General features: G+C 36.6%; 1 long non-coding RNA gene and 1 other non-coding gene across 2 annotated transcripts; both read right to left on the bottom strand.

Moving 5' to 3' along the window:
• Positions 1 to 4104: 4104 nt before the first annotated feature.
• LOC145271022 (uncharacterized) lies at positions 4105 to 6660 on the bottom strand. Its single transcript, XR_013865658.1, has 2 exons — positions 4524 to 6660; positions 4105 to 4389 (listed from the first exon to the last, which is right to left on the bottom strand). It is a non-coding gene; the product is annotated as an uncharacterized LOC145271022 (long non-coding RNA).
• Positions 6661 to 20737: 14077 nt separating this feature from the next.
• On the bottom strand, positions 20738 to 20900 carry LOC145271494 (U1 spliceosomal RNA). Its single transcript, XR_013865906.1, has one exon. It is a non-coding gene; the product is annotated as a U1 spliceosomal RNA (small nuclear RNA).
• Positions 20901 to 72089: the final 51189 nt, after the last annotated feature.

Here is a 72089-nt window from a genome sequence, read left to right as displayed (position 1 = left end):
AAAAGATACATTCTTGTGAAGTATGTGGATATTCTTGTTCTAAAATGTCAACATTAGTGAGGCATATGAGAACTCACACTGGGGAAAAGCCACATTCTTGTGGAGTGTGTGGACATTCTTGTTCTGAGAAATCAAATTTAGTGATGCATATGAGAGTACACACTGGGGAAAAACCACATTCTTGTGAAGTATGTGGATATTCTTTTTATCGAAAATCACACTTAGTTACACATATGAGAACTCACACTGGGGAAAAGCCACATTCTTGTGAAGTATGTGGATATTCTTGTTCTCAAAAATCAAACTCAGTTACACATATGAGAACTCATACTGGGGAAAAGCAACATTCTTGTTAAGTATGTGGATATTCTTGTTCTCGAAAGTCAAAATTAGTGAGACACATGAGAAAACACACTGGGGAAAAGCCACATTCTTCTAAAGTATGTGGATATTCTTGTTCTCGAAAATCAAACTTAGTTATACATATGAAAACTCACTAGGGAAAATACAGGTCAGTGTACCCAATGATACAGGGCTTAACAGAGTTGAGAGGGAAAAGATAACAAAGTATCAAGGACTTATGTATGATATGAAACGGAATTGGAAATTAAAAGACGTTTCAAATATACCAGTCATCAAAGGAGCAACTGGGCTTATGAAAAAGAACTTTAAAAAGTGCATAGCAAGCGTACCCGGTGAACCAAGTGCAAGGGAAATACAAACGATTGCACTGAAAGGGACGGCTAGAATCCTGAAAAGATCTCTTGGTTGGACTCACTAAAATAGGGGTAAATGTCAGACATCTGGTTGGATGTCCCATCCCCTAGAAAAAAAAGTTTAAGAAAAATGAAAAAAAGGGAAAATATATAAAATGTTCTTGTGACCCCAAAATAAAAATGGGACATGAGACGAATGGATTCGCCAATCATTTTTATAACCAACGGCTGTGCTAAAACCCAATGAAAACGTCCCAAAAATATTACAAAAAATTGTCGAATTTTGGATTCAATCAGTTCGCCGTTTACTACGTCACAGGCCGCAATTAATTCTTGGCCGCCATCTTGGTTACTGATCTGAACTACGCCGCCATCTTGGTTACTGATCTGAACTACGTTGCTATCTTTGTTCAACACAATGTCTCCAAACTTAACAGCCACCGTCTTCTCTTTGACGGATCGGATCTACACTCGAATTGTGGCAGGCAAATTTCTGGGATATCTAAGGATTTGAAAACTTAAAAGGTTATGGGCCCAGCATATTCTACGCTTGAACTTCTATTAATTAATCACCGTATTAAACATGAGAAATCGGCGCCGTACCCTCTTCCAAAATTGGCACAGCTGAAAGGGCATGGCGAACACTTTGAGATGACAAGATGCCGACTTATCGAATCGAAATTAGTGCATAGTTTATGGACATACACTTTAATGGCAGCAGCATATATAAGAAATAGATCGTTCAATAAGAGACTAGAAAAACGCCGTATGAAGCGTTTTGCGGTGTAAAACCTAAAATGAACAGAATGCATCTATTTGGTTCTGATTGTTTGGCATTCATAGAAAACACCAGTAAACTAAATACTAAAAGCGAAAAATGTACTTTCATAGGTTACAATAGTCCGGCATACTTAATCTACTTTGCAGCTCAAAACACTATAAAAAGGTTTAGATGTGTAAAATTCAATGATGCATTAAATTTAAAAAATAGCGATCCACTGAATGAAAAACGTGAAATATTGCCTAGCATCTTAATCGATCACAATAAAAATATTAATAACGACGACAATTACAGTACTTCTAACAAAAACAGTAACCAGACACGTCGATACTCAATAAGGGAGCGAAAAAGGGTAGACTTCTTACAAATTGAAAAGATACAAGATTATGCCGTGGATTACTGTTATTCGTTGAACATCGTACCGGAAAGTTATAATGAGGCGATTACTTCAAAAAAATCACCAAGAATGGGAACAAACTATGGTATCCGAATTGAAAGCTTTATCTGAAAATAACACATACGAAACAGTGGCAAAACCCACAGAGAAAAATATAATTTCTTCACACTGGGGGTTTTTCCAAAAGAAATCACAGCTTCTGGCAGTTAAACTTTTAAAGCAAGATTTGTGGCGAAAGGTTTCTCACAAATTCCTGGAGTGGAATATTGTGCAACATTTTCACCAACGACAAATTTAACGACAATTAGAATTTTATTACAACTTGCCACTCAATACAATTTAAAAATACATCAAATGGATGTAAAAAATGCTTATTTAAATGCTCTGATTGACTGTGACGGATTTAAAATGAAAAATAAAAATTGGATGTGGAAATTAAATAAATCGTTATATGGACTAAAACAAAGTGCACACAATTGGAATTTAACACTCCATAATTATTCAATAGAACAGGAATTCTATGTCCCGTAGACGTTTGTATGTATATCAAAAATGTAGGTAATAAATTGTTGATTTGGGGTTGTTGGGTTGGACAATATATTACTCGCCTCAAACTGTGACAACACTTTAAGAGATGTAAAAATGAATTAAATAAAAAATTTTAAATGCCCGAACTTGGACGACTGTCATGGTTCTCCGGTATAAAATTTACCTGTGAAAATGAAACTATAACTATGAATCAATCACGATACATTGAAAACATTCTGCTCAAGTTCGGAATGCAAGATTGTAAGCCGCGTTCAATTCCCGTCGAAATGGACATAAATAAAAATATAGGGACCGAAACAAAATTCATAGATAACCGAATATACAGGGAAATGGTAGGAAGCCTCATCTACTTGATGACCGCAACAAGGTCTGACATATGTTACACTGTAACAAAGCTATCTCAAAACTTATCGAAACTCACAATTAAAAACCTTAATCGTGCAAAACAAATCCTTCGTTACCTAAAATGAACCAAGGAACAAACTTTAAGATTTAAAAAATCCACATATCCTCTAAATTTAGAAGGCTTTTCGGATTCAGATTGGGCTAACTGAGGATAGAAAGAGTATAGCTGGGTATTGTTTTAGACTGTCAAAGACTGGACCTATGATCTCTTGGAAAACTAAAAAGCAACAAATTGTTGCCCTTTCTATTTGTGAAGCAGAATATGTGGCTCTTACTCATTCCGCGCAGGAGGCAATTTTTCTGAATACCCTTCTAAAATCTATTTTTAAACCAGATCTAAGTAAAAAAACCTATAGTAATTCATTGTGATAATCAGGGCAGTATATTATTAGCAAATAATTCTATGATTCATCAAAGGTCGAAGCATATTGATATCAGATATAATTTTATAAGGGAGGAAATAACAAAAAAAAAATCTATTACCCCTACTAATGTGACGTCTGAGAATAATATAGCCGACATTTTCACTAAACCTATAAAAAGAATAAAATTAAGACTTTTTATAACCGAACTTTTAAGAATCTAATTATGAATAAATCTATTTTCAGAAACCCAAAATGAGAAGCATGAACAGTTAAAATCACACCAAAAGAAATTGTAAATTGTCCCGGGCATGATGTTAAACTGCGACCATTTCTACCTTACTAACCAAATTAACCAATTAATACCTTACTAACCAAATTAACCAATTAATACCTTACTAACCAAATTAACCAATTAATACCTTACTAACCAAATTAACCAATTAATACCTTACTAACCAAATTAACCAATTAATACCTTACTAACCAAATTAACCAATTAATACCTTACTAACCAAATTAACCGATTAATACCTTACTAACCAAATTAACCAATTAATACCTAGCATAATGTTTCCAGTTTTTGTTACAAAAAAAGCCACTTGTTAAAATCCTTTTGTAAACTTCCTATTTGTCAAATAGTTCTTTTTGTATCTCTTTTTTTTTGGCAAACATTTGTTAAAACAAAACAAAAATGTATATTTGTGAATTTTTGTGCATATGTTTATATGTATTTGAAAAGTATTCTATTTGTATATTTATATATATTTAAAAAGTGTTTATTTTTATATGTATGCAAAAAAATAATGGCTTTTTTTTGCACACATTATACCTATATATTAATACTTCTTTTTGACCGATGAGAATAAAGACAAATTCCCATAAAACCAGAAGGAAAAGAAAAAATACAATTATTTTATTGGTTTATTTTTCGTTGTTCATTTATTTTTCTTTATTTTTCTTTCCTTTTCTCAAGTGAAACGAAAATTGAATCCGAAAGGATGTTTCCATTATATCAAAAAAGGAGGGGGTGTAAAATGTTTTTGACTTCTAATGGGCGTATGAGACGAATGGATTCGCCAATCATTTTTATAACTAACGGCTGTGCTAAACCAATGAAAATGTCCCAAAATTATTATAAAAATTCTCGAATTTTGGATTCAATCAGTTCGTCGTTTACTACGTCACGGACCGCATTTAATTCTAGGCCGCCATCTTGGTTACTGATCTGAACTACGCCGCCATCTTGGTTACTGATATGAACTCCGCCGCCATCTTTGTTCAGCACAATATCTCAGAACTTAAGAGGTTACCTACGCCACGGACCGCATTGGACTCTTGGTCGCTATCTTGGTTACTGATCTGAACTACGCCGCCATCTTTGTTCAAAACAATGTCTCAAAACTTAACACAATACATTCATCTTTATTGTTTAATAGAATTGTTTGCTAGTGAGAAGACAATTATCTGTATTGTTTAATAGAATTGTTTGGTAGTGAGACAATACATTCCTCTTCATTGTTTAATAGAATTGTTTGGTAGTGAGACAATACATTCCTCTTCATTGTTTAATAGAATTGTTTGGTAGTGAGACAATACATTCATGTGTATTGTTTAATAGAATTGTTTGGTAGTGAGACAATACATTCATTTGTATTGTTTAATAGAATTGTTTGGTAGTGAGACAATACATTTATCTGCATTGTTTAATAGAATTGTTTGGTAGTGAGACAATACATTCATCTCTATTGTTTAATAGAATTGTTTTGTAGTGAGACAATACATTCATCTTCATTGGTTAATAGAATTGTTTGGTAGTGAGACAATACATTCCTCTTCATTGTTTAATAGAATTATTTGGTAGTGAGACAATACATTTATCTGTATTGTTTAATAGAATTGTTTGGTAGTGAGACAATACATTCATTTGTATGGTTTAATAGAATTGTTTGGTAGTGAGACAATACATTCATGTGTATTGTTTAATAGAATTGTTTGGTAGTGAGACAATACATTCATTTTTATTGTTTAATAGAATTGTTTGGTAGTGAGACAATACATTCATTTGTATTGTTTAATATAATTGTTTGGTAGTGAGACAATACATTCATTTGTATTGTTTAATAGAATTGTTTGGTAGTGAGACAATACATTCATCTTTATTGTTTAATAGAATTGTTTGGTAGTGAGACAATACATTCCTCTTCATTGTTTAATAGAATTGTTTGGTAGTGAGACAATACATTCCTCTTCATTGTTTAATAGAATTGTTTGGTAGTGAGACAATACATTCCTCTTCATTGTTTAATAGAATTGTTTGGTAGTGAGACAATACATTTATCTGTATTGTTTAATAGAATTGTTTGGTAGTGAGACAATACATTCATCTTTATTGTTTAATAGAATTGTTTGGTAGTGAGACAATACATTCATTTGTATTGTTTAATAGAATTATTTGATAGTGAGACAATACATTCATTTGTATTGTTTAATAGAATTGTTTGGTAATGAGACAATACATTCATCTTTATTGTTTAATAGAATTGTTTTGTAGTGAGACAATACATTCATTTGTATTGTTTAATAGAATTCTTTGGTAGTGAGACAATACATTCATCTTCATTGTTTAATAGAATTGTTTGGTAGTGAGACAATACATTCCTCTTCATTTTTTAATAGAATTGTTTGGTAGTGAGACAATACATTTATCTGTATTGTTTAATAGAATTGTTAGGTAGTGAGACAATACATTCATCTTTATTGTTTAATAGAATTGTTTGGTAGTGAGACAATACATTCATCTCTATTGTTTAATAGAATTGTTTGGTAATGAGACAATACATTTATCTGTATTGTTTAATAGAATTATTTGGTAGTGAGACAATACATTCATCTTTATTGTTTAATAGAATTGTTTGGTAGTGAGACAATATATTCATTTTTGTTGTTTAATAGAATTGTTTGGTAGTGAGACAATACATTCATTTGTATTGTTTAATAGAATTGTTTTGTAGTGAGACAATACATTCATGTGTATTGTTTAATAGAATTGTTTGGTAGTGAGACAATACATTCATCTTTATTGTTTAATAGAATTGTTTGGTAGTGAGACAATACATTCATGTGTATTGTTTAATAGAATTGTTTGGTAGTGAGACAATACATTCATCTTTATTGTTTAATAGAATTGTTTGGTAGTGAGACAATACATTCATTTGTATTGTTTAATAGAATTGTTTGGTAGTGAGACAATACATTCATCTTTATTGTTTAATAGAATTGTTTGGTAGTGAGACAATACATTCATCTTTATTGTTTAATAGAATTGTTTGGTAGTGAGACAATACATTCATTTGTATTGTTTAATAGAATTGTTTGGTAGTGAGACAATACATTCATTTGTATTGTTTTATAGAATTATTTGGTAGTGAGACAATACATTCATTTGTATTGTTTAATAGAATTGTTTGGTAATGAGACAATACATTCATATGTATTGTTTAATAGAATTGTTTGGTAGTGAGATAATACATTCATTTTATTGTTTAATAGAATTGTTTGGTAGTGAGACAATACATTCATTTGTATTGTTTAATAGAATTATTTGGTAGTGAGAGAATACATTCATGTGTATTGTTTAATAGAATTGTTTGGTAGTGAGACAATACATTCATGTGTATTGTTTAATAGAATTATTTGGTAGTGAGACAATGCATTCATGTGTATTGTTTAATAGAATTGTTTGGTAGTGAGACAATACATTCATTTGTATTGTTTAATAGAATTGTTTGGTAGTGAGACAATACATTCATTTGTATTGTTTAATAGAATTGTTTGGTAGTGAGACAATACATTCATTTGTATTGTTTAATAGAATTGTTTGGTAGTGAGACAATACATTCATTTGTATTGTTTAATAGAATTGTTTGGTAGTGAGACAATACATTCATTTGTATTGTTTAATAGAATTGTTTGGTAGTGAGACAATACATTCATTTGTATTGTTTAATAGAATTGTTTGGTAGTGAGACAATACATTCATGTGTATTGTTTAATAGAATTATTTGGTAGTGAGACAATACATTCATTTGTATTGTTTAATAGAATTGTTTGGTAGTGAGACAATACATTCATCTGTATTGTTTAATAGAATTGTTTGGTAGTGAGACAATACATTCATGTGTATTGTTTAATAGAATTATTTGGTAGTGAGACAATACATTCATTTGTATTGTTTAATAGAATTGTTTGGTAGTGAGACAATACATTCATTTGTATTGTTTAATAGAATTGTTTGGTAGTGAGACAATACATTCATTTGTATTGTTTAATAGAATTGTTTGGTAGTGAGACAATACATTCATTTGTATTGTTTAATAGAATTGTTTGGTAGTGAGAAAATACATTCATGTGTATTGTTTAATAGAATTGTTTGGTAGTGAGACAATACATTCATAGAGTTGTATTTTTACTTGTGTTGCTTATCAAATTTGTATCACATTGTAATATCCATGTTCCTCCATCCTGCTTATTCTTTTGCAAACATATTTCGCAAATGTATACAACCGATTGAGTGAAGCGGTTTTATATTGTAGTAAAACAGGAGATTTTTGTTCTGTATTTGTGAGGGAGTAATCACTTACTGTTATAATGAAGGCTGTGGGAAACCTGCATATCAATCAACAAATTGAAGTATAAACTGCTATAATTTGTATGGAATCTTGCTTGCTTCTTCATTCGGAGATTTCATAATAATACTGGGATTTTTTTTCATACTAGAGACCAATCCAAAAATATCATCAATATTCCAGGCGTTATTCCTACCTCTGGCATTTAGATTTGTTTACATTTTATTTAGATATTTTTTATTACCAAGAGTTCTTTAAATTATAGACGTTGTTCTCTTTATTGTTGCAATCTGTATTTCCTTAAAAGCTGCATCTCTTCACAAATCGTCCAATTAGAAACTATGTAACACCAACTGACAACAGGATTGGTCATCTACACATAAAGTGACTTAAACGTCATCTACACATAAAGTGACTTAAACGTCATCTACACATAAAGTGACTTAAACGTCATCTACACATAAAGTGACTTAAAGGTCATCTACACATAAAGTGACTTAAACGTCATCTACACATAAAGTGACTTAAAGGTCATCTACACATAAAGTGACTTAAAGGTCATCTACACATAAAGTGACTTAAACGTCACCTACACATAAAGTGACTTAAACGTCATCTACACATAAAGTGACTTAAAGGTCACCTACACATAAAGTGACTTAAACGTCATCTACACATAAAGTGACTTAAAGGTCATCTACACATAAAGTGACTTAAACGTCATCTACACATAAAGTGACTTAAAGGTCATCTACACATAAAGTGACTTAAACGTCATCTACACATAAAGTGACTCAAACGTCATCTACACATAAAGTGACTTAAACGTCATCTACACATAAAGTGACTTAAAGGTCATCAGTCTCTGAGTGACAAAACTATTTTTATTTTCATTGCCTTCTCTTCATTGGCTAAAATATTCTTTCCTCCTCATCAAATGAAAGTCTTCCAATTTTTAACTGTTGAAGTATCGCAGTATTGGAGAAACTTTTCATTAATTTTTTAATCATTTGTTTTTAGTTGTGATTTTGCAACCTATTTCCATTTCGTTGGTTGTATTTCCTTAAAAGCTGCATCTCTCTCTATATATATATTCTTGATTATGCTTTCCATGAACTTTCCAACTCTATTGTTTCTTTGTCTATTTCTGTTCCCTTTCTTTTTCCCTTACTAGTTTATCATCCAATGAATGTCTTCCAATTTTTAACTGTTGAAGTATCGCATCCTATATATTCTTGCTTATGCTCTCCAAGAACTGTTGTTTCCGTCTTTGTTGTCTTGTGTCTGTTTCTGTTCATTTCCTTTCTTTTTCTTTTGCTGGTTTATCATCTACAGTATTTTTCAGTACAATTTTCACATCTGTTGTGCTTTTGATTTACTGTCCCATCTTTACTATGATTGCTTGATATGACTGGTTTATTTTAGTAAGATATACACTCAATTTTTTTTATTTTAGTGAGACATAGACTCAATTCTTTTCGTGGTAAACATGCTTTGAAAGAATATGGCTTTTGTCAATTGTTACTTATTTTTGCAATATTTTATTTACGAGAAACAATGGACAAGAATTTCATCCCCCCGCTGCAGCTACTTTTTGATTTCAGTACATTGTTTTGTGCTTTTGTCACGTGTACCCGTTTTTCACAACAGTTTAATATTTCAGGAATTGTATCAGGAAATTTTTTTACGCCAGACATTCTCTTCTTAGTTTAGTTATGCCAACCAAGATATCTTTTTAGGATTTTAACCGTCCCTGAAAGTACAATTGTTTGTATTTCTCTCGCACTTGGTTCCCTGGGTATATTCGCCAGATAGTTTATGAAATTATTTTGCTCTTAGATTCACTGAGATGTTTCTGTAATTATAGTAGATGGTGTATGACTTATTTCCAACTGTAATTTCTGGTACATTTGATACCTAGACGTTCTGCTACATTTGATATTCATGTTTTAAGAGATTTTTTGTAGAGATATTAACACACTCTATTGTGTCGCAGTATATGCCATCGCCCAACAAGTCTTTACAACTGGATGTCAGGTCGCTCACACGCTTTAATTCTTTGGGAAAGAGCCGGCACTTGTTGTTATAGTTGAGTGATTTCTTATGTGTGCCGATAAATTTGATTTTTTAGAGATAGAATATACATAGTTTTCAAGAATGTGTCTTTTCCTAAGTGTGCGTTTTCATATTCGTAACAGTAACGATGATCTTATAGAACAAGAAATTCCACACTCACTTTACAAGTTTGTAGCTTTTTCCAGAGTGAGTTCTCATATGTCTCAATAAAGATGATTTCTCAGCACAAGAATATGGCTTTTCACAAAACTATGGCTTTTCACAGGAGTGCATTCTCATATGTGCAACTAGCGAGGATTTTAAGGAAAAAGAATATCCACATACTTGACAAGTATGTAGCTTTTTCTCAGTGTGAGTTCTCATATGTCTTACTAAACATGATTTATGAGAAGAAGTATATTTACACACTTTACAAGAATATGGTTTTTCCCCAGTATGAGTCCTAAAATGATTTAGTAACGTTGATTTTTCAGAACAAGAATATCCGCACACTTCACAAGTATGTGGCTTTTCCCCAGTGTGAGTTCTCATATGTGACACTAAATCTGATTTTTCACAAAAAGAATAGCCGCATACTTCACAAGTATGTGGCTTTTCCCCAGTGTGACGTTTCATATGTTTGACTAAATTAGATCTTTCGGAACAAGAATATCCACACACTACACAAGAATGTGGCTTTTCCCCAGTGTGACTTCTAATATGTCTCACTAAAGATGATTTTTCAGAACAAGAATATTCACACACTTTACAAGAATATGGCTTTTCCCCAGTGTGCGTTCTCACATGTACTACTAACTTTGATTTGTGAGAAGAGGAAAAATCACACACTTCACAATAATATGGCTTTTTGACAGTGTTATTATTCATTTTTGTCACTATCGCCTATTTATTAAACCAAGAATATACTCACACTTCACAAGAGTTTCGTTTTTCTGAAGTGTCATATGTCTTACTCAATCGTATTTGGTAAAGTAATTACACACTTCATATAAATTGAGCATTTCCATAATGTGTCAATAACAGATTTACAGTCCGAGAATATTCTACACATATTATAAGAACATTGTTTTTTATTTATTTTTAATTTTCTTATAAATTTGTTCAAGTCGAAGATTGAGCAGCCAACACGCTGCCAAACATTTATCCATAATTTTATAAATTCCAACTGAGCGATCTTTGCAAATTGCTACTTCAAAGAATTTTGCATTCATAAGGTGTCATATTTCTATGGATTTTTTCTTAGTTTTTATAGTTTCCAGTAGTGTAGAAAATATTGTCTATTTAAACACCATATACCTTTTATAGTTTTATAGTTTCCAGTACTGTATAAAATATTGTCTTTTTAAAAGCCACAAACTTTTTTATAATTTCCAGTACTGTAGAAATTACTGTCTTTTTAAAAACCATATACTTTTTTTATAGTTTCCAGTACTTCAGAAAATATTGTCTTTTAAAAACCACATACTTTTTTTTATAGTTTACTGTACTGCAATTTTTGGATGAATCTCTTATTTTGTTTTAATGTATTTGAATATTAAGCACATTACATTTTCTCTAGAACATACTTTCAGATGTATCCAGATGTCACACGTTTTAAAGAATTAGAAATATAATAATGTCAGTATAAGAAATCTTCCCACATATGTTGCCGTAGTCGTCCAAATTAAATAATGTTTGTAATGTTTAAGGAAAATAATACTCCATTAAAATTGAATAGTAATACTCAATCAGGAACACCTGTAAAAATATAAAATAATTCAATACTTTTAACATTCGCATTCACATATTTATATTATTTTTTATTTTGGACAATATTATTGGATTACACTTACAACCTCTACATTCATTTAATATAACTGATATATATATATACTTTTCTGCAATTTTTGAATCAATATCTTATTACGTTTTAATGTATTTGAACATATTTCACAACAAAATATATTACCTTTAAGATCACACGTTTCAAAAAATTAGTAATATAATGATGTCAGTATCAGAAATATTTCCATATATTTGGCCATAGTCTTTCAAATAAAGTAATGTTTGTAATGTTTAAGGAAATACTCCATTAAAACTGAATAGTAACGCTCAATTAGGAACATCTGTAAAAATATAAAATAATTCAATATGAATAAAAAAATCGATGAAAAGTGTTTTATGACGATTGTATTATGATTAGCAAAACGATGAGAAGTGTTTTATGATGATTGTATTACGATTAGCAAAACGATGAAAAGTGTTTTATGACGATTGTATTATGATTAGCAAAACTATTCAAAGTGTTTCATGACGATTGTATTATGATTAGCAAAACAATGAAAAGTCTTTTATGATGATTGTATTATGATTAGCAAAACGATGAAAAGTGTTTTATGATGATGTTACCTGATTAGCCAAACGATGAAAAGTGATGGGCATATGTGCACTGAATGCCATTTAGGTTTAGCAGACCAACTATTTTGTAGAAACACCACGCAGTTGGTTAACAGTCTTCTTACAGTTGACCCCCTTCTCAACTGGTCTAGGGATCTGTGATATCAAAGATGTAAAAGATAACTAAATAACGACTAAAACAGTGGATTATGTGATTCGACTTTTTCTAGTGACCTTTTTTTTTCTTAGGTTAAACAGTTTGAAGTTTTTCAGAACTAATGTTTATAAAGCATGTATATGGATAATGTATTGAGACAGTTCTGATTTGCTGCTAACAATTTTTCACATAGTTTATCGAATGCTAGCTTCAGTGGTATGACGTCATTATAATTTCCCCCACTCTTCATCCGTGCATCAACCTAAACGCTCAATTAGGAACATCTGTAAAAATATAAAATAATTCAATATTTTTAATATTTGCATTCACATATTAGTATTCTCTTTTTGTTAATATTATTGAATCAAACAAACAACCTCTACATTCCTTTGATATAATAATAATAATATAAGATACAGTTGAAATTATATATAACATTGTTTTGATCAGATCCTAGTCAGGAATAAATTGTTTAAACATATATAAAATACTACAATATACAATATTACAAGATGAAAAGGGTTTTATGATGATGTAATTATGATTAGCAACACGATGAACAATGTTTTATGACGATTGTATTATGATGAGCGAAACGATGAAAAGTGTTTTATGATGATTAGCAAAACGATGAAAAGTGTTTTATGATGATTGTATTATGATAAGCAAAGCGATAAAAAGTGTTTTATGATGATTGTATTATGATTAGAAAAACGATGAAAAGTGTTTTATGACGATTGTATTATGATTAGCAAAACGATGAAAAGTGTTTTATGATGATTGTATTACTATTAGCAAAACGATGAAAAGTGTTTTATGGCGATTGTATTAGGATTAGTAAAACGATGAAAAGTGTTTTATGATGATTGATTTATGATTAGCAAAACGATGAAAAGTGTTTTATGATGATTGTATTATGATTAGCAAAACGATGAAAAGTGTTTTATGGCGATTGTATTATGATTAGCAAAACGATGAAAAGTGTTTTATAACGATTGTATTAGGATTAGCTAAACGATGCAAACATGGTTTAAGGCGATTGTATTACGATTAGCAAAACGATGAAAAGTGTTTTATGACGATTGTATTATGATTAGAAAAACGACGAAAAGTGTTTTATGACGATTGTATTATGATTAGCCAAACGATGAAAAGTGTTATATGGCGGTTGTATTATGATTAGAAAAACGATGAAAAGTGTTTTATGACGATTGTATTATGATTAGCAAAACAATGAAAAGTGTTTTATGACGATTGTATTATGATTAGCAAAACGATGAAAAGTGTTTTATGACGATTGTATTATGATTAGCAAAACGATCAAAAGTGTTTTATGACGATTGTATTATGATTAGCAAAACGATTAACAGTGTTTTATGATGATTGTATTACTATAAGCAAAACGATGAAAAGTGTTTTATGACGATTGTATTACGATTAGCAAAACGATTAAAAGTGTTTTATGACGATTGTATTATGATTAGCAAAACAATGAAAAGTGTTTTATGATGATTGTATTATGATTAGAAAAACGATGAAAAGTGTTTTATGACGATTGTATTATGATTAGCAAAACGATTAAAAGTGTTTTATGACGATTGTATTATGATTATCAAAACGATTCAAAGTGTTTCATGACGATTGTATTATGATTAGCAAAACAATGAAAAGTCTTTTATGATGATTGTATTATGATTAGCAAAACGATGAAAAGTGTTTTATGATGATGTTACCTGATTAGCCAAACGATGAAAAGTGATGGGCATGTGCACTGAATGCCATTTAGGTTTGGCAGACCAACTATTTTGTAGAAACACCATGCAGTTGGTTGACAGTCTTCTTACAGTTGACACCCTTCTCAACTGGTCTAGGGATCTGTGATATCAAAGATGTAAAAGATAACTAAATAACGACTAAAACAGTGGATTATGTGATTCGACTTTTTCTAGTGACCCTTTTTCCCCTTAGGTTAAACAGTTTGAAGTTTTTCAGAACTAATGTTTATAAAGCATGTATATGGACAATGTATTGAGACAGTTCTGATTTGCTGCTAACAATTTTTCACATAGTTTATCGAATGCTGGCTTCAGTGGTATGACGTCATTATAATTTCCCCCACTATTCATCCGTGCATCAACCTAAACGTAGATTCCATGAACAAAGTTTTTTTTCTAAGAACGGCAAACCTGTGGAACTCTCTTCCATTTGCCTTCTTTCCGACTGACTATAATATGGTCGTCTTCAAGTCCAATGTAAACAAGTTCTTGATGAGCTGTTCCCCTTAAGTAATCCAATTTACTAAATTTCCATTACTAACAATTACTACGTCATTGTCCCATTAACCCTTATCCTTGAGTGGCCTTTTGGTCTTGATAAGTGCTGACTCCTTTGTAAAAAAATGATCATTGGAATATGAGTTGTTCAGAGGAAATGTAAACATTATGTGTAAAGAGTGTGTACCACTTCACCTGATAAATCGACTTGCACTTAAATTGAGATGGGCTTGTTCATGTTTATGCAATAATAATAAAGCATTGTATCAACACCTGTTCATGTTTACTTAATAATACTAAACTATGGAGTGTTAATTGCCCTTAAATTGAGATGGGCTTGAGTGATGGATGGATACCAGAGCATAAAGATTTTACAGACATTTTCTATCTGACCCACCAGCCCTAATCTGACAGGAACAGTTTCGACAACGCAGTTATTTATGTCTCATCAACACCTTTTAATTTTTACGTAATAATAATAAAGTATGTAATGTTAATTGGATTAGACAGAGTTGCAAAACAATTTTGAGGAGCTGCTATTTTATGTGTTGTTTATATAGTGCTTTGAAGTTCTGTAATTATTCAATTCCTATATAAATACAACATAAAATGAGCACCTACTTCATTGCCAGTAGCAGTCAATCAGACATATAATCGGTCACAGTTTTCAATCTTTGCAACAATTATTGGGGAGGTGCCCATATATGTTTTAGATTTTTTACATTTCTTAAGGAGGGATAAGAGTTCATGTGTTGTTAACAAGTTTGCATTTAAACCTACCAATTTAATAAATAAAAACACCATAAAAATATTATTGTTTGATTTCTTATATTTTAATATTCAAATTCATATTTGATATAAAGAAAGCGTCATCTTATTTTTGTTTGTTTGTTTTATATAAAAATGAGAATGTTTTTTTTTTTTTTAATTTCAATTTTAAATTCGAAGACTGGACTTTTTTTACTCATACATTCTATTTTTTGTTCTGTTTTAAATTCATAAAAATGCCACCCCTCTTTATTAAATACTAGCCTGGATGCCCAGCGTTGCCCGGGTTTTTAAACGTGTGTTTTGAGCAAAAAAAAGTGGTAGTAGGCAGGCAAGCTAAAACCCGCGGTCCGTAAAGGCGGAAAAGAAAATGAAAGAATATCTGACGTCTTGACATTACTCCATGACGTGAGCGGAAGTTCAGAAAGTTAAAATTATGCAAAGTCAATCAAACCGATATGATGGATCGCAAAAGTGACTCGTAAAAAAATCGATCTGTCTTTGTAGAAAACTGCCCAGTTGAGAATGAAGGAATTAATGAATTAGACCAATTTTTCGATATTTGTTGTCCGAGATATCAAGCTTCACAATGATACCGATCTCGTGAAAATGAGTCGGCTCTGACAAAAGTTTTAGGCATACAAATATACATGCACACATTTAAACAAACAGGTGAGATTTATAGTATAGATAACACTATTACTTAGAAAGCTATTCTTAACATGGGGAGGGGAGTCCTAGCTAAATAATTTGTACATTTATCAAACAATTTAATTAATAAAAAAGTGCATTTTGTAGTCAACACAAAAAACGAAAAACTGGGCAACACAAAAAACGAAAAACTGGGCAAAAAATAAATATATAGCAAATGATTGTCATTAAAGGCAACATAATAAACTCTTCTACCTACTTGGACGAGGTTTTTGTGTTATAAATTATTTTTAAGCGTTTATTTACTTTTTAAAAAATCTGTACCATATGTAGGAAGAAATAAAAATGGCTGATATAAAACAGTCATTTAAGATGTCACGATAATCGCTCAAAAATCGATACTTAAATAAAGTACTGATAGAAAACGACAAAATTAACATTTTTGAAAAGTTTTGTTATGCCCAACCATTTTTTATGATATCTTTGGTTAAATAATTTGTTAAGGGGAATTCCAAATAACTATTTGTAAAAAATAACAACACAAAAAAAACGTAAGAAAACAAATAAATAAATAAATAAATAAAATAAAAAAGATGATATGAGGCATCCATCTCTTCTCCATTCAACCAAAAATTGAAAACTGCAAATGATTACAGGTATTATTGCCTGCTAACTGGTCATTAAATCGATGCTTATTTTATGTTAAATTTATATAGAAAAGTGATTCCATGTCCTAAAATCTTAAATATTTATTATTATTTGTCGTGTCTTTGAACGATATTTTTTTTAATTGTTGAAACGTAATAGCCAAAATACTTAAATTTTTATTTTATTTTATTTATTTTTTAGAGAGTAAATAACGCTTGGTTACATTGTAAAGATTTACAAATATATTTTCTACATTAATATAATATAAATTTGTGATGGCCAATAAATAGTTGATCATTTTATGTAAACTTTATAAAAGAAAGTGATCCCCATTCTAAAATCTTAAATATGGGATGAAACATACAAAATCAAACGAAATTCTCCAGCGACATAATAGGTAAGTGTAGACAGAAAGTAATTTTTTATGTTAAAACAATTAGGTACTTGTGCACTTATGTTACCCTGCTGAAATAACCTTATTATTCAGAAAGTTATTCTTAACATAGGGAGAGTGTTTTGTAACTATTCTGTACTTCCACCTAATAATTTAATAAAATATGATCTCATAAAATTCGAATTTAACTTAAAAATACGATTTTTAAAAATAGAAGAGAAACATAAGTGGATAATCATTTAACAATTAAATACAAGTAAATTAGTTTTTTTTGTTTTTTTGTTTTTTTTGTGTGATCATAAATTGATAATAATTAGGGACTGCCAATTAAATTCTGGAAAATTAGTTTTTTTGTGATCAGTTTTCTTCGAATTAAATTATTGTGTTTACGGTTCTCAGAAATCACACAAGTGTTTTCTTTTTTTTTTTTTTTTAGATTTTTTTAAAGATTTTTTGTGTAAGAAAAAAAAACAAAAACTTATCTTTTATCCCATGAATTAAAAATAAACCAAATAAATTGGAAATTCACATTTTATATTCACGTTTGTTATAAATTATATAGAATCAATATTTTATTGCAAAATAAATTTGTTTTTTAAATATTTTTATAGCAAAAAAAATGAAATGAATAAGCATAATTTAATATTTAAGGTTATTAAAAAAAATCGGATTAAAATATTTTTATTGCAAAAAAAAACAAACAAATGAAATGAATAAGCATAATTTAATATTTAAGGTTATTAAAAAAAATTCGGATTAAAAGTGTAAACAAAAAACGGTACTTGTACAGTTTAATCAAGACATTAAAAATGAAAATATCGAAAAAAAGGTTATATTGTATGATATTCGAAAAAAAAAATTCACTCAATTTGATCAATTATTATTATTTTTTTTTTTTTTTTACAGCGGAAAAACACGTTTTTATGAGAGCGCGTTGAAGGCAGACATCTTGTTTTGTATTTTTTAAATTTTGTTCGAGTTTATAAACGCAACGGGGAGATAACTCTATGTAAAGTGCCGACACTCCGTCCCCATCTTTGATACTAGCTTTTCTTCCTAAAATTCGAACCTTTTTGCTCGGTATCATAACAATTTTTTTTTTAAATATTTTTATTGCAAAAAAAAAAAATGAAATGAATAAGCATAATTTAATATTCAAGGTTATTAAAAAAAAATCGGATTAAAAGTGTAAACAAAAAAACGGTACTTGTACAGTTTAATAAAGACATTAAAAAATGGAAATATCGAAAAAAGGTTATATTGTACGATCTTCGAAAAAAATGTTTCACTTAATTTGATCGAGTATTTTTTGTTTTTGTTTTTTTTTTTTTACATCGAAAAAAAACACGTTTTTATGAGAGCGCGTTGAAGGCAGACATCTTGTTGTTTTTTTAAAATTTTGTTCGAGTGTATAAACGCCACGGGGAGATAACTATGTAAAGCGCCGACACTCCGTCCCCATCTTTAATACTAGCTTTTCTTCCTTAAATTCGAACCTTTTTGCTCGGTATCATTACATATTTTTTTTCGCTGTAAAGCAAAAACTACTTGATGAAATTAAGTGATCTTTTTTCTCGGAGAACTTCATTCCATAACAGATACGTACAATTAAAATTTTTCGATATTTTCCTTTTTTTTAATGTCGAAAAACATTTAAAAACTTACCTTGTATTTCAGTTCCAATACGAAAAAAAAATCGGGTTCAAGTCTTTGTTCTTTTTGTTCAAAACACAAAAATTGTTTTGTTTTTTTAAGATTTCTTTAGTAAATTGATACAACTTTTGTTTTGTGTGTCCAATTCATTAAGAAAAAAATATATGAAAATATAAAAGAATCAAAATTAAAAGATGAAGAACACGATTTAAACGTGAAATTATTTAAATAGAAAATCAACTGCTTAAGAACAAAGAAGTTAAGGTCATCGTAATAACACGGTGAAATCATTATTTCGTTCCTCGTGTAAAAATGTCTGTTTATTATTAAAACGTATCGAGTTGTTTTCCTATCAAGTTAAGATTATATTTGTCAATGATTAAAGCTTGTGTTCGATATCTTTTGTAAATTTCTATTTTGTATGTCTAATTCATTAAAAATTAAAACATAAAAATCACATTTATAAAAAAAACCCTGAACATTTCATTCTTTTTTGAAATAGTCAAACTACTGTTAAATTCCTAAATGAAAATAGGAGTGTGAATAATTGAATAATTCAAACCGTCCTTATATGAAGAAAAAACCCAAAACAAACAAAAAAAACGTGAAGTTAGTTAAATTACAAGAATAGATTTGGACCAAGAAAGTAAACTATAATCTTTACATTATGAAACTTGAAACTGATTCGGTTAAACTTAAAATGACCCGCCCAACAAATGTCACAGCAACATTTATTGAGTGGTTTTCTACCAACATTTTGTTTTATTTCTTATTTTGAAGCGATTATTGAGTCTTCAAAGACATTGCGGTAAGCTTTTCTTTTTCTCCAACAGCGTTCAACATTACTTGTTTTTCGAACAGAATAAACATTATACAGTAACTAAAAACACTGAAAACTTAACCATTCGCCCATGTATGGAGTATTGTTCTCATATTTGGGCTGGTGCATCTGTTACTAGTCTCTCGCTCCTAGACAAGGTCCTGAACTGTCATCTAAGCTTCAGCCTCTCTCCGATCGACGAAATGTAGCATCCCTCTGCCTGTTTTACAAGTACTTTAACGTTGAATACTCTGACGAACTGCAAGCACTTGTACCCCCTCGACGTAATTACCCTCGACAAACCCGACAAACAGCAAAACCCCACCCCTCCACAGTTGTGATCCCTAAATTTAAGAAAGCCTTCTACTCCAGTAGTTTCTTGCCCTTTGGAATTCCCTTCCGAGTTCTCTTTCCCCAACTGTACTGACATGCAGAAGTTCAAGTGTAGCATGAACCGACATCTTGCTGTTCAACTCCCCACCTAGTACCCCAGTCGCTTATGTCCCTGATAGTAGCCCCTACATCAAAGTGACAATGTGCCTTGTTTGGGGGATGATAATGTAATAAAAGAAAATCATTAAAAAACACAGAATTATACAGAATGGAGTTAATGCACATTTAAAACTGTCCTCAATGTAACGTTCTTTGTTAAGAACAAGAAAAGATAGTCTATTGGCATTTTTAAAAATTAACATCTTTTGTTTCTAAAAAAAATTAGAAATCATACATTACATTATCATATAATGACAATTAAATATTAAATTTATTTTAATATTATCATAATAAATAGTTCAGAAATTTTGTAACAGGGCTTATGTCCACACTGTATATCGAAAGAAGACACTTTCAGTAGCTGTAGGCGACAGCTAGACGAATTCCTCACGATTAAACGTTGATTACATTTACATGCAAATTAGATACAATCAGAACGTTGGAATTGAAGTGGATAATAAACTGGTCGAGAGAAATGGCCTGTTTCTTGGTATTACAGAGATTAAGGGTGATTAAGCGGAGGGAGTACAGACCTACGAGTGAGAGGTACTTGGAAGAAGTAGGGAAGGATTTCTGATTTTGATTGTATTATCGGGGTTAGCGCGAACGCAGACCCCACACTTAGAAATAGCATGTCCGAGTCATCCACATTTGGGATGATCGCAAAGGTCAACCCAACCGCAGTGCAATGGATGGGCCTCGCTCTGGGGGAACGACCTTAATGATCACCGTTACCCCTACATCAGGTAAGTATATTTTTTTATGCGGCCACCACTGTTTTTATATCACACTCCTATACTAACCAACAACAAACACCAATAAAAAACTAAAATACCTCCACATAATTCTCACCAATATCAGTATATCACAACATTTCATTCACTAATAACAACAATCATAACAAATAATTTACTATCATTTAAACTTACCAACATTTTCACAAAATAACTCAATTCTTAACGGAACTAAAATTATATTGTACGTACCCGTTATGGAATGAAGTTTTCTGAAAAAAAGTAACTTAATTTGATCAAGTACTTTTTTTATAGAGGAAATCAACTTTTATTATCGATCTATCACCGCCATTTGGATATTTAGGGACACGAGGAGGGGTGGCTTTATACAAATGACAAAATGAAAAAATGATTTAAAAAAACACAGAAATTCTGTAAAATAAGTGAAAAAAGGCATTTTTTCTGTTCATGTTTCAAAACAAAATAATCTCGTCAAAATTTGACAAACTAAGCGATGATTGGAGTTATCTTCTCCTGGCGTTCCTTTCTCCTAAGCGAAAAAAAGATGGCCGTTACCTGATCGATCTCATTAAAATTTGATTTTCCTTCGTAAAACAAAAAAAAATGAATAAAAATAAAAAAAATAACTGCTGGACCAAATCAAGTGATTTCTTTTTTTCATGAAAACTTTAATCCATAACGAGTACATACAATATATCTTTTTCAATATTTTTATTTTTTGATGTCTTGATTAAAGTGTACAAGCACCCATTATCATATCGAAGCACGGATGAAACAAAAATAAAATAAAAATTATGATCTAAAGAGTTATTTTCTCTTACATGAGCAGTAATTTAAAAAAAATGCCAATAGACGCTATATATATTTTTTTCATATATTAATCTCATAGAATAATTTGCGTCGTCGTCGTCGTCGTCGAGGTAATCGATAATATAGCATAGTTCCTGGCTTTACTATAACAGTTATTTTAGGCAAACAACGCTTATAATTAATGTAAATGATATGAAATATACTTTTAAAAGTTGTATTTGTACCGACAGAAGGAAAAAAGGTTTAGTTTATCAATTTTAATGTAATTACGAAAAAAAAACACCAATTATTTATTCTGCTAATTTGCTAGCGATCTTTCAGAACAAATGAAAAATAACCAAATTTTTATGTGTAATTATTTTATACACTAGAATCATGTATACAGATTTTTGTAAAAATAAATTTTATTCACTTTTATTTTTGAGAAAAAATATTTTTCTCAGTACGCCACACACAGTTTTATGTACACACACATACACATAATCGGACACCTACTATACACACACACACACACACACACACACACACACACACACACACACATACACACATAAACACACACACACATGTGTGTGTGTATAGTAGGTGTCCGATTATGTTTGTTTCATTATATGATACAGGATGAGCCTTATTAAAAAAGACACCAGAAGACAAGAAACATTTAAGCGTGGTAAGCCATGGAGCAAGTCCATGTATTTATTTTTACTAACCACAAGGGACGCAACTCTTGTATTGTTTTTTATTAAAAAGTTGACCGAAGGGGACATAACTCATAATATGACATCGCTCTTTTCCAACAAAAAAAAAAATAAATAAAACGAAAAGAATAAAAATTACATAAGGAAGGAACGTACAATAGTGTGAGAGTCCAACTAAGGGCTGTTCTCATCATAAGAAAAATTTTTGAGTGGGCTTATTATACGACCGGATCTGGATAATTTCTGAGTTCCAGGATGAGTGTTCAGTGTTTTGTGGGATGATCAGATTTTAGGACGATGTAGTAGTCACTTTTAAAATGTCATATGCGATCGAACTGACTTGCATATGCATTTTTTAATTCGATGACGGAGTTAATCGGATCTTTCTTTTGTTGAATGGTGCAGTGGAGGCTTATCAGCTCCAAGTCTCTGAGAGAAGGTAATCCTATGATTGTAGGCCCTTCTGTTGTGACAACAAAGAATTTTAAAGTTTTCAACTTGTCTTTGTGTCCGCATTGTATGTAGATCGATCCATGCTGTATTATGTTTGAGCCGTTGTATGCTGTCAGAATCGTGTGCTCTTTCTTTGTGGAGCTTGGAATGGGTTGTCCTAGGTCATAAACTCTGTTGGGAAACATGTTTCGAAAAGTTCGTAGAGGAAGCGTATTCCCTTTTGCACCTGTGTCCACCTTTGCTTTGAGTATACGAGTGCCTGGTCTATTGGGAAACTTTATTTTAAGTTCCGTTATTATTTCAGTACGCTCGTCTTTTGGCTGAGGAATCGCATTAAAGTTTAACTGCTCAAATTCTCTATACATCTCCTTGGGCTCAGATTTCACTGAGCAGATTTTACTGTTCCGCTTTCTGTATCTGTTTTCTTGCGGCTGCTTTTGGCTGTTCGTCGTTTTTGTTTGGCTGTATTTTCTTGTGCTCTCCTTTTTGTTAGTGCAGACTTTCGCCCAGTGGTTCTTTTTGCCACACGCTGAGCATGTGGTGCCCCAGGCTGGACATTTTTCTTTTTCATGTTTATTTCCACAACGTCGACATTAGCTTGTTTTTAATGCACTAATTTCCTGACAATCACCTCGAATTTCAGCCATTTGCCGCATGTGGTTAAGGGACGCTTCGTGCGTTCTACCACTATTTAAGACCTCTTGGAGTGTAAGCTCCATGCCTTTCAAAAGTAGAAGTTTTTGTAACTCCGGGTGTCTAGTGCCGGTAATCATTTGTTCAATGAGACGTTCTTCAGTGTCTTGGTTATCCCTAAACCTGCATTGTTTTGCCTGTAGTTTACATCTCGCCATGAAGTCGTTGATGCTTTCCATATTCTTCTGTTTATATTCACGCAGATAGAAACGTGCAATACGAAAATTGGTTTGGGGCTCTAGACGCTTCTCAAATTTACGCCAAATTGCCTTCGGGTTCGTCCGGTCAGCATCATCGTCAAATGTCCAGGCGTTATATCGCCGTAACCCTTCCTCACCAGAAAGCAGTACAATGTGGTCGACCTGCTTCTCGCCGGGAATGTTTTTTTACTGTGAAATATAATGCGCACCGTTGCTTGAAGAATCTGAACGCTTCAAATAGATTCTCAGACCCCCAGTGCATAACGGGTTCGCTTGCATTAGAACTCATTTTACTTTAATTTAATTATTGTTTTTTAAAAATTATTATTATACTAATATCCTTTTTTTAAATAAAAAAAAACAAAGAAAACAAAACAATGACATGACTGAATGAAATTGCCGAACTTACTTTGTGCATAGATTTTTTTTTTTTAAGATGGCGCTTGTCGTCGTCACCACGTGCGTTTACGTGCAACACGAAGACTGATGTTTTCTTTTGCGTTCATTCTATTTGGGGATGGATTTCTTTTTTCTTTTTTTTAAAGAAAATCCCCGTAGCTGCCACCATGTCCGATTATGTTTGTTTCATTATATGATACGGGATGAACCTTATTAAAAAAGACACCAGAAGACAAGATACATTTAAGCGTGATAAGCCATGGAGCAAGTCCATGTATTTATTTTTACCAACCACAAGGGACGCAACTCTTGAATTGTTTTATATTAAAGAATTGACTGAAGGGGACATAACTCATAATATGACAATAGTCACTTAACCCACTCATATCTCATAAAAAAGAAAGCCAACCCATCTGTATACCTTGTCAAATAACCCTCACAATCAAACACATATTAATTGAATGTACTGATTTTGTAACAGTAAGAAATCGATTCTATAAAGAAAACAATATTAAAGAGTTATTTGATAATAACCATCCCCACAGTTAAAAAAAAATTGGCCTTTATAATTTTTTTTAAAAAAAGAACCCTTTATACGACGGTCCTGGATATGACCTAAAACTATATCTGATGGTGAGACCCCACCTTGCGGGCCTTGGGGAGTGTGGAGCCACCCTTTTATTGCCATTGCTCCCAGGTCCACTTTGACCCGGAGTGGTAATACCTGTTAGGGTCCCAACTATGGGTTAAATAGAATCCGTCTTAAATATATATATATATATATATATATATATATATATAAATATATATATATATATATATATATATATATATATATATATATATATATATTCCATTAAAAATCGTTCCTCAAAATGACTAGATTCGGCATTAAATAACCTGAAAAAGGGTTGATATGCCGATGCGACAAAAATCGGAGGCCTGCAATATAAATGCTGGAGTCCCTCAGGGGTCAATCCTGGGCCCAACTCTCTTCCTGATCTACATCAATGACCTCCCTAAACACATACTTAAATCATTCGTTGACATCTATGCTGATGACACGACCATCTACGGCAACACATCAAAGGCTGTAAATGACGAAGTTCTCTCGGATTCTCTCTCCTCTGATCTCGAGCGCGTGGTTCAGTGGGGGAAGATGTGGCTAGTTACCTTTAATGCATCCAAAACCAAACTCCTATCCTTACATCATCAACGCTCTGATCCCCAGCTGGCATCAATTGTGATGGATGGCTCTCGTCTGGGTGAGGCCCCGTGTTTTGACAAGCTTCTGGGTTTGACCTTTACTCCTGATCTGAAATGGAACACGTACATCAAGTCTGTGGCCAAGGTCGCAGGAAAGATGGTGGGATCCTTCTACCGCTCCAGAAGATATCTCACTACTGATGCAATTCTCTATCTATATAAAAGCCAAGTACGGCCAAGGATGGAATACTGTTGCCATATCTGGGCAGGAGCTGCCAAAAACAGCCTATCATGCCTTGACAGAGTACAAAATAGACTTCGTGGTTTAGTGGGGGATGCCCTTTTCTCTACCCTGCAACCCCTCTCCCACAGAAGAGACGTTGCGAGCCTATCCTTGTTTTATCGTTATTTTCATGGCAGGTGCTCGTCTGAACTCCAATCCCTGGTCCCCCCTCGCCAATCTTTCACGAAAAACACCCGTCTAGCTGAATCCACTGTGAAAAATTTCCCCCACTCTATATCTGTGCCTAAATCAAAACGCGGATTTCATGAGCAAAGCTTCTTTCTTAGAACTGCACGCCTGTGGAACTCTGTTCCGTCTGCCTGCTTCCCTCCGGACTACAACTTGGATGTCTTCAAGTCTAATGTTAACAAATTCCTAATGAACCGCCCCCCTAATTAAACACTTCATAAAATCTCCTCACTAACGTGATGTACTTACAATAACCCTTATCCCTGAGTGGCTTCCGGGCCTTGATAAGTGGTGATCACTGTGTAAAAAAAAAAAAAAAAACAAAAACAAACAACCAAAATGGGGTGAAAACGTAGTAAAACATCATTTGACTGACTTCGCTTATTTTAATTATTCGGGCTGCTGTTCTCATGTTGAATGTCAATTTAAATAATTATGTTAACAATTGTTCGACTAACAATAATGATTTGTTTTGTCTTAATAGAAACAAAAAACTGCTTTTTATATCTTCACGTATTTTTTTTTTAACAAATTGCACACACAAAAGTGAAATTTACATAAGAAATCGTAACAAGTCTTAAACATTGACAAATATATTCTACCTTTGATAGAAAACATTTCGACAGACTTAACTAACGAACGGACATTTTTACACGAGGAACGAAATAATGATTGTACCGTGTTACGGTGACCTAAATTCTTTCTTCCTTAGCAGTTGATTTTCTCTTTAAATTCACGTTTAAATCGTGTTTTTCAACTTTTAATTTTGATTATATTATATATGCATATATTTTATTTCTTAAAATATTGAGCTCAGAAAACAAAATCGTATCAATTTAATAGAGAAATCCTAACAAACAAATGAAAATTTCTGTTTTGAACACAAAAGGAAAACGAATTCATTTCGATTTATTTTTCGTATTGAATTCTTTGAATTGAGGTAAGTTTTTTCTTTCTTTTTTTCTTACATTTTCGAAATCCTTTTTTTTTCTTTATTATTGTTTTTACACTTTCCAAAAACTTCCCTTCAATAATGTTTAAAATAATTTTAAAAATTAAAATAAGTATTTTTATTGCAATCCAATAAAAATATTGATTCCCCCGTAAATAAAATAAAAGTATAAATCGCTAAATCTAAATACATATTATTCGATTTGAAATTTATATATATATATATTTTAAATATTTGCTTATTTTCGTAGAAGTTATGTAGTTTCTGTGAAAATATTAATGTTTACCATAAACACAATAAGTTTATTTGAAATTGCTCAAATTGTTAGACAACTGAGCATAAAAACTGCTTTTTCGATATTTAATTGTTTTAATATTTTTTTCGATATTTTCATTTTTTTAATGTCTTGACTAAACTGTACAAGTACCATAGTTTCTGAGAAAATATTAATGTTTACTATAAACACAATAATTTAATTTAAAGTTGCTCCGAGTTATGTAGTTTATTAGAAAATATAAATGTTTACTATAAACACAATAATTTAATTTAAAGTTGCTCCGAGTTATGTAGTTTATTAGAAAATATGAATGTTTATTATAAACACAATAATTTAATTTAAAGTTGCTCCGAGTTATGTAGTTTATTAGAAAATATGAATGTTTACTATAAACACAATAATTTTATTTAAAGTTGCTCCGAGTTATGTAGTTTATTAGAAAATATAAATGTTTACTATAAACACAATAATTTAATTTAAAGTTGCTCCGAGTTATGTAGTTTATTAGAAAATATGAATGTTTATTATAAACACAATAATTTAATTTAAAGTTGCTCCGAGTTATGTAGTTTATTAGAAAATATGAATGTTTACTATAAACACAATAATTTTATTTAAAGTTGCTCCGAGTTATGTAGTTTATTAGAAAATATGAATGTTTACTATAAACACAATAATTTTATTTAAAGTTGCTCCGAGTTATGTAGTTTATTAGAAAATATGAATGCTTACTATAAACACAATAATTTAATTTAAAGTTGCTCCGAGTTATGTAGTTTATTAGAAAATATTAATGTTTACTATAAACACAATAATTTAATTTAAAGTTGCTCCGAGTTATGTAGTTTATTAGAAAATATTAATGTTTACTATAAACACAATAATTTAATGTAAAGTTGCTCCGAGTTATGTAGTTTATTAGAAAATATTAATGTTTACTATAAACACAATAATTTTATTTAAAGTTGCTCCGAGTTATGTAGTTTATTAGAAAATATAAATGTTTACTATAAACACAATAATTTAATTTAAAGTTGCTCCGAGTTATGTAGTTTATTAGAAAATATGAATGTTTATTATAAACACAATAATTTAATTTAAAGTTGCTCCGAGTTATGTAGTTTATTAGAAAATATGAATGTTTACTATAAACACAATAATTTTATTTAAAGTTGCTCCGAGTTATGTAGTTTATTAGAAAATATTAATGTTTACTATAAACACAATAATTTAATTTAAAGTTGCTCCGAGTTGTTAGACAACTGAGCGCAAAAACTGCTTTTTCGGTATTTAATTGTTTTAATATTTTTTACAAATATTTTTCTGTCTACACTTACTTATTATGTCGCTAGAGGATTCCGTTGATTTTTACTGTTTTATTTAATATTTTAGATTTCAGAATAGGGATCAATTTCTTTTATAAAGTTTACATAAACTGAGCACCCATTTATTGTCCGTCACTGATTAGCAGAAAGTAAATCTAGAGAAAATATTAGTAAATGTTTACAATATAACGAGTGTTTTATTTATTTGTTTCCCCATGAAAGCAAATTAGACACAAGATCGTTTTTTATGTGGGGGGCAGCTTCTCTAAAAGGGAACACTCTGGCAGTTTCCAAACAAATACTAATTGATTCAGTATGAAGGGTTTCCCCTACATTGACCAAAGAAGAATTTAGCCAGCGTGTTTTGTTTTTTTATCGGGAAAGGAGATTAAAGCCCATGTGTTGCTTACTATTCTGTACTTTCACCTAAAAATTTAATAAACAAAAGAGACTGTAAAAACATTTTTCGGCATAAGAAAACTTATGTCGCTGTGCTATTTTTAAACCCCTATTTTCAAGTTAAATTCCAGTTTTATGATATCATTTTTTTTATTAAATTCTTAAATGATAATACAGAATAGTTACAAAACTCTCCTTCTCCACGTTAAGAATGGTTTTCTAAATAATAACGTTAATATTTTGGCGCGGTAACATAATTGCATAAGTATCCAAAACTTTGTCAAAATATTAACATAATATTTATTAATTAGGTTTTTACAAAAATTTAGTTTCATTTTCGATTTTAAGTGATTAGAATCTCATGATGGCATCAAAAATTGAAAGTTGCAAAAATGTTCCGCCTTTCAGTTTCATTATCAGAGTCAGTTCCCTCCCCATTAAAGTCAGTCACAGTTTTGTTGGCCTCATCGACTGCTTCTCCTGCTGGAGCCTCCTCCTCATCCTCTGGTGCTGCTAGAGCCTCCTTTTTATTCTCTGGTGCTCCAATGCTTTTCCCAGGAATGACGTCTCCCGGTCTTTGCTTTGCCTTCATGACACCCCCTCCTCACCATGGCGCAGAAGTGTCAGGTTGTTTAGAAATACCTCTGAGACTGAAGTGTTGACTCTGTTAATCTCCTTAGATCTTTCCTCTGCAGTCTTGAGCAGGCAATTGAGGACTGACTGTGGATCTATGGGGTGAAAGCCACATTTGCGAAAGCCTGCCATTAGGTTTTCCCTTTGATAAGGGAGCTCAACCATTAATTTATGGAGGAGTTTTGGAAACGTGTCTTTAGGAACAGTGACTGCGTGTTTGCTTCCTGATTGTTTCCACGCAGTGAGGATAGACCTCCACTTCCTTTTCATAAGACCAAAGAATGCTACAGAAAGGGGTTGGCACATATGTGTGACGTTTGGGGGTAGGCAGACGAAGGCTATGTTATTCTCAGTACATTCATGTAAAATCTTTCCTGGCAATTTGCTGCAGTATGGCAGAGCAACACCATGAAACCAGTCATAAAACATGAGTGGTCGAACCAGCCTGACTTTGACCGGTTGTACCTTGTCTTAGGAGGACCACCTTGATGTCATGTATCCAACAAGTTTTCTCTTTTATAGACGACATATAGAGGCAGCAAATCCCCTGCAGCACTGCCAGCTATCATGAGGCTGGTGGATGATACATTCAGGGTATTTTTCACCACGTTTAAAAATCATATGCCTGCGGCCAGGATCATCACTTAAGTTTGTCTTGTTGTAATTGATGATAGTCTCTGGAAGGACTCCTTCTAGTGTTATTGCCAACTCTGCAAAGTATTCTTTGATCGAGCCAATACTGATATCTTTGAAATGTTTTGACACATGCGGTTCTGTACATGATTTTTGTGCCACTTCATAAACGACTTCACTAATAAATGTATAGAGAGAATTTTTTACACGTTATAGCAATAGTAAATATTGCATAAAGATTTTAACACACACATGCCAGAGACCGTATATATATATATATATATATATATATATATATATATATATATATATATATATATATATATATGCAAATATTTGGCAACAATACACAATATATATGGTAATAGTATATTTCATATTTAGTAAATTACATTAATCAAACATTAACTCGCTTATAATTTCTACATTCAGATGAATTAGAAATAAACAATTTATAAATTTGAATAATATGCTAGCAATTTGAGAAATATATTAGGAAAATCGAAAATTAATAAAAAAAATAAAAGTATAGAGAGAAAATCGTATCGTTATAACAGTAGTAAATGTTACATTAAAATGTTCACACACATGCCACAAAACGTATATATATATATATATATATATATATATATATATATATATATATATATATATATATACGAGCAAATGAAGAAACTATAAAATTTTAAAATAACAATATGCAATTATACTTTTAGGAAGAGAAAAATATAAGGATAAAAATAATAAATAAACTATAAAAATTTTAAAATAACAATATGCAATTATACTTTTAGGAAGAGAAAAAAATAAGGATAAAAATAATAAAGATACTATAAAAATTTTAAAATACCAATATGCAATTATACTTTGAGGAAGAAAAAAAGGATAAAAGTAATAAAGAAACTAAAAATATAAGAATAAAAATACGTAATTGTACTATTGGGAAAAGAAAAATTGATTAAAAAAACAAAACCAGAAAAATATAAAAATAATAAAAATATGTATAAAAAGTTGGATGTAATAATTCGTTGAATATTAGTAATATATTTTTTAATTCCAATAATAAAAAAATTACTTAGAATTAAAATAAACTGCTAAGAAAATTCTGTAATGATAGAAAGGATACAAATTTCTCGGCATTTGAGAGCTTTTAGGGATATAAATATGTATTATAGGCAGTTAATTAAAAAAGTTATATGGTGATAATCGACTATTGAAACTGCTTGTATTATTTCAATAATAAAATATGGGAATGATAATGAATTCAAAAGCATTGGATGAAATTGTTGAATGAAAAAAATCAGTTGAATTCTAAAAATAAAAATAAAAAATAAGAAACTAATCCTATTGTATAAGATCGCTATTACTAGAATTAACATATGTGTAAAGTTATGAAAATGACCAGTTTAATACAGTTATCGAGAACAATAAGTAAACAAGTATATAATTCCACACATATGAATTACAATTAAAAATAAAGCGACTGTTATTATCTATTAAAATAAAAAAAAGCATTATTATCCATTAAAGTAATTGGATTCTATATTGGTTTATTAACTTCAGATACTTAATATTTCTATTCACCTTTTCTTATTATTATAAAATTATTTTTGTTTGTAGCAACTATGGCAGTCGTATGATTATTGTTCCTAAATATTCTTACTATATTATTTTAATACTTTATATTTCTCTTCACCTTTTCTTTTTATTATAAAACTAGAGGGGTAGCCGTTTCTGCCAGTATATTTGGAGATGTGTGTTGAGCAAAAAAATGTGGAGGAAAATAACGTAAATAAAGAGAATAGTTAATAAAAAATTTAAAAAATAGGAAAAGAGGTGGGATCAAACTCTAAAAGGTAGGGTAATCAGTTTTCCTCGCCAAAGAGGACTGTGAATTATTCAATGAGTTGGTAATTAAGTCAAGGAGCTTAGGTGTTGCCACAGATGCACAGGAATGAACAGTGTTTTTGTAACCTGGCCAGAAGCCAGTTAATTTCCCTGCTTTCTGTAATTTTATTTATTTGTTTACCCATGAAAGCAAACTAGACACAATGTCGTTTTTAATGTCGGGACCCCCCCCCCCAAAAAAAAGGAGGCACTCCAGCAGTATCCAAATAATTAGTAATTTTCAAGGTCACATTGCAGAAATCCTTGACCTTGAGATGTGTAAAAGGTGCCATTCAATTCCTGTCATGGAGATCTATAAGTGTAGAAAATTTGAAAAAAATCCGTGTCGGACATGGTTTGTGCCTCCCACCTCCGAATGTGTCAATTTGACATGGAATGAGCCTATATTATTGCTTATTTTACTTTATTAATTGCATAATTCCTTTATCTATTACAAATACTATGAATAGTATTAAACATTGAAACAATATGAATGTTAATTAAGTGTTTATTTCTGTGATTTTTAAATGTTTTATAAAGCTACGTTTCTTGTTTTGTTGGCACGATTAAAATAAACAATGATATTAAAATATTAAATTTCACTTATTTTTATTTGCAGATGTTCATAATAATTATTATTATTATTCTATATACAATGAATAGTATTTTACATCTAAACAATATGAATGTGAATTAAGTGTTTATTTCTGTGATTTTGAAATGTTTTATAAAGTAATGTTTCTTGTTTTGTTGGCACAATTAAAATAAACAATGATATTAAAATATATAATGTTATTTTATTTCTTTATTTTTTTACAGATGTTCCTGCCTGAACGTTTTTAAAGAATTTAATGACCATCATTTTCCTGAAACATTATTCTATAGACAATTGTTGCCTTACACGGAAGACAACAAAAATGTATGCACAAAAAGTTAAGAAAAGTCAATATTTTAACTTTTACATTATGAAATATCTCTCATCACTTAAACGATAAATGATACAAATTAAGGTTTCTTTAAAATAAAATCGAACTCGCATCAACAACTTAATATAAATAGAATAAGTGAGAAAAGAATTCAGTATTGCTTATAACTAAGTAGTGATAATCTTGTTCCAGGATCAATTCTATTTAAATATGTATGCACAGAGTAAAGAAAAGCTACATTCTTGTAAAGTGTGTGGATATTTTTGTTCTAAACAATCGAATTTAATGAAACATATGAAAACTCACGCTGAGGGAAAGCCACATTTTTGTGAAGTGTGTGGCTATTCTTTTTCAAGAAAATCGAATTTAGTGAGGCATATGAAAACTCACCCTGATGGAAAGCCACATTCTTGTAAAGTATGTGGCTATTCTTCTTCTACAAAATCGAGTTTAGTGAGACATATGAGAAGTCACGCGTGGGGAAAGCCACACTTTTGTGAAGTGTGTGGATATTCTTCTTCTATCAAATGGAATTTAATCATACATATGAGAACTCACACTGGGGAAAAGCCACATTCTTGTGAAGTATGTGGATCTTCTTTTTCTGTAAAATCTTCATTAAAAATGCATATGAGAACTCACACTGAGGAAAAGCCACATTCTTGTGACGTGTGTGGATATTCTTGTTCTAAAAAATCAAAGTTAGTGACACATATGAGAACTCACACTGGGGAAAAGCCACATTCCTGTGAAGTGTGTGAATATTCCTGCTCTGGAAAATCCATGTTAGTGAGACATATGAGAATTCACACAGGGGAAAAGCCACATTCTTGTGAATTGTGTGAATATTCTTCTTCTGAAAAATCAAAATTAATAAGACATATGAGAACTCACACCGGGGAAAAACCACATTCTTGTAAAATGTGTGGACAATCTTTTTCTGAAAAATCGAATTTAGCTACACATATTAGAACGCACACTGGAGAAAAGCCTTATTCGTGTGGAGTCTGTGGATATTCTTTTCGTCAACAATCTATTTTAATGAGTCATATGAGAACTCACGCTGCCACACAGTTGTAACGTCCTGTTAGGGGGGGATATTATACAATGCGATACAATGGTGTGTGTAAATATGTCCACTGGAAAATCTGTAAAAACTTGAATATATAATGTTGTAGTAAGTCTTGGTAATATGTTTACCAGAAAGAACAGTTGGAAATAAGTTATACACCATCTGCTATGACTATGAAACACCTACAGCTACATATCTAGAAATGGGGATATTAAGTCTGACATAGTGATATGGGACAAGAGAGGAAAGTGGCAACCCTAGTTTAAGTAAACGTCCCTAATGGATCTGAATTTAGAGGGAGAAAAAACAAAATACCAAGGACTTATATACGACATGCAAAGAAAGTGGAATCTTAAAAAGATATCCATCTTACCCGTCATTATAGCAGCAAGTGAACTAATAGAAAAAGAATTTCAAAAACTATCTGGCGAATATATCCTGTGATCCAAGTGCAAGAGATGTGCGTGTGGATATTCTTTTTCTGCAAAGTCGTATTTAGTTATTCATATGAGTAATCACCCTCAAGAAAGAAGCCATATTGTATCGCTATTGTAGTTTAATTAACCAAATAATTGTATCGCTATTGTAATCTATAAAATCTTGTTTCATTAACCAAATAATTGTATCGCTATTGTAGTCTATAAAATCTTGTTTCATTAACCAAATAAGAACTCATACAAAAGAGCCCTCGGATATAAATTTAAATCATAACAGAATCAAGTGTTGGTTCCAGGAGTTAGCCCCTTGATTTCTTAAAACTTACTGAACTATTAAATTCTGCCAAATAAGATATCCTCAATATGGCTATAAAATGTAGTTTAATTTACCATATGAGTACTCACAGGAGTACCTTCTGGTTAGCATCTTGGTGTTATCAGTATGAGGACATATCACAAGATATGAACCCGAACAAAACTTCCATGAAAATCATGAATATGAATCCAAATAAGGAAAAATACTGCCAGGACATCGCCCAGTATAAAAAGGTCCCCAAAACACGTTTACGCACCACGTGTGAGGAAAGCTATTGTACAACTTCTCACGATGCTTAAAGAGGATATATTACCACCAGCAGCAATCTGGCTAATGCATCAGCGTAGGAGCCAAGAGCCAAATGGTGGCTACCCATGAAATATCCATAATGGGACCTACAACAGATGTAATTCCAAACATCCAGATATTTACTGAACCACCTGACCCTTCATCATCAAACTCTGATGAGAGTTAAGATAGCACAGCTGACACAGAAGATGCCACGGATGACACCAAACCTAGTCTACTTAACAGAAGACGAACCCAACCAACACTTAATAGAGGACCATCACCTCCATGATCTTTGAATCAAAAGCTAATTATTAACCAATCAACTGAACACGAAATAGAAAAGCTTGCAAATAAAATCGAACTGACCAAAACAATGGAGATTGAAGAGTGACTCAAATTAATCAAGATCAAAATTGGGAAGAAATTCAAAGTTACTGGAAAAACTCAAGCTCTGACTGGCTAAAATAATACTGCTACATTCAACCTTAATTGACATAAAACATGCTAATTTCGGTGCAGCAGGCTATATGCAAAGTAAGCGAGCCCCAGAGCACACGTTGAAAGACCGGAAGAGGAAATGAGGAGAAAGAGAGTCAAAACTGTAACACCAAAGTCGAAGATCAAGCTTCAAAGAAAAATAGATATTTTCAGAAAAGAAGCCTCCCAAATAATTTCCTATACAGTGAACCAAACGAGATCCCCACATTTCCTAAAAAAACAACAAATAGAATGAAGAGAAAATATAACATTGAGGATCATCAGCTTTTAGAAAAGAAAGCAGAATATGAAACTTTAATTAATGACTTAGCTGAACAGATCAGGGGTAAAGACAAGAAAATTAGAGCTAAACAAATCAATGGCCAGTTCGATCAAAACCCCTGATTAGTGTAACGAAATCTAACGAGAACCATACTTTACCACAGTTCAAACACCACCAAGCAAGGAGGACGAAAATGGATTCTGGAGCCCACACTATGATGACCCAAAACAACATCAAGAAGCACATTGGATTGAAAATGTGAAAGAAATCAACAAAAAAAAGAGCACACATTGAAAGACCAAAAGGAGAAATAAGAAGGGAGACATAAACCATGCTAACTTTGGTGCAGCAGGTTATATGCAAAGTAAGCTAACCCCAGAGCACACATTGATAGACCAAAATGGGAAATGAGGAGGGAGATAGTCAAAACTGTAACACCCAAGTGGAAAATCAAGCTTCAAAGAAAAATAGATATTTTCAGAAAAAAAGCCTCCCAAATAATTTCCTTTTAGAAAAGAAATCAGGATATGAAACTTTAATTAATGGATTAGCTGAACAGACCAGGGGTAAAGACAATAAAATTAAAACTAAACAAATTAATGCCCAGTTCGATCAAAACCCCCGATTAATGTACCGAAATCTAACGAGAACCACAATTTACCAGAGTTCAAACACCACTAAGAAAAGAACGCGAAGAATGTTTCTGGAGAGCACTCTATGAAGAGCTAAAGCAATATCAAGAAACACAATGGATTGAAAATGTAAAAGAAATCAACCAGAAAAAAACAGCAGATGCCAGAAATTACTTTTACTTTGGAAGAAATAAGAGACAAATTATGACATTCTACAATTTCAAATCCCCTGGCATTGATCAATTACAAATTTTATGGCTAAAGCAAGTAACATCGTTATATCCACATTATCGATTAGCCTTCAGCAGGATCCAAAAAAAAGAAGACACCATCACAAAATCCTACCAAAAACCAAAGAAACTCATCATCCTATAATATAGTCTAATGTTAAAAATATTGTTGGATCGATTTTAATATCACAAATTCCTGTATAGAAAACCAATCAAATATCACTTAAAATATATGAAGTGCTTTAATCAAATTCTCACATCGGAAATATTGTTGTATAGCAGGTGGGGGTTCATATTGGGGTTCATATAAACAGGGTCATATATGACTGGGGACTCATTTTACATGATGGTAAAGATGAGGGAGACAAGACATTTATAACAGGGGGAATTTTCCCTGTAACATGCATGTTAGAGAGGAGGAGAGTGATAGGGTGATAGCTGCACAATTCTTATAACACAGGGGGAGAGGAAATACATATTCTTGTAAAGGTTACACAATGTTCATATTAACATGTTTAACACATTAACTTTTGAGTGTTGAAAGATGACACAATGATGATTTTTTATTCATCGGACCATTCGAATCATGATAACATCAGGAATTACAATTTTGAATCTACATCGTTTTATGTTCTTTCTTTCGCTTCCAAAGGACTGACCCCAATTCCAAAATTTCTTTCTTAAAAGTGCATGCCTGTGGAACTCTCTTCCGTTCGTATGTTTCCCACCTGACTACAACTTGGATGTCTTCAAGTCCAACATAAACAAATTCCCGATGAACCGCACCCTTAAGTAAGACACTTTATCAAATCTCCAATACTAATGATTACTACAATACTATCCCATTGATTATTGGATATGCAACAACCCTTATCCCCGAGTGGTTTCCGGGCCTTGATAAATGGTGACCTCCATGAAAAAAAACTCAACCCAACTCAACTGCTAACTCAACTTTTCAACTCTGCCACTCTGGACTCCTCTAATCTGACCAACTCTAGCTCCTATATTGAGAATCACCCTTTTGACTATGACGTCAGAAGTGTGTTTTCCAAACCTGCCAATTCATGCATACGTTTTTCTAAACACACTTTTAACAACAAAAGAATTCTCAACACATAACTCTAACTTATTTTTTAACAATATATTTTTAATTTGTATTGTTCATTATTTCAGCTGAGATTTTTAATATTCCGATTCTAAAAGAATGAACAATCAATTATTCTTACAATATAAACAATATCTAACTTTTTCTAATAGAATTTAAAAATCAATTCTTTTTACGATATAAACAATATCTAACTATTTGTAATAGAATTTAATAATAGACTAAATTCTAACATTCCAATTCTTAACTTTGCTTACAAGATTCGAGTCTCAGCTTATCCTAATCTCATTTTCACTTATCTAATATTCTTATTAACATCGAAAGGGGACAGCCTTTCCCTGTAACAATATCACTTAAGATAACTGACAAAAGTTGCCGTTTCTTATGTATGCTTTATTATTGATTAGTCACAAGGCTACATTAATTGCACAAAAACCTGAAAAATGGTGCATCTACCTAATATCATTTAAAATAACTGCCATCAATAAACTGACAAAAGCTGTCGTTTCATATAGATGTTTTATTATTGATTGACCAACAACATGAATTGTCTTCACACAAAAACATTAAAAATGCTACATAATACGATTTACCAATATAAAATGTATTATAAATATGTACTTAATACAAATATAGAGAGAAAGTAAGTTGTCCTTAAAAAAAACCTACGGATATAAATTATCAAGAAGGACTCTTAATATCTTGGAATGATTTGAAAACAAAGTAATTGTACTAATGAAACTATGACGAAAAAATATAGGGGTGATTGTCCTAATGAAAACATGTTAAATTATGTAGAATCCTTGCAACTGTTGGAGATAAACTATATTATATGCCCTGTGTTTTTTTTTTCCTTTTCAACTTCTCAACTGTAGCAAAACTATGGGAGATAAACTGTCGTGTGTGTTTTTCATTTCAACTAATAAATATTTGTTACCATATAATAAAATATTTAATAGAAATTTTACCTTTTAGTTAGTTTATTTTTAGTTATTGTTTCATTTTACATTTCTTTTACTTTATTTTTTCATGAACTCTGCAATCGCACACACATGCATGAAGTGAGGCACGCGCAAAGATGACACATTGATGTGCGTGCATTTCCTGTGATCTCTGACATAGCCTCTGTTCTCTTTTTCTCTGTCTCTCTCGCTTGGCATCAAGCAGTACACAGATAAAAATTTGCGTGCTCCAAAAACATGCATTATCATGTGAGGTAAGGATTGCATTTATTATGTATAAACATTTTTACCTGTAAGATTCTTACACGCAGAGTTAAGCCAGTGTGAACAATCCAAGACTATTATAATTAAGCTCGTCTTAAGTATGAACTATAACCTCTATTTGTACACACTTCCACAGAGTTCAACACGTACAAACTATTATCACACGTCCTTATGTGACTACCAAATTATTGAATCAATGTCTGCGCTTACCCCTTTGTTTTGTTTGAAATAATGTAGTTTTATATATATATATATATATATATATATATATATATATATACTGCTATAATTGTTTTCCTTCACTTACAAAACATTGCCATAAACACTTTTTGTAGAAAATGTGTAAGGAAAGTCCTTAAAAATTACTGCGCCCTCTGTAGATGTATAAGGAAAATCCTTTAAAAGTACTGTGCCCTCTCTAGATGTATAATGTTGCAGCAATGTAAAGCAATTCAATAACCAGTAAACACCGGTTCTGCACGGAATCCAACTAGCAAGGTACCTAGACGGACGCGAACGTAACTCAGATTGGACACAACAATCGGTTACTCAGAACGGTCCCAACAACGGTAAGATATGCTCACACCCACACGGCACAAGAAGCAAAACGATTCCCGACCAAGTTAATCATCGCTCTCCCAACGTCTTCCAATCACCCACTTTTATGGCCGTTGCAGGCCGGCTAAATTTGCATATTGCGAGAATTCATGTGACTTTGCGAGATATCATCCTTTACAAAAGACGGCGGCCGCCATCTTGATCTTTCTTTCTCTATTTTCGGTCGGTGACGCCGAGCCGGCCCCGAGGTAAGTTTCCTTTTTGTCCGTCTCTCTTACGCACCCACACAACACACAAACACGTGGGCGCTTGTCTCCTGGATGCACATTACACTCCCCCCTGATCTGATGATCACATAGAGAGCATTGTGGGGGTGGCCTTTTAGTGCGTGTGCGTCTGCGAAGAGGTACATTCACTGTTTCAGATTCGGGCTCTGGATCTGGTTCCGCCTCATCAGATGAAGTATCGCTATCAGTCTCTGGAGGGGGCTCACTGAATCCGTGTATCGGCAGCTCATCACCGGACGCTTCACTGCTTTCTTCTGTAGTTGTGTGATGTGCCTCGGTAGCTGGGCGAAGATCTCGCACATGTCGTGGGGTTTCATCGACCAAAACAGACTGCTGGCTAATCACTCCAGATATTTGTCCTCGCTTAAACTTGTCGGTGCAACGATTTTCTGGGGGCCGCACCCACACTGGATCTCCCACTTCATATCTGTTACATGTTCCCTTGTCGGCTGGCTGTGTAGTGTTGATTCCCTTCACTCCAACTTGGTATGTGTAAATAGCATTCGCAGGTGCGGTTGAAGGAGACGTCCCGTCCTTTGGCGTTATGTTGTACCAATATGTGGCTTCCGTAATAGTACATCGCTTCCTGGCAGCAATTTTCTTAACGCTGCGATGGCTTCTTTCAGCAATGCCATTTCCTGACGGCACATGTGCACATCGCAACCGTAGTCGGACGCCCCACTCATCTAACAACTGCCGGACTTGCTGGCTACAAAATGCTACATCATTGTCAGTCAGGAGCCCTTCCGGCGCACCTTGCTCAGAAAAAATGGATGATAGGTGGCGAACAACATTTGCCGAATCCTGTCTGGTCATCTGCCGCCAGACCGCAAATCTTGTAGGCCCGCAATCAATGAGAGTTTGAAAGGGCTTGCCACTGTAATGGGTAATATCCATGGTCAGCCGCTGCCACACACCCTCAACTTCCAATCGACCCTTCTGCCATCGCTCTGGTGCAGGATCAACAGACTGGCAAGCCTCACAATTTCTGATGATCTGTCTAACATCCATCTTGGTCACTGCTGGGTATACGTGCCTCACAAAATAAAGGGTCCTCTTGATACCCGGAGGTCCGCTCTGTGCATGAATTTTTTGTATTTGACATGGGTCGATTGCAACTGCACAAAATCGAGCAGTAATCTCCATTCCCATCTTCGAGGCTTCATACCATTTGTGAGGTACTCGGGTCAGTTGGTCAGCACGACTACAATGTGATAGCACCAGAGTGACTCTGTGATAGCCCATACTCAGATACCAGGTTTTTTAGCGTGTCTAGCCTTCTCCGTATTAACATTTCGCTTGCTGCCTTGGTACGGATTCGTGTCCGTCCTGAAAGTGTGTCAGACACCCAGTGATAGACACAGAGAGAATCTGTGTACAAGGTCAACTTCTTAGACTGCCACTGCTGGGCCAGATTTATCCCTTTACAACGGCGTTCAGCTCTGCCAGGTTGATATGCTGAGAATCTGTTACGGGCCGCAGCCAACATGCATCTTCGAACACATTTCCTCCTTGTTCCAAAGATACTCCCAACGCCAAAGAACTGGCATCAACCCACACACCTACGTTGTCTCCGTTAACACACCACCGCCCACAGGCAGGGTCCGTCTTGTTCACTCTCTCCAGTGTCTCTTTAATCATCAGAGTTAGTAGGACATCATCGGATATGTCATCCCAACCCGTGGTTGTTAAATTTGGTCTGTGTTTAATTACACCAACAGCTGCGCGGAGCCAGCCACAGACCGGTAAGTGATCAACAAGTTTTCCACACCAAGAAAAAATGGTCCGCCTTGTAACGATGTTGGGGATGCTTGGGATTTCACTGCCACGCCTCCATTGTTGGGTGCCATCTTCTTCATAAACATCCAATCCCAATACACGTGCTCCTTCCCTCAAATGTTCGGGATTCTTGCATTCCAGACAAAACCGAGCCAACTTTTGTTGACACACGACGCAGACTGTACATCTTCATTGAGGTATACGTCATCAATGTAAGCTGATGTTGAGTCCCTCATGGGCTTTTCTTGGGACAATACTGTGTTGACAATAGTCTTCATGATCTGTGGTGCCACATTTAGGCCAAAGCCGAGGTGTGTAAGGCAGTACCTCTGCCCCTGGAACCAAACTGTCTGGAACGGCCACAACGTCTCATAAACTCGCACATGTAAATAGGCTTTTCACAAATCCAATATCGAGACATTAGTGCCTTTCTGACGCCATTCCCTCAACTTGCTGGCGCATACGTTAGCATCGGCAGTTTAGGCTTCAATATGCTTGTTAAGCTCCCTATAGTCCAGCACCAGCCGTACTTTCGACTTGTTATGCTGGACTACAGCCATCAAGGGTATTAGACCCTTGGGAGGCCCAAGCTTGTCCTCAGGGTAGGGGATTAACCAGCCATCTTGGATCCACCCTTTAGTTCCTTTTCGTATTCTGCTCGGGCCTCACTAGGTATAGGGTACTCTGCAACCCCATTCTTGAGTTTAGTCGGTGCCCTTCCCTCGGTCCACTTCCAAGATTCAATCCAGGCCCTCTTGCGAGAGTCGTAGTCCACTGTAAAATCCGTCCGATCGACGTGGAGCGCTGCACACACTGGCGCCTCCAAGAATCGCACTTTTCCATCCCGATGAATTGCGACTCCCCCCACCGCCTTGATGGCATCGTATCCGAGCAACAGGTATAACCCCAGGAGATTTCCATGGGGCACGAGCACATTGATCTTAGTGACTGCACCGGTGTCCGTGTAGATCTCGACAGTTCCAGCTCCACAGCATGTCTGGGTATTGCTTCCTATCGTGTTGAATTTGATCTTTCTCTTAGTTCAACTTGGACACAGCCTGGCGCTCACTATAGTATGCGAACAGTCTGAGTCGAGAAGTGCCGAGCAGGGTATCCTGTTTATGTAGACGGTCATCACTGGTTGCGCCTTGTTCAAATTTTGCTCGGGGAGCAGGGCGGCGCTGACGTCCTCTCCCCTGATACGTTTCCCGCACAGTTTTGGGCTAGATGCCCAAACCGCCACAATTAAAACAGCGCACACGCCCCCTGTTGGTGCAATTTCTTGCAAAATGTCCGCAATTTTTAGGAAGAATAATCATACTACTACTGCTACTACTACTACTACTACTACTAACGTAGTTGCTATTAATAAAAATACAATAATCTTATAATAAAAAGGTGAATGAAAATATTAAGTATACCATTTAAAGTTAATAAATGTAATTAATAAAGTAAAATAAACAATAATACAGTAGGAATTTTTAGGGAGACTAATCATACTACTACTACTACTACTACTACTACTACTACCATAGTTGCTATTAATAAAATGCAATAATTTTATAATAAATAGAAATATTAAGTAAACCATTTAAAGTTAATGTAATTAATAAACTACTACTACTACTACTATTCAAAATGTAATAATCTATAATATAAAATGCAAAAACCTTTCAAATTGTTTAAATGTTCAATACTATAGTATAATAAAGAATAACAAGGAATGATGCAATTCATAAAGTAAAATAAACAATAATATTTTAAAATAAACAATAATATTTTTAAATAAACAATAATATTTTAAAATAAACAATAACATTTTAAAACAAACAATATTTTAAAATAAAAAATATTTTAAAATAAAAAATAATATGTTAAAATAAACAATAATATTTTAAAATAAACAAATATTTTAAAATAAACAATAACATTTTGAAATAAACAATAACATTTTAAAATAACAAATAATATTTTAAAATAAACAAAAATATTTAATAAAAAACAATATTTTAAAATTAACAATAATATTTTAAAATAAACAATATTTTAAAATAAACAATAATATTTTAAAATAAACAATAATATTTTTAAATAAACAAATAATATTTTAAAATAAACAATATTTTAAAATAAAAAATATTTTAAAATAAACAATATTTTAAAATAAACATACTTGCAATTAGTACTAACAATAAGCATGCACCTACCATAACTGCTACTGCTAATAATAAAAATGTAATATTCTTTTATATGAAAGGCAAAATGGGTGCAAACGTTTCTGCATGTCCATGAAATACTTTCTGCGTCCAATTTCTTTAAACTTGGTTAAAAATACCCTGAACGTATCATCCACCAGCCGCATGATAGCTGACAGTGCTGCAGGGGATTTGCTGCCTCTGTATGTCGTGTATAAAAGTGAAAACTTGTGGGATACATGGCGTCAAGGGGGTCCGCCTAAGACAAGGTACAACCGGTCAAAGTCAGGCTGGTTCGACCACTTTTGTTTCTATGACTGGTTTCATAATGTTGCACTGCCATGAAAAAAAGTCCTCATTGGCGACAACCTGTCGTCCCACTTCAGTAATCAGATTTTACATGAATGTACTGACAATAACATAGCCTTCGTCTGCCTCTTCCCAAATGCCACACATCTGTGCCAACTCCTTGATGCGGCATTCTTTAGTCCAAACAATAAGGGAGCAAAAATGCAGTCACTCTTCCTAAAGACATTTCCAAAACTGCTCTATAAATTAATGATTAAGCTCCCCAATCAAAGGGAGCACCTAATGGCAGGCTTTTGCAAATGTGGCTTTCACCCCATTGATCCACAGCCAGTTCTCAATCGTCTGCCCAAGACTGCAGAATCTGAGGAAATTGACAGTCAACACTTCAGTCACAGAGGTATTTCTAAACCACCTGAGACTTCTGTGACATGGTGAGGAGGAGCCAGTCACAAGGGAAAATCGAAAACAGGTAGACGTCATTCCCGGGAAAAGCATTGGAGCACTGGCGGAATGACGAGGAGGCTCCAGCAGCACAGGAGGATGAGGAGGTGGCTCAAGCAGCCTCAGAAAGTGGAGAGGCTATTCACGAGGCCAACAAAACTGTGACTGACTGAGGGGGTGGGAACCAACTCTGAGAATGAGACTGAAAGGTGGAACATTTTTGCAACTTTCAATTTTTGATGCCATCATGATGTTCTATTTACTTAAAGTATTAAAGTTATTATATTATTATTTTATGCTTTGCTTACATTTTTGTTTTTTTGTCATGGTATCCATGTTGGTTTAGTTTTTTAGCCATTTTCTGAACCTGAAAATTCTGTCAGGCCATAAAAAGCTGATCATGTAAAGGGTCTTTTCAGTGGTTTTGTCAGCCCATAGGGAGGAAGGGTTACTAAAACCATGCAGTTTTAATGAGATTTATAAGAGAATTTCATAGTGTGGTCTTAGTCATCATATGCCGGAGAGACTAAGACCGCACCAAAATGGGCATGTGCTACATAGAAATAAAAGAATTTACTCATTGAAGCTATGCAGTTGATGCACACGATCAGTCACTCTAATATATATTTTAAAAATTGAGTTTACAATGATTTTTGTTGATCTGGCACAATTATGAATTTAAAAATGTTGTCTTAGTCAATCCAGTCTATGGTACTCGGCTTTTACATTAAAACAATATAAATATTTACACTCGGCTTTTACACTAAAACAATATAAATATTTACACTCGGCTTTTACACTAAAACAATATCAATATTTACACTCGGCTTTTACACTAAAACAATATAAAGATTTACACTCGGTTTTTACACTAAAACAATATAAATATTTACACTCGACTTTTACACTAAAACAATATAAATATTTACACTCGACTTTTACACTAAAACAATAGAAATATTTACACTCGGTTTGTACACTTAAACAATATAAATATTTACACTCGACTTTTACACTAAAACAATATAAATATTTACACTCAGCTTTTACATTAAAACAATATAAATATTTACACTCGGATTTTACACTAAAACAATAGAAATATTTACACTCGGTTTTTACACTAAAATAATGTAAATATTTACACTCGGCGTTTACACTAAAACAATATAAATATATACACTCGGTTTTTACACTAAAACAATATAAATATTTACACTCGACTTTTACACTAAAACAATATAAATATTTACACTAGGTTTTTACATTAAAACAATATAAATATTTACACTCGGCTTTTACACTAAAACAATATAAATATTTACACTCGGCTTTTACACTAAAACAATAGAAATATTTACACTCGGTTTTTACACTAAAATAATGTAAATATTTATACTCGGTGTTTACACTAAAACAATATTAATATTTACACTCGGTTTTACACTAGAATAATAAAAAAAATGCCTGACATAAGACAGTCATCTGGGAGTCCCGATTATCATTTTCAAATCGAACATTAAACAAATTGCTCAAAGAAAGCCACCCAATAAATTTAATTGTGACACATCTGCATATGTAGTATGACAAATAATATTTCAACGATATCTTGGTTTATTAAATTGTTAGGCGCAAGTAAAGAATAGTTAACAACACTTGGGTTATTATCGTATCCCACTCAAATCAACACAAAAATCGATACTAGGTCTTCCCGCTTGTCTTCCTCGCCAGAAAAAAAATTAAACTGAACGATTATATGTCTCGTTGACTGCGATTTGGACTTAAATTTATCGTAGATGCTCAATTTAAGTTAAATTTATATAACAAAGTCTTAAATATTTATAATTTGTGTTTTTTTATTCTATTTTTCGAGATATTTTATAATGCCTTTTCAGACGTGATGGCAAACAAAAAGTTGATTTTTATTTTATTTTTTTTTATCATGGAAACTATGTTGGCTTCGATAGTAAATATTTATTAATTAGTTTTTCTAGATAAAGTTTCTGTTAATTGGTGATGGCCAATAAATGGGTGCTCATTTTTATGTAAACTTTATTAAAGAATGCGTCACTCATTTTATAACCTTAAATATTGAATAAAGCATCATAATTTGCACGGAAAACTGTTTTTACAAATATTTTTTAAAAACCAATTAAATACCAAAAAAAAAAAAAAAATGAAAAACAAAGTTTTATTGTGCTCAGTTGCCTAACAATTCAACCAACTTCGAATTAAATAATTTTGTTTATGGTAAACATTATTATTGTCTCAGAAATAACGTAAGTTTTACTTAAATAAACAAATTTGTGACATTTAAATCTAATTGTCAGAGTGACTATATTTTAAGAAAAAAATTTTCAATCATAATTTTTTATTCACGTTTGTTATAAAGCATAGCGGAATCAATATTTTTATTGGATTGCAATAAAAATAACCCTTTTTTTTAATATCAATTTTTTTAAAAATAATATTACTGAAGGGGTGGAAAAACGAACTGGCTTTCTGTTTCAGATTATTTTAAAATTTATTCAACTGGATTTTTAAATCGTAAAAAGAACTAACCTTTCGCATTGAATTACAATAAAAATAAACTTTTTTTAATATTTAAGATTATTTTTAAGTTGTTGAATGATAGTTTTTAAAAGTGTTTTAAAAAAGAAACTTACCTTTCATTCAGGGAATTAAATACGAGAAAAGTCGGGGTTTTTTTTTCATTTGTGTTCAAAACAAAGTTGTTTTGTTTGTAAGGATTTCTTTAGTAAATTGATACAACTTTTTTTATGTGTCCAATTCATTAAGAAATAAAACGTATGAAAATATAAAAGAATCAAAATCAAAAAATTAAAAACACGATTTAAACGTGAAATTATTTAGAGAGAAAACTAACTGCTAAAGAACAAAGAACGTAAGGTCATCGTATTAACACGGTGTAATCATTATTTTGTTCCTTGTGTAAAAATGGCTGTTGGGTTAGTTAAATGTGCCGAACTGTTTTCCTATCAAGTTTAGATTATATTTGCTAATTCTTAAACCTTTTGGGTACTTGTATTGTGAATTTCTATTTCGTATTCAATTCATTTAAAAATAAAATATACGAAGCTTTAAAAATCATAACATCCAAGGCGAGAACAATATTCCGAATGATCCAAATGATCCTCATATAAAAATATTGTAAAACTGAATATTTCACACAAACAATTCAAATAAAAGGAAGGAATTACACGAAAGGTGAAGTCAGTCAAATGACAAAAATAGATTTTGACCAAGAAATTAAACTATGACCACATGATTACATAATGGGACTTGAAAGTTATTGTTATCAAACTCGATTCGGTTAAACCTACGATAACTTGCACTCATGTTTCCAGACTTAAACCTGCTAATTAGCCTGTTTTACATAAAATCATCATTAAACGAACAACGATGAAAGTGTAGTACGTGTTTCTTATTTGTGTGTTCATTTCAATCATGTTTCGCGTTATCATGATTGTAGCGATTTCAAGAGAGGCTTTATTTATCATCGGTTCTTATACTATACCTTGCAATAACGCCTTCTTTGATGAGGAAGTAGTAGAATGTGTAAAATGCTTCGGCTTCCGAGTGTGAATATGCGAGAAAATAGATAAAAAAAACAAATCGATATTTAACTCCTACTTGTCGTACAACTTGATCAAACGCGATTTTATTCGAAGTGACTATTCGCAGCCGGCTGCGGCTATTCTAAAATGCTATTCGCAGCCGGCCGGCGGCGAAACCGGAAGTTGTCGAGAGAAACGTGCTTAGACATTTTGTAAACATTGTTTTTAAAAAGAAGTCGGAGAAACGCGCTTAGACATTTTGTAAACATTGTTTTCAAAAAATAAAAAATAATACTTCTATTATGTTTTAAACGACTGTAATAGTTTATTTTGGAAGTATATTTCATAAGGAAAATAAACAACCCACTTTAAAAACAGAAATTACGAGTTTTATATATTTTATTCGCAGTTTTTTGTTGGGGGTGTCAAAAATTCCTCCTAAAATTCTGATACACCTAGCGGGCGGGCAACGAAGCCTGTAAAATGGCGACAGGTAGAGGGGTTAATACCATCTAAACGGTAAATTTGCTGTGGGGTTGATTATCAGATTCGTTGTCAGCGACCCGAAAACCTGTGTAAGAAGGCAGGACTAAAGTGATCGGTGTTATGAAAGAATGGTAATATCGCGGTTCAAAAATATCAGTAAATACGCTAATTTTATTAAAAATAAACTTTGCCAAAAAACGCAAATTATTTACTAAAAACAAAAATATTTCGCAACTGAGCAAGTGATAAGCCACGCCCATGCCGTTCTCTGCATGAGTACCCCAAATTCTCCGCTGTGTTAGTAATGAAAAACTAAAACAAATAATTAAAATGAAAAGACATGTTAAATTCTCCGCTCAAAATAAAAAATGGGAGAGAGAAAAATTAAATTCGCCACTGTGTTGGTAATTAAAAATTAAAACAACTTATTTTTTACTTGTAAACTGGTTTATTAATTGTAGAAAACAAAAATAAACGGGAGAAAAAAGCAGCTCAAAATGAAAGAAATTGTTAAATTCTATTACAAAAGAAAACAAATTATTTTTACAATTCTAGCCAAGAATTTATTGACGTCACTTCCGGTCAGCTGATGCGACCGGCTGCGAATAGCATTTTAGAATAGCCGCAGCCGGCTGCGAATATCAACGGCCATTTTATTTACGCTATATATTTTGGCAGGGGAAGGTAACTATTCTTGGAGTTATGCCCCTTTAATTGCAAACACTACATTTTTTTCAATTCGTGGAATTCGTGGTGGAATAATATATATACTCGTAGCCAAATTGAATATTGAAATGCTCATATCTGGTTCCATGGGACGAAACTGCATAACAATTTGCAGGCTTTTTTGAAGATTATAATACTATTCTGTGGTTAAAATTTTTATGACAATTGGTTAAAAAAAACTATTTTCAAACCAATGATTTATACTTAAATCTGCATACATTGTATATATAGTGTTCAGGTACGCTACAACAGAACACCGACTACTCTAACTTATTCATTACTATACTTGGCCTTCGGGCCGAGATCAAAGTGTAGTATCTGTTCCGGCAGATACTGCACTTAAGATAATTTGTACCAGTCAATGGAGGGGAAACCCTCTATACTGGGACAATTATTATTTTTGGTAACCAGAGTGACCCCTTTTAGGGGAGCTGGTTTTTACCTCACATTAAAAACGGCCTTGTGCCTAATTTGCTCAGTGGGGGAGCAAATAAATACCATCTGTTCCGGCAGATGCTGCACTTAAGATAATTTGTACCAGTCAATGGAGGGGAAACCCTCTATACTGGGACAATTATTATTTTTGGTAACCAGAGTGCCCCCTTTTTGCGTACTTTTAGGGGAGCTGGTTTTTACCTCACATTAAAAACGGCCTTGTGCCTAATTTGCTCAGTGGGGGAGCAAATAAATACCATCTGTTCCGGCAGATACTGCAAGCTATGACTAGCTATGACTAGCTATGACTAGCAAAGACCAGATGTGGGGGCAACCCCACATGCCTGACCTTTAACCAGCTCCCATTTCCCACCTCTCGGGAGCTGGTCCCCTTTTCCCTTCCCCCTCCCTTCACTCCTCACATTAAAAATTGGTCTTGTGCCTAATTTGCTCGGTGGGGGAGCAAATAAATACCATCTGTTCCGGCAGATACTGCAAGCTATGACTAGCAAAGACCAGATGTGGGGGCAACCCCACATGCCTGACCTTTAACCAGCTCCCATTTCCCACCTCTCGGGAGCTGGTCCCCTTTTTCCCTTCCCCCTCCCTTCACTCCTCACATTAAAAATCGGCCTTGTGCCTAATTTGCTCGGTGGGGGAGCAAATAAATACCATCTGTTCTCTCAGTTACTAAACTTGACCCACCACCGGGCTTTCGGGCTAGGTTAAGGTGTTTTTTCTTACTAACTTTTGTTAGCAAGGACCGACCCCCTCCTTTGGGGAGTCAGGACCTAAAGGACCGACTCCACATTTGTGGGAGCTTGGACCCGGAAACCGATCCCCTTTTTTTGGGAGACTGGAATCTCGGGACCAACACCACTATCGCTGGTAGTTGAGACCTTCTTTTTTCATTTGTTGTTTTTGCATGTGGTTTTTTCTTCGTTTCGGTCTCACTTCTCGAGACTGGGATGGTCTAATTTCTCAACACTTAATTGCCTGAGCAGCACTCTGACCTGCCAGGCCCAAACTTTGTCTATCTTCGCTGCTCTCCCAGTGGATCGAGCAGACAGGGTTCTCTTTCTCGCTTCCGTTGGGGTAGTTAGTGGGTAGGGTGACGTGGGGTAGGGCGGGTGCTTCGTTTCTGCTCCCCTCTGTGGGCAGGGATGCCTATCGCCTCTCTCTCTTTATTGCGACGCGGCACTCTGACCCGCTAGCACCCACTGCGTCTTTCTTCTCTGCTCTCCCCCCTCGCGGGGGGATCTGAGCTGCTAACCCGACATCCTCGTGAGGGGAAGTCAAAAACTCTAATTTCTTCAAAGTCCGCTCCCCCCCCCCCCCTCCATTCTCCTGGGTTTTCTTTTCCCCCACTACACTTTGGTCCGCGCCAGCGGCCAGTGCAACCGCCACGATGCCAGGCAGGAGGGGTACGTCACCCCAAATGCGCAGCATCTCAACTGCGAACGACTCCCTATGTGAGGGAGCTGATGCATCTCCCGGCGAGACGGCGCCAGGAAACAAGGTAGGGCCCCGGCGCGCGGCGACCTTGGAAGAAAGCGGGAGGGTAGGGCCGCAGCCCGCGGCGACCCCCCAAAAAGCACCTGCAACCGCTCCCCACGAGGGCAACCCAGCGGAAAAAGCTGCCGTTAAGTCACTAGCTGGGGAAAGTGCAGAACCCAGCCAACCAGCTGCACCCCAGGACGGCAGAACCAAGGGAGGAAGACCGGGGAACCCATCCCCCGCTCCCCCAAAGGGCGACTCCCCAACAGAAAAGGAGGAAAACAGCACCGCGGACCAAACCGAGGCGCTGGATGAAGATGTAATAGCCTCCATCTGCTCACTATTCAGCGGGGAAGACAGTGATTGGCCCCCCAACACTCCCCAAGAGGACCAAATACGGAAAAAGGGTGACTCTCCGGCCAGTGGTAACAAAAGCAAGCTGGAAGGAGAGACACCCTTGACAGTACCCACCAAGGCTCCAGCTGGGAACACGGCACCAGAAGGGGAGACACCGCCATCCCCCAAGGGGACAGCCACCCAGCAAAGGAAGAAAATAAGAAAGGGGAGCGGCCCGGAAAGCAAACCAAGCCAGGACGAAACAACGCCAAAAACACAATGGCCTACTTTGCCTGGTAACGAGCCAGTTCCGAAACCAAAAAGGCCTTTAACAGGGGAGAGCCCCACAACACCAGCTACGCCCCCCAACCCGAGTCCAGCTGACACCCACCAGGATGGAGGACCGGCATGGGGCCCCAAAGAGCAGCAAGGGAAGTTGACGCCCGAAGACTACAGAGCACTCTTCGACTCCACTTACAAGGAGTATACCCAGGGGAACAACATCCAACCCCTCCCGGGTCAAGTGGAAGTTCTGGAGAAAAGAGTGCTCTCGCTGATAACTTCAGACACCAAGACAAGGGGTCTGACGGGCGTCAACAAGGACACCATGATGAACGTGTTGCTGGAACAGAACATTCCCGCCAACTACCTCTGTAGAAGGAGTTACGCACAGTGGGATGTTCTGCTCCCCACCTCCGAAGACGCAGTCAGGCTGTCCAGGACCTGCCATCAGAGCAGGAACATAAAGCTCCAACCCATCTATATGAACAAGAGGAGAGCAAATGTTTCTGCTCTAAACGTCCCCTGCTATATGGAGGCCAAACAACTGGGGGCTATCCTAAGCCAGTATGGGGACGTAGAGGAAGTCACCCCGGTCCGCGGATTAAGAAACATCATGACCGGGGACTACAAAGTACAGATGGTCCTGGACAAGGCTGGATTCTACGCCATCCCAGCCACACTCAAGTTCGGAGAGTGGACACTCTCCCTTATAGTGGAAGGGAGGAGGCCCCATTGCTGGCTGTGCACACAACAAGGGCATATGGCGAAGGACTGTCCGAAGAGGAATGGAGGGAAGAAGCCCACAAAAGCGGCGGGAACAAGCGTGACAACAAATCAAGCCGCTGCTCCCGCGCCGGCCGCAAATCCTCCAGAGGCACCGACAGGCTGGGTGACGGTCGTAAAGAAAGGCAAGATCAACAAACAGCCATCCTTGCAGACAGTCACCCAAGACCAAGAACAACCGAAGAGCGAGACGGAGAAAATGGACACACAGACACCCTCCTCCTCAAACAAGAGGAAACTACCAGAATCTGAGGAGGAGGCCGCGTCAGAGGCAGAGGAAGAGACAACAACAGTCTCTATGGCCCTGAGCGCAACAGAGATCAGGAGGGCCAGGAGGAGGAAAAGCCGCAAGACACGCGCAAACCCTCCTACCCCCACTGAGACTGAGAAGGACTCCCTCGCAACAACAACACAGGATGAGCCCCCTGTGATCCCAACACCCCAGCAACCCGAACAACCTTCCCCCTCTCCTATAAAGGCCCCAAGAAACTCTTCCCGCCCCTCATCCCGTGACAGGAGCCAAAAAGAAGAAAACGAGCAGGCTACCCCCTCCCCAAGCGCTCAGCCTCCCCATCAACCAAAAGAGGTCCCCTCCCCCACTCCCAAAGTCCGCACTGAACGGACCAAAAAGCTCCCCTTCCTGCCAGGAAGCAGGATTTGTGAAACAGACCCTCTCCAACCGGCTCCGGACCTTAAAGGACAACAGAAGGTCCGGTACAATAAACTCAAAAACTTTGAAAAAGTCGGTGGAGACCTAGTAACAGACCCCACTAAATTCAAGGACGCTCCCTTGTTGACCACTTTCGTTAGGGTCGACAAGGACGCTAGGACTGGAGGAATGTGGGCAATGATTAAGGCAGCGAAGAATGCGATCCCAGGCCAGCAGCTGGTGGATAGGGACCATCCTTCACTGACCAACATTTTCTTTAAATGTGAGGGTAGAATCCCCATGTATGTACACCCATCGCTATACAGGGCACTCAAACTAACCTTCCCCCTGGACGTGGGGGGCGTGGCCAAGGATGGATCACCTTCATCGGATTTACTTACCGGCAGCCTTGGCCAGGCCTGCCATGTCCTCACTGCCCAGGATTTCAGACCCGTCTGTGACAGTGCTTGAGGTAAGTGATCATGTCTTTGAACTTGGCTACATTGAATGTGAGGGGCATCAGGTGTCGAAGCAAAGCCTCGCGCGTTGTGAGAGACTTGGTGTCCCTCAAGGTAGATATCGCCGCTATCCAGGAGACCCACTTTGTTTGTGACGGGGATTGTCAGGTGCTGGTAAACGATTACGATGTCTACTCAGCATATGGCAATACCTATAGTCGTGGAATCTCCTTGCTAGTGAGTCGAACCCTGTCAGCGTCGGTGAATGTTGTTCACGCAGGCGAGGACGGGCGGGCGCTTGTTGTTGATGTTGCTGTTAATTGTAGTGTTTTTCGGATTGTTGCTGTTTATGCTCCCAATGCTGCTGTAGAGAGGGCAACCTTTTTTCGACGGTTGGAGGGCTTCTTAGTGGATCCGGAACGGTTAGTTTTAATGGGGGATTGGAATGCAATCCTTGATCCCAAAATAGATAAGGTCGGGGGGACTAGTGGGTCGGCGTGGTGTGACAGCAGTCTGTCTGACCTGATGGCCTCGTGCGATCTCGTCGACAGATTTCGTCTGGATCATCCGGGGCGGGAGATGTGGACGTGGCATCCTGTAGTGCCTTCCCATCCAAGCACTTACTTGGATCGGATGTTAGTTAGAAGAGGCGATGTAGACTTCCTATCTTGCCCCACGTTCCACTTGCTAGGACACTCGGACCATAAACTTGTTATGGCCCGTTTGAGCTTAAGTGCTAGGCCTAAACTGGCCGGATACTGGAAGTTCAACAGCACCTTGTTGGAGCTGGAGGACTACCGGTTGAAGGTCACTGAGCTAATTCAGCGGGCTTTAGTGGGGGCGGTTACAGGGAGTAAGTGGTGGGTTAGTCTCAAGGCCAAAATTAGGCGCTTCTCTGTCCAGTATAGCCAACGCCTCGCGATAGATAAGGCTAAGGCAAAGAAGCGTTTAGAGGATAAGCTGACCCGGGCGGTGGAGGGGGGGGACCCCCTAGAGTTAGCACTAGCTAAACAAGATCTCAACCGCTTGGCTAGCGAGCGGTATGAAGGTCAAGTAGTTAGGGCTAGGTTAAAGAAAGTTTCTAACGAGGCTGTGAATGTTGACGCTGTTGAGCGTAAGGCTGCTTTAAGGCGCGGTTCGGATGGGTACATTCGTAAAGTACATAACCTGGAAGGACACCCCTTAGTATCGACTCGGGAGATCTGCGAGGGGTTTCGGGAGCATCTATCGGTGCGCTTCACCCAACTACCCGGACTCAGGGTTGATGAGTTTGGCAGCTATTTGGCTGACTCGCCCCGCCTCACGGCGGCTCGGGCGGCTAGCTGTGATGGTCTTATTACTGAACATGAGGTCATTACTGCGTTGAAGCAGGTCGGCTATAACAAATCCCCGGGGCTTGATGGTTTACCCTACGAGTTTTACTTGAGGCTGTCGCCCATGTTGGTCCCTATTCTGAAGGATATGTTCAACCATTGGTTTGCCCAGGGTTCCATCCCTGGACAGGTGACCAAGGGTGTGATCACATTGCTGAGGAAAGGTCAACGGCATGGTGGGAGGGAAAACTTTGATGATTTTAGGCTCTTGACTCTGCTAAACACAGAGTTAAAGATTTTGGCAAAGATTCTTGCGAATCGCTTGCAGGTTGTCATCACTGACTTGATCGAACCGGACCAGACTTATGCTGTGAAGGGGAGATCGATTCAAGACAATTTGCACTTGATACGCTCGATCATAGAGGGGACAGAAGACGACGCCGAAGCCGCGCTGATCAGTTTGGATCAGTCCAAGGCATTCGATAGGGTCGACCATCGGTTCCTAGGATCTGTGCTAGAGGCTGCCGGATTTAATCCGGACTTCCGCAAGTGGATCTTTGTTCTGTATGACAGGCCGACGGTAGCGGTGCAGATCAACGGTAAGCTGTCGGAGTCATTCGCTGTCTCTCGGTCGGTGCGACAGGGTTGTCCGCTGTCACCTCTGTTGTATGTCCTGGCGTTGGAACCCCTCCTTCGCAAGTTAAGGGACGAGGCGGCTACACCAGTCCTGCGCGGAATAGCTCTCCCTGGAGGCACACGAGCCAGGGTTTCCGTGTTCGCCGATGACGTCACCGTGTTCGTGTCTTGCCTCACGGACGTTCAAGCGGTGGTCGAGGCGCTCGCTCGATACGAAGAAGTAACAGGGGCCATCTTCAACCGTAGCAAGTCTGTTGGCCTGCGGTTGGGGGCCTGGACCGGGGTAAACTCGCTTTCAGGTATTTTCGGCTGGACCGATGGACCGGTCCGCATTCTCGGTGTCTGGTTTGGACCGGGACTTCAGCTGGAAAAGAATTGGTCGGAAGTACAGTCTAAGGTCAAATCGTCAGTAAAGACTTGGATTGGAAGGAAATTGTCCTTGAAGGGTCGGGCGGAGGCGTGTGCTACATACGTCTTTCCGCTCATCCTTTACCGTTTGTCTGTACTTCCTCTCCCTGCAGAACGACTAACCCGCTTACAAGGGCGCCTCGATTCACTTTTGTGGAACGAGGGTAAGCATTATGTCTGCAGAGAGGTCTGTGTTCAAAATCCGAGCGAGGGAGGCCTGGGTCAGCCCAGTCTCTTGTGTCATAGAAACGCCGAGAGATTGGCTTTCCTGAGTCGTTCGCTTGAAGGAGACGCTCCTTGGGTCCCTGTGGTTGAGAACTCGTTTCCCAATCTCAAACCCAACCCTTCGGTAGAAGGTCGTCGTAGACCGAAGGGGGAGTCCAAGTTCTTCTCCGAATGCCGAACCGCTCTTAGAGCTTTGCCGGGGACCAATGTCCTCGATCAGCCAAGGAAGAAACTGTATCGGGATTTAGTGGAGGGGACCGCGAAGGATCCACTTTGTAGGCGGATGGGATGGTCGATGGAGGTTGTCCGTTCTCAATGGCGTTGGGCGCCGGGACGGGAGGTTCTGAATAACTCGGAATTCTCCCTGACTTGGCGACTGGTCCGAAATGCGCTGCCCCTCTTCGACGTACTTTTCCGGTATAAAGAACATACCAGTCGCTTCTGTCCGTGCTGTGACGAACGCGAGCCCGAAACAATCGAGCACGCGTTTTTTAGTTGCAGCCGGATACAGCCCCTATTAAAGTATGTCGAGGGGGTAACAGCTCGCATCGATGCCGAGTGTCTGCTCGATCTCGACGTAGGAACTTTTGTGTACAACATGGAGCCGCCGTTCCCCAGGGAGGAAAGTTTGGTTTTCCTGGCGATCCTAGCAGTAGCGCGCATGACCATTTGGATCGCGCGCCTCAAGTTGGTCCACGAAGGGACATCTGTTCCTGATCGGGATCTGATCGTTTGCTTTAAACATTTGCTTAAAGTAAAGATCAGATGCGATTGGAAGAGGTTGCCTAGAGTGGAATTTGACAAGAGGTGGGTGCACAGCACTAGTTTGTGCATCCGTCGAGGAGCCAAGTTCCAATACGTGTTCCCTCCTTAGGCATGGCATGGGCGGTGCTGGGTCCTACGGAACCCATCCCACCTAGGTTAGCATTATAAGTTCAGTAAAGTAACTCTTGACTGGTGGTACAAATGAGATCCTGTTCCTGATTTTATTTTTTGGTATTAGAGAACCTCTGAGTCTGCCCAACCCCCCTGCTCCTCATCTTTATTTTCTGATGCCCCCGGTCATCCCCCTACTCAGAGGTCACCTTTCTACCCCCTCCATCCGTTGCTTTATTTTCTCCCACCTCCATTAAGGCCACTTCCCCAAACCCCATTAGGGATGCTCTGCTTGTTTTCGGTTCCCCGGAAAACAGTGGGGGATCTAGCCACATAGAATTGTACAGGGGGGTCTTACTAACAACACATTAGTAGTTTTTTCCTTATTTTTGAAATGAACATTTTCATTAGTTTTTTCCCACTCCACGAACATTTTATGCCAATTAATTCAAGAACTCTTTCTAATGAAATCGAACTTTATTTTCTCACACATACACACACACACAAAAAAAAAAAAAAAAATGCACACACAACACACAGAAATGAATATACAAATTGTACATAGTAAAATTTTACATTGAACGCTGGGGTTATTAGTTAGATTAGGATCCACAGAGTGATTGAGGTATTTTGGTAAATGTTGCCAGTCAAGAGTAAGACTTCAAAGTCTCATCTGTTACATAGTCAAAAAGACCCTGTACCCTCCCCCTCCCAATTTCTTGTAGGGCCTTGTGCCTAATTTTGTTGAATTGAATTTTTTGTACGTTTTTTATGTTCAATTTTTTCTTTCTCAATAAAATATATAAACTAGATCAAAGTGTAGTATCTGTTCCGGCAGATACTGCAAGCTATGGCTGGCTATGACTAGCTATGACTAGCAAAGACCAGATGTGGGGGCAACCCCACATGCCTGACCATTAACCAGCTCCCATTTCCCACCTCTCGGGAGCTGGTCCCCTTTTTCCCTTCCCCCTCCCTTCACTCCTCACATTAAAAATCGGCCTTGTGCCTAATTTGCTCGGTGGAGGAGCAAATAAACACCATCTGTTCCCTCAGTTACTAAACTTGACCCACCACCGGGCTTTCGGGCTAGGTTAAGGTGTTTTTTCTTACTAACCTTTGTTAGCAAGGACCGACCTCCTCCTTTGGGGAGTCAGGACCTAGAGGACCGACTCCACATTTGTGGGAGCTTGGACCCGGAAACCGATCCCCTCTTTTGGGAGACTGGAATCTCGGGACCAACACCACTATCGCTGGTAGTTGAGACCTTCTTTTTTCATTTGTTGTTTTTGCATGTTGTTTTTTTCTTCGTTTCGGTCTCACTTCTCGAGACTGGGATGGTCTAATTTCTCAACACTTAATTGCCTGAGCAGCACTCTGACCTGCCAGGCCCAAACTTTGTCTATCTTCGCTGCTCTCCCAGTGGATCGAGCAGACAGGGTTCTCTTTCTCGCTTCCGTTGGGGTAAGTTAGTGGGTAGGGTGACGTGGGGTAGGGCGGGTGCTTCGTTTCTGCTCCCCTCTGTGGGCAGGGATGCCTATCCCCTCTCTCTCTTAATTGCGACGCGGCACTCTGACCCGCTAGCACCCACTGCGTCTTTCTTCTCTGCTCTCCCCCCTCGCGGGGGGATCTGAGCTGCTAACCCGACATCCTCGTGAGGGGAAGTCAAAAACTCTAATTTCTTCAAAGTCCGCTCCTCCCCCTCCCCCCCTCCATTCTCCTGGGTTTTCTTTTCCCCCACTACACTTTGGTCCGCGCCAGCGGCCAGTGCAACCGCCACGATGCCAGGCAGGAGGGGTACGTCACCCCAAATGCGCAGCATCTCAACTGCGAACGACTCCCTATGTGAGGGAGCTGATGCATCTCCCGGCGAGACGGCGCCAGGAAACAAGGTAGGGCCCCGGCGCGCGGCGACCTTGGAAGGAAACGGGAGGGTAGGGCCGCAGCCCGCGGCGACCCCCCGAAAAGCACCTGCAACCGCTCCCCACGAGGGCAACCCAGCGGAAAAAGCTGCTGTTAAGTCACTAGCTGGGGAAAGTGCAGAACCCAGCCAACCAGCTGCACCCCAGGACGGCAGAACCAAGGGAGGAAGACCGGGGAACCCATCCCCCGCTCCCCCAAAGGGCGACTCCCCAACAGAAAAGGAGGAAAACAGCACCGCGGACCAAACCGAGGCGCTGGATGAAGATGTAATAGCCTCCATCTGCTCACTATTCGGCGGGGAAGACAGTGATTGGCCCCCCAACACTCCCCAAGAGGACCAAATACGGAAAAAGGGTGACTCTCCGGCCAGTGGTAACAAAAGCAAGCTGGAAGGAGAGACACCCTTGACAGTACCCACCAAGGCTCCAGCTGGGAACACGACACCAGAAGGGGAGACACCTCCATCCCCCAAGGGGACAGCCACCCAGCAGAGGAAGAAAATAAGAAAGGAAAGCGGCCCGGAAGGCAAACCAAGCCAGGACGAAACAACGCCAAAGACACAATGGCCTACTTTGCCTGGTAACGGCCCAGTTCCGAAACCAAAAATGCCCATAACAAGAGAGAGCCCCACAATACCAGCTACGCCCCCCAACCCGAGTCCAGCTGACACCCACCAGGATGGAGGACCGGCATGGGGCCCCAAAGAGCAGCAAGGGAAGTTGACGCCCGAAGACTACAGAGCACTCTTCGACTCCACTTACAAGGAGTATACCCAGGGGAACAACATCAAACCCCTCCCGGGTCAAGTGGAAGTTCTGGAGAAAAGAGTGCTCTCGCTGATAACTTCAGACACCAAGACAAGGGGTCTGACGGGCGTCAACAAGGACACTATGATGAACGTGTTGCTGGAGCAGAACATTCCCGCCAACTACATCTTTAGAAGGAGTTACGCACAGTGGGATGTTCTGCTCCCCACCTCCGAAGACGCAGTCAGGCTGTCCAGGACCTGCCATCAGAGCAGGAACATAAAGCTCCAACCCATCTATATGAACAAGAGGAGAGCAAATGTTTCTGCTCTAAACGTCCCCTGCTATATGGAGGCCAAACAACTGGGGGCTATCCTAAGCCAGTATGGGGACGTAGAGGAAGTCACCCCGGTCCGCGGATTAAGAAACATCATGACCGGGGACTACAAAGTACAGATGGTCCTGGACAAGGCTGGATTCTATGCCATCCCAGCCACACTCAAGTTCGGAGAGTGGACACTCTCCCTTATAGTGGAAGGGAGGAGGCCCCATTGCTGGCTGTGCACACAACAAGGGCATATGGCGAAGGACTGTCCAAAGAGGAACGGAGGGAAGAAGCCCACAAAAGCGGCGGGAACAAGCGTGACAACAAATCAAGCCGCTGCTCCCGCGCCGGCCGCAAATCCTCCAGAGGCACCGACAGGCTGGGTGACGGTCGTAAAGAAAGGCAAGATCAACAAACAGCCATCCTTGCAGACAGTCACCCAAGACCAAGAACAACCGAAGAGCGAGACGGAGAAAATGGACACACAGACACCCTCCTCCTCAAACAAGAGGAAACTACCAGAATCTGAGGAGGAGGCCGCGTCAGAGGCAGAGGAAGAGACAACAACAGTCTCTATGGCCCTGAGCGCAACAGAGATCAGGAGGGCCAGGAGGAGGAAAAGCCGCAAGACACGCGCAAACCCTCCTACCCCCACTGAGACTGAGAAGGACTCCCTCGCAACAACAACACAGGATGAGCCCCCGGTGATCCCAACACCCCAGCAACCCGAACAACCTTCCCCCTCTCCTATAAAGGCGCCAAGAAACTCTTCCCGCCCCTCATCCCGTGACAGGAGCCAAAAAGAAGAAAACGAGCAGGCTACCCCCTCCCCAAGCGCTCAGCCTCCCCATCAACCAAAAGAGATCCCCTCCCCCACTCCCAAACTCCGCACTGAACGGACCAAAAAGCTCCCCTTCCTGCCAGGAAGCAGGATTTGTGAAACAGACCCTCTCCAACCGGCTCCGGACCTTAAAGGACAACAGAAAGTCCGGTACAATAAACTTAAAAACTTTGAAAAAGTCGGTGGAGACCTAGTAACAGACCCCACTAAATTCAAGGACGCTCCCTTGTTGACCACTTTCGTTAGGGTCAACAAGGACGCTAGGACTGGAGGAATGTGGGCAATGATTAGGGCAGCGAAGAATGCGATCCCAGGCCAGCAGCTGGTGGATAGGGACCATCCTTCACTGACCAACATTTTCTTTAAATGTGAGGGTAGAATCCCCATGTATGTACACCCATCGCTATACAGGGCACTCAAACTAACCTTCCCCCTGGACGTGGGGGGCGTGGCCAAGGATGGATCACCTTCATCGGATTTACTAACCGGCAGCCTTGGCCAGGCCTGCCATGTCCTCACTGCCCAGGATTTCAGACCCGTCTGTGACAGTGCTTGAGGTAAGTGATCATGTCTTTGAACTTGGCTACATTGAATGTGAGGGGCATCAGGTGTCGAAGCAAAGCCTCGCGCGTTGTGAGAGACTTGGTGTCCCTCAAGGTAGATATCGCCGCTATCCAGGAGACCCACTTTGTTTGTGACGGGGATTGTCAGGTGCTGGTAAACGATTACGATGTCTACTCAGCATATGGCAATACCTATAGTCGTGGAATCTCCTTGCTAGTGAGTCGAACCCTGTCAGCGTCGGTGAATGTTGTTCACGCAGGCGAGGACGGGCGGGCGCTTGTTGTTGATGTTGCTGTTAATTGTAGTGTTTTTCGGATTGTTGCTGTTTATGCTCCCAATGCTGCTGTAGAGAGGGCAACCTTTTTTCGACGGTTGGAGGGCTTCTTAGTGGATCCGGAACGGTTAGTTTTAATGGGGGATTGGAATGCAATCCTTGATCCCAAAATAGATAAGGTCGGGGGGACTAGCGGGTCGGCGTGGTGTGACAGCAGTCTGTCTGACCTGATGGCCTCGTGCGATCTCGTCGACAGATTTCGTCTGGATCATCCGGGGCGGGAGATGTGGACGTGGCATCCTGTAGTGCCTTCCCATCCAAGCACTTACTTGGATCGGATGTTAGTTAGAAGAGGCGATGTAGACTTCCTATCTTGCCCCACGTTCCACTTGCTAGGACACTCGGACCATAAACTTGTTATGGCCCGTTTGAGCTTAAGTGCTAGGCCTAAACTGGCCGGATACTGGAAGTTCAACAGCACCTTGTTGGAGCTGGAGGACTATCGGTTGAAGGTCACTGAGCTAATTCAGCGGGCTTTAGTGGGGGCGGTTACAGGGAGTAAGTGGTGGGTTAGTCTCAAGGCCAAAATTAGGCGCTTCTCTGTCCAGTATAGCCAACGCCTCGCGATAGATAAGGCTAAGGCAAAGAAGCGTTTAGAGGATAAGCTGACCCGGGCGGTGGAGGGGAGGGACCCCCTAGAGTTAGCACTAGCTAAACAAGATCTCAACCGCTTGGCTAGCGAGCGGTATGAAGGTCAAGTAGTTAGGGCTAGGTTAAAGAAAGTTTCTAACGAGGCTGTGAATGTTGACGCTGTTGAGCGTAAGGCTGCTTTAAGGCGCGGTTCGGATGGGTACATTCGTAAAGTACATAACCTGGAAGGACACCCCTTAGTATCGACTCGGGAGATCTGCGAGGGGTTTCGGGAGCATCTATCGGTGCGCTTCACCCAACTACCCGGACTCAGGGTTGATGAGTTTGGCAGCTATTTGGCTGACTCGCCCCGCCTCACGGCGGCTCGGGCGGCTAGCTGTGATGGTCTTATTACTGAACATGAGGTCATTACTGCGTTGAAGCAGGTCGGCTATAACAAATCCCCGGGGCTTGATGGTTTACCCTACGAGTTTTACTTGAGGCTGTCGCCCATGTTGGTCCCTATTCTGAAGGATATGTTCAACCATTGGTTTGCCCAGGGTTCCATCCCTGGACAGGTGACCAAGGGTGTGATCACATTGCTGAGGAAAGGTCAACGGCATGGTGGGAGGGAAAACTTTGATGATTTTAGGCCCTTGACTCTGCTAAACACAGAGTTAAAGATTTTGGCAAAGATTCTTGCGAATCGCTTGCAGGTTGTCATCACTGACTTGATCGAACCGGACCAGACTTATGCTGTGAAGGGGAGATCGATTCAAGACAATTTGCACTTGATACGCTCGATCATAGAGGGGACAGAAGACGACGCCGAAGCCGCGCTGATCAGTTTGGATCAGTCCAAGGCATTCGATAGGGTCGACCATCGGTTCCTAGGATCTGTGCTAGAGGCCGCCGGATTTAATCCGGACTTCCGCAAGTGGATCTTTGTTCTGTATGACAGGCCGACGGTAGCGGTGCAGATCAACGGTAAGCTGTCGGAGTCATTCGCTGTCTCTCGGTCGGTGCGACAGGGTTGTCCGCTGTCGCCTCTGTTGTATGTCCTGGCGTTGGAACCCCTCCTTCGCAAGTTAAGGGACGAGGCAGCTACACCAGTCCTGCGCGGAATAGCTCTCCCTGGAGGCACACGAGCCAGGGTTTCCGCGTTCGCCGATGACGTCACCGTGTTCGTGTCTTGCCTCACGGACGTTCAAGCGGTGGTCGAGGTGCTCGCTCGATACGAAGAAGTAACAGGGGCCATCTTCAACCGTAGCAAGTCAGTTGGCCTGCGGTTGGGGGCCTGGACCGGGGTAAACTCGCTTCCAGGTATTTTCAGCTGGACCGATGGACCGGTCCGCATTCTCGGTGTCTGGTTTGGACCGGGACTTCAGCTGGAAAAGAATTGGTCGGAAGTACAGTCTAAGGTCAAATCGTCAGTAAAGACTTGGATTGGAAGGAAATTGTCCTTGAAGGGTCGGGCGGAAGCGTGTGCTACATACGTCTTTCCGCTCATCCTTTACCGTTTGTCTGTACTTCCTCTCCCTGCAGAACGACTAACCCGCTTACAAGGGCGCCTCGATTCACTTTTGTGGAACGAGGGTAAGCATTATGTCTGCAGAGAGGTCTGTGTTCAAAATCCGAGCGAGGGAGGCCTGGGTCAGCCCAGTCTCTTGTGTCATAGAAACGCCGAGAGATTGGCTTTCCTGGGTCGTTCGCTTGAAGGAGACGCTCCTTGGGTCCCTGTGGTTGAGAACTCGTTTCCCAACCTCAAACCCAACCCTTCGGTAGAAGGTCGTCGTAGACCGAAGGGGGAGTCCAAGTTCTTCTCCGAATGCCGAACCGCTCTTAGAGCTTTGCCGGGGACCAATGTCCTCGATCAGCCAAGGAAGAAACTGTATCGGGATTTAGTGGAGGGGACCGCGAAGGATCCACTTTGTAGGCGGATGGGATGGTCGATGGAGGTTGTCCGTTCTCAATGGCGTTGGGCGCCGGGACGGGAGATTCTGAATAACTCGGAATTCTCCCTGACTTGGCGACTGGTCCGAAATGCGCTGCCCCTCTTCGACGTACTTTTCCGGTATAAAGAACATACCAGCCGCTTCTGTCCGTGCTGTGACGAACGCGAGCCCGAAACAATCGAGCACGCGTTTTTTAGTTGCAGCCGGATACAGCCCCTATTAAGGTACGTCGAGGGGGTAACAGCTCGCATCGATGCCGAGTGTCTGCTCGATCTCGACGTAGGAACTTTTGTGTACAACATGGAGCCGCCGTTCCCCAGGGAGGAAAGTTTGGTTTTCCTGGCGATCCTAGCAGTAGCGCGCATGACCATTTGGATCGCGCGCCTCAAGTTGGTCCACGAAGGGACATCTGTTCCTGATCGGGATCTGATCGTTTACTTTAAACATTTGCTTAAAGTAAAGATCAGATGCGATTGGAAGAGGTTGCCTAGAGTGGAATTTGACAAGAGGTGGGTGCACAGCACTAGTTTGTGCATCCGTCGAGGAGCCAAGTTTCAATACGTGTTCCCTCCTTAGGCATGGCATGGGCGGTGCTGGGTCCTACGGAACCCATCCCGCCTAGGTTAGCATTATAAGTTCAGTAAAGTAACTCTTGACTGGTGGTACAAATGAGATCCTGCTCCTGATTTTATTTTTTGGTATTAGAGAACCTCTGAGTCTGCCCAACCCCCCTGCTCCTCATCTTTATTTTCTGATGCTCCCGGTCATCCCCCTACTCAGAGGTCACCTTCCTACCCCCTCCATCCGTTGCTTTATTTTCTCCCACCTCCATTAAGGCCACTTCCCCAAACCCCATTAGGGATGCTCTGCTTGTTTTCGGTTCCCCGGAAAACAGTGGGGGATCTAGCCACATAGAATAGTACAGGGGGGTCTTACTTACAACACATTAGTAGTTTTTTCCTTTTTTTTGAAATGAACATTTTCATTAGTTTTTTCCCAATCCACGAACATTTTATGCCAATTAATTCAAGAACTCTTTCTAATGAAATCGAACTTTATTTTCTCACACATACACACACACAAAAAAAAAAAAAAAAAATGCACACACAACATACAGAAATGAATATACAAATTGTACATAGTTAAATTTTACATTGAACGCTGGGGTTATTAGTTAGATTAGGATCCACAGAGTGATTGAGGTATTTTGGTAAATGTTGCCAGTCAAGAGTAAGACTTCAAAGTCTCATCTGTTACATAGTCAAAAAGACCCTGTACCCTCCCCCTCCCAACTTCTTGTAGGGCCTTGTGCCTAATTTTGTTGAATTGAATTTTTTGTACGTTTTTTATGTTCAATTTTTTCTTTCTCAATAAAATATATAAACAAGATCAAAGTGTAGTATCTGTTCCGGCAGATGCTGCAAGCTATGATTAGCTATGACTAGCAAAGACCAGATGTGGGGGCAACCCCACATGCCTGACCTTTAACCAGCTCCCATTTCCCACCTCTCGGGAGCTGGTCCCCTTTTTCCCTTCCCCCTCCCTTCACTCCTCACATTAAAAATCGGCCTTGTGCCTAATTTGCTCGGTGGGGGAGCAAATAAATACCATCTGTTCTTCAGAAGCTGCATTTCAATTTCTTGTTCTCTTTCGGTGGAGGAGAAACCCTTCACGACTGAGACAATTTTTATTTTTGTACCTTTTCTCCAGGTTAAAAAACGACCCTGGTGTCTAACTCTGTCCCGTGGGGAGGCATAGTAAATAGGTACAATATCAGAGCGTCTCTATTTAAACTGAACATCTACAGAATGTGAACACCAATATATTACATATGAATGTGCCCCCTGTGGAATGTCCACATGTCCCGCTAGATAGTCATTAATTTTCGACCTCACCGTTTTTCGTAATTTTCGGATAAGTTTATTACTGCGACATGACAAAGTAGATCCCATTGTTTGTTCTTAAATATTTCGATTTTCAGGTGAATAATAAAAATGTAAAATCTTTTCCTTCAGGAGTTATGCAGTTTATAAATCGTGCTATTTAGGTTAAATTCAAATTTATAGTATTTATGGTTAGATGAAATTAAAAAATAGTTAAATAAAGCCCCCGTCCTATTACCTTTAGCTTTCTTAATAATTACGTTATTTCAATTTAACAAATTGTTTCATAGAGTTTTAATTTGTACAACAGTAAAATTATTAAATCTATGTTTTCATAAACAAGATTTTTTTTTTAGATTAAAAAAAATTCCAAATATATTTTTTTACACCTGATAGTAATACAGTATTCTATAAAATATATATTCCTTAGTTTATTGTTTTTCATACGACGCTGCGATTTATGTAAAAAAAATACTACATCTTTCCTCAGTATATGCAGAATACGGACCGTACTAGTTTTAGTTCAGATTTTCAATCAAAATTCAGATTTTTAGAGTTGCCATTATTTTTTGTTGGATTTTATTCTTTTTTTGTTTTTTTTTGTTTTGTTTTTTTACAAGGTGATCACTACTTATCAAGGCCCGGAAGCCACTCAGAAATAAGGGTTTATGTATAATTCGATGAAAAAAAGAAAAGTTAAACTTTTCCTTCAGAACTGCTGCGGTTTACGAACCGTGTTATTTCTTAGATAGGGGTTTCAGGTTAAATTCATATATATCGTATTTATTGTCAGGTGAAAGTACAAAGTAGTTAAATAAAGCCCCCCCCCGTCTTCTTCGGTTTGACTTTCTAAATAATTACGTTATTATTTCAATTTACAATTGTTTCGTTTACATAACTTGTTAACTTTTTTAATTTACGTAACAGAAAATTTATTAAATCTATGTTTTCATAAACAGCATTTTTCCAAATTAAAAAAAAATCATACGTATATTACACATTATAGTAATGCCGTATTCCATATGATATAAATTTTATTAGGGTTGTGTGTGTGTGTTTTAGGATCTTTTCTGTTAATTTTTTTTTTTTACTAAATAATGAAATAATTATTTAAATAAAATCTGATTTTAAAAACAGTATTTCTCAAGCAAAACATTTATAATTTAAATTTTTCAACACCTCATTATTTCCATTTCCCTATATAGCATATTGCTATTTTTATATATTTTTTATCATATTGCTATTTTATATAAATTGTTTAATTATATTGCTATTTTTATATAATGTTTTTAATTATATTGCTATTTTTTATATAAATTTTTTAATTATATTGATATTTTTATATAATGTTTTTAATTATATTGCTATTTTTTATATAAATTTTTTAATTATATTGATATTTTTATATAATGTTTTTAATTATATTGCTATTTTTATATATATTTTTAATTATATTGATATTTTTATATAATGTTTCTAATTATATTGCTATTTTTATATAATGTTTTTAATTATATTGATATTTTTATATAATGTTTTTAATTATATTGATATTTTTATATAATGTTTTTTAATTATATTGATATTTTTATATAATGTTTTTAATTATATTGCCGTATCTCACATTATCTATTCTGCAATAGTTTTAGAAATACAGCAATAAAATGACCGACAAACAAACATTCAATTAGGATGTCTTAGTAATCGATTAAATCATAGGGTAAAAATAGAAATGTATACTGACAACAAAAAAAAAGATAAAAAATTTTACTTGCCGCACGTTGTTTTCTTTTTTAATTACTTGTTTTACGAAACAAATAATACATTAAAATAAGTTAAAATACAAAGCATATTCCGCTATGTAGAAGAGTAACTTTCTTGCCTTTCATTAAATTTGTATTTAATTTTTTAAACCTTTTTTGTTTGCTTTCTTCTCTGCTAAATAGCTTTATATTCTTATAAACTTTTATGATCGTTTTTTTAATGATAATTGGGAACACTTAGTAAGAAGCAGGCCATTTTTTAGATGAAACTAGATTTTTTTATAGATTATATTGCCTTTTATATGAGATGATGTTCAGATTAAATTCTACTCTTATGGTCTGTTGTTTATTAAATTTTAGATGAAACTACAGGATAGTTTTTTTACCAAATCACAATATGAAGCATGGGTTTCTAAATAAGAACGTTAGCATTTCCGCACGGCCCGTGTTTTGTAGAAGTTCCAAATATTTAAATTTGATTTGAAAGAAAACAGTTTGTAAAAATAACGTTTGTTCAATTTCGCATCCAATTATAAAACAGATTTATTTTCCCATTAAAATTGAAAATAAAAAGGAACATTTTTTAAATAGCAAATTTCTTTCTATAAATCCATGTACACACATCTTGAGGTAAAATAGCGAACGTTAAATTGACTTCACAATCGTCAGCCATTTTGAGTGGAAAACTACGCATTTATTATTTAAATTGCTTTGTTTAAATATTAAGTTAACGTTTTAATAAAAGCAAGACTGTCAACCAATAAAGAGGAAAAATCAAGATTTCCATAAAATTTTTAAAACACCCACCTTTTGAAATGCGTTGTATCGTAAAAATTTATGGGAAAATTAATACACTGATTTAAAATGCATTGGATTGTTAAAAGTTAGGAAATAAAATATCGAACAGTTTCCCCTCCCCCGCTCACCATGTTAAGCATGAGCATCTAAATAAGAACGTAAGTATTTCAGCACGGTCTCTGTTTTGCAAAAGTACCAAAAAGTTAAATTAAAATTTCATTGCAAGAATAAAAATGTTTGTAAAATTAAAGTTTGTTCAATTTCGGATCCATTTTATAAAACAAATGGATATTTATTTTCCCAATAAAATTGAAAATAGAAAGAAACATTTTTTAAATAAGAAATTGCTTTCTATAAATCCATGTACACAATTTTTGGAAGCACCAGTTTTCAATATCGAACGTTGAAGTCACTTCGCAGTCGGCAGCCATTTTGAGTAAAATAAAAATTTCTTGTTTGAAATTTTAATTAAAATTTAAATTAAAGAGCGACTCCTTCGATAAAAGGGGATCGGGATTTTCACAGGAATAAAAAAGAACACTTCTTTAAAATGCTTTGAATCGTTAAAAGTTATGGGGAAAATAATACAATGATTTAAAAGGTATTGAGTTGTTAAAAGTTAGGAAATAAAATAGCGAAAAGATCTTACCTTTAAATTAGAAAAAAAAAGCAACAAAAAAATGGATGACTTTTTGTTGGTGTTCAAAAGAGTCACTTTGATAGATTTGAATGGATTTCTTTACTAAATTGGCCCAAACGTGTTTTAAAAGAAATAACTGAACGAAGAACGTAAGGATAGAATAAAAATATATAAAAATTAAAAAAGATTAATAAAAGCTACAAAAAACAATAAAACGTTGTCAATTTTAAAAAATTCGTTAATTACGTGTGAGGAAATGTTTTCATATCAAATTTAGAACGTATTGTCCAATCATAAAACTATGATGAATAACGATAGTAAATCGAATACGTCTAAGACATCTGTTCTGCGTTAGTTATATGCTAACGGTTAACAAATATATATATATATATATATATATATATATATATATATGTGTGTGTGTGTGTGTGTGGAGGCTTAAATATGTAAATATATCTATTTCATTTAAATGTGTATAGATATATTTATATATATATATATATATATATATATATAAATATATATATATATATATATATATATATATATATATATTCGTGTGAGTGTTAAAAATATATATTTATTTATATATTCAGACATATTATAAGGTATATATTTATAAATATACATACATGTATATTTAAATATATATTTATAATTGAAAAAATATTTTATTGCGTTTCTCCCCAAACAAAGCACAGAAAGAACTGGGACATAAATGCAAGAATACTATGTAGGGAGTTGAGCAACAAGATATCTGTTTACATTACCCTTGAACTTTTCCATGATAGATAGGATGTTCAAGTTAAATTCAGTTCTTATGGTCTTTGTTGTTTAAGAAATTTTAGATGAAACTACAGATTGTTATTTTATGTTCCCTCTCACCATGTTAAGCATGGGTTTATAAATAATAGCGTTACTATTTCAGTACGGTCCGTGTTTCGTATAAGTACCAAAATGTGAAATTGTAATTTAATTTGAAAAGAAGAAAAAAGTTCGTTAAATTAATGTTTGTTCAATTTCAAACCCATTTATAAGACACAATTATTTTTATTTTCCTAATAAAATTAAAATAAAAAGGAACCTATTTTTTTAGCAAATTGATTTCTATAAATTCATGTATAGATTTTTGGAGTCACTGATTTTAAATAAAAAAAAACGTTCAAGTGACTTCACAGTCGACAGCCATTTTGAGTGGAAAACTACACATTTTTCCGTTTAAATTTCTTTAAGTAACGCTGTTTACGGGCAACGGGGAAATCGAGATTGACATAAAATTACACTGATTTAAAATGTATTGAATTGTTAAAAGTTAGCAAATAAAATATTGAAAAAAAAATATCTTTCTTTGTAGGCAATTCAATAAAAACAAATCGGATGAATTCTTTTTTGTTTGAATCGGAAAAATCTGACGAGTCGCTCGACGATGTTCATTTTACACTGTTTTACTGGCTTGACAATATCGTTGCCTTCAAGTCCAATGTAAACAAGTTTGGAAAAGTCTGACGATATTCACTCAACACAGGTCTGAACGCTTCTGCCCCACCACTCAGCAACCTGCTTTTAGGGTGATATGGCGCACCTCAAATCACGTGTGAGATGTGATTTTTCGGGAACTGTGCGACACCATGGACATTAAAATTATTTATACGAAATTGTATTTTTACTAAAATTGTAAGTTGGGAAAAATATGTATTGTTTTTAAAACATAATTATCCACTGACACGTGTTTGGTCGTCTACGAGTCATCAGAGTTGCTGAATGTAACGTGATTCGCAATCACGCCTTCCATTATAAGAAGCGTAAATCTCTACCATCCCGTTTTTTTAATGTAGATGTTTTTATTTGTTTTTGTTTGAATTTATCAAAAAATGATCGCAAACAAAAACAAATAAACAACATCTACAGAAAAAAAAACGCGATTATCCAACAGTCTTGTGCGATGGTCCGTTGAGATTTAGGCTTATTTCATGGGGCCCCGATTTCAAGTCACGCTAGATTCAGCCATACTGATGAGTCGTAGACGACGAAACACGTGCCAGGGGAACAAGAACATGTTTTATACATATGTTTAATCAGCTAGTTAACGTTAAAATGCCCACATTCATTTAGTTCGCAGTCACCTTCATGTTCTATACATATGTTTGGTCAGCTGGTGCACGTTAAAATGGCAACGTGTTGACAGTTCATTTAGTTCGCAGTCACATGCATTCAGAATCACATCTTTGGCCTCAGAAGCAGTCATCCCCTTTTCGAACTGGAGTTTTATCCACTCTATATTAGCTCCTTGTCGATAAATTCTAAACATGTTATGTCCACCTTTGCCTTTGCTTTGATTATACTTGTAGCAGCAGCAGCAGCAGCAGCCGAAGATTCTCTGAAAAGCAATGACATGCAAATGACCATGATCGATTTGATGTGTTGTCTCTCATAATTGAAGGAGAAATTTGGCTGATTGGTTGTAAGAATGAGGTTGAAACAATATCTTTGTAAGCTTCTGGGCTTGACCTTTACTCCTGATCTTAAATGGAATACGTACATCAAATATGTTGCCAAG

Source organism: Euprymna scolopes, chromosome 46 (genome assembly GCF_053919585.1).
Source record: "Euprymna scolopes isolate OS-2025 chromosome 46, ASM5391958v1, whole genome shotgun sequence".
Lineage (NCBI taxonomy): Eukaryota > Metazoa > Mollusca > Cephalopoda > Sepiida > Sepiolidae > Euprymna > Euprymna scolopes.
This window is presented reverse-complemented; position numbering and strand designations above follow the sequence as displayed.